We start from the raw sequence: 72,089 nt of genomic DNA, 5'->3' as shown, positions 1-72,089 counted from the left end.
TTTACAATTCTACTCCACAATACTCAGACATGTGCCGAATGAACGTCCTCCTCACATTAAACATTGACAAGATCACAAAAAAAAAAAAAGATTTACAAATAGTCTTTGAGAAGGCTACCAGACTAGTGAAGGGAAGGGCTTTTCTTGTAAGCTGGGCTCCTCTAATAGAAGTACTCACACATCCTTTGTGCGGGTGTTTTCTTAACTCACAATGGATGGAATTCCACATTAGAAAGCATAAGTGTAGGCGTGCCAATGATTTGTTGGTCATTCTATGCAGAACAGCAGATCAAAAGGACTTATGTGAGTCAGGTTTGGGAAATTGGGATTTCAATGAATGATTATGTGACATGAGAGAGAGAAATCAAATAGAGCATCCAGATCTTCAAATGGTAAAGCAAGAGAAAGGGAGATAGTGAGTAATAGGCATGGGGACTCAAGATTGTAGTATCACTATTTAGATTGTAATCAGTGCATGAGCAATGGATGTTGTGAAAGATTATTTCTTTGTTCATATTCAATAGGCCCAACTTGGCGATAATGATGAAGAAGAGTCTTATCAAGTAACACAACAAGTCAGTGATTCGACCATCTGAAGACATGTTCCAAGCTATACATTTCAATCAGTGGTCATTGTTATTTGAGGTTAATTTTCTTGAGGTTAATTAACCTTCCAAAATTACGTATTTTGGAGGTGGTTATTAACCACAAAGAGGTAGTTATTAACCTCTATGTCTATATAAGGATGCCTTTTGGCTTTGTAAAGGGACTTTTTGGTTTTAAAAATAAGAGAACACTATGCTGAAAGTTTGATTGAGGGATAAATTTTGGAAAGTATGTACACTTTTTATCTCTGAAATTAAAAATCTCTTTTGTCTTTTTGGTGCAAGAAAATGAAATGAGATGTGTTTTGTGTTCCTTATACTGAAATCAAAATTGTTATGCATTGTAGTAGACATTCTCATGGTATTATGTGAGTGTTTATGAATGATAATGAATGTACTTGGTAATACGGGTTGCCTTCAAGCATAGTTCTTGATCACCGTTGTTATCAATTTTGTTTACCGAAGAAGGTTGTGAGGGTGTGTGGTGCATTCGTCTTGAATGACTTTCTCCTGAACTTTGAAGTTTTAGATTCTTTATTCGAAACACCCTTTAAAAATTATATCATATGAGGGAGTTGCCCCTCAAAACGTAGAGGAAGGCCGCATACCAAGAGCCTATCCAACTGTTGTGAATGGTTTGCCACACACTCCGTTGGGCAATTCTACTGTGACAAATCTATTTACCAACAGTCTGATTTGAAATTTGTAATTATTTTTTGTTAACATTTAGTTGTGACATTTCTATTTATTATTTTGGTCATGAAGTTAAACAATAGCTTATTAATTATCTTTATTTATAATATTTTTATATTTAGCAATTAAGATTTTGTATAATTAATTAAGTCAATAGGTTTATTATTGTGAGACTTGCTGCCAAAATGTTATGACACTCTGACGGTGTCAAACGCCACGAGTTTCATTGCCAGGGTCAAAAATATTGTGCGAATAGATTTCAACAAGTAGAAGCTTCGAACCATGTGAGCAGTTTGGCAGTCCCATCAACGGATCAGATTCACTAACTTTTCAGGCAATATAAATATGTTCCATCAAGATCTTTCTTTGCATTTATTCACTTTAGTTTTGTTTTCTTGAAGGTTTTTTGAAACTTATTCCACCTTTTCTTTTCTCCTCTGTATATTTGGTCATCGTTTGTTGTTCAAACGCAGAATAATAGAATATTGCCATTGTTAGTTCTTCAAGGGATTTAGGGTTTAATTTTCTCCACTTTCTTGGTGGAAGGTAGATTAATAAGAAATGGAGAAGGCAAAAGTTATTTGGAAAAGTTAGTTTGAGATTCCTATTTTTGATGTAATGTTAACTAGATTTTAACTAGAGTCAAAAAAAAATCATTGGAAATTAGGATTCCGAGGTTGTAGCCTTTCGTGTCCTCCTACATTATTTCAGATTTTTACACAACTCATGTGATGATTTAACATTCAATTTAAGTTCAAAACCTATTTTTACCTTAATCTAAAACATTCAATTTAAGTTTTATAATTAGCTTTGATGTAGGCAAATGATAAAAGGAAACTATATTATGATTTTGATATGAAAATGTGCAATAATGCAAGAGTTTTTATCTAGATTGTTTCTTAATGGGAGGGAAGAAGATCTATATATATAGAATCTAATGAGCGACCGAATGGGGATTGTAGGTACATGATAAGTACATCAACCATAATTTCATACCAATTTGAAACATCTGCTAAGAATAATTAGGGTCTTGAATATTTCTTTATTTTAGAAACACATATATAATCAATTAAATAAGTACACCTTAAGTCTAGAATTTGTTGTCTTGTTTTCTCTATATTTTTATAAGCCTATAGATACCAATCATGAATTAATAATGATATGACTCTCACATTTTCCTAAAAAAAATAGATAAATATTTTCAAATTCAAATTTCTAAAATAAAAGGGCGGGGGCCCTAGCTCGGTTGGCTAAATCTTCCCTGTTGCAGGGGGTTGGTCATGAGTTCTAGTCTCTTTCGTCCTCGTGGTACCGGTGGGCGTGTCGCACCAACGCTACCGGTCACGTTAAAAAGTTTACAAGGCACACTGCAGTTTATAGGGGGGCCGTGTTGCACCGATTCCTGCAGTCTTTAAAAAAAAAAAAAAAAAATTCTAAAATAAAATTTATTAGTCTTTAAATCATTATATAATCTTGAGTCTATTTATATTTCTAAATTCAAAATGCAATTTTTTAAAAATATATATAATTTTAATGATTATAATTTTGCAATATTAAAAATAATTTTTATTTTCTTAAATTAAAAAATATATCATTTTGTTTCTAAAATTGTATGCAAGTTTGTAATTTATTGATTTTGATTTTATATTCAAATTTAGGAATATCAGTAGGTAGAATGTCAATAGAAATGTATTAGTGGACTTAAAGAAAATTATGTTATGTTATTAGTAGAAAATTGGGTGAGAAAGTTAGATAATAATATTGAGTATGATCATGAAGACGATTTTTTTACAGATAATAAAAAATTGAAATCATTTTTAGTTAAATGAATATATGGTTTTATGATTTTTTAATAATAAAACATGATAATTATAATATTTGAAATTTTAGTTGTCAACCGATTGTGAAGAGATATTATACAATTTCGTACACTTAATATTATGAAGAGTAAATGTACAACTTCATATAGAAGTGTACTTACAAAAATATTGGTATTACATTCTTATGAAGTTATTTTTTGAAATGCAACAAACTCCTTTAATCCATATTTTTCTTCTTGTATCTTTTACTCCTATTTTTTGGTTAATAATTTTGTATTTTTTCCTAAGATTAGATGTAATACTAATATACTTTATATAATATGATCAAAGTTAATTGTGCTCTCCTGCATGCATTAATTATATGAGCATTTCCTTGTATTTCTCACTTTATTTATAACCCCTTTTACCCTGGCTTGACTTTGTATATATAAAGAGTTCTAATATATTCTAAAATGAAACATGAGTAGTTGCAATGACTTTAGAGAGCTTCTTCAATATTTTTCCATGCAATTTCTCTTCATCTAGAATTATTTCCTTTTGAATCCCTTAAGCCTTAGCTTAAAAACTATTGTTATAGTCATGTAGGGCAGTAAGATCAAAACCCTAAAGGAGAAAAGGCTTATGGATTGAAAGAGTGGATAGGTGGATGGATAAGAATCTAATAACAAAGAGGGGGATAGTTATAAAGTAGACAAAGAAGAAGTATAGGAAGATAAGAGGAAAGTGGATATAAAGAGATAATCTAAATGGGAGAGAGTGAAATAGGAAGAGAAGAAAAGGGAGAGGGAGATGAAGATATAGAACAATAAAGATATTAGAGGTGATAGATGAATAGACAAATATAGAAAATGAGATATAGACAAAGATAGGTAAAAGGTAAAGAGAGGGGTATGTTAAGATATAGATATACACATACAAGTCGAGAGAGAGAGAGAGAGAGAGAGAGAGAGAGAGAGAGAGAGAGAGAGAGAGAGAGAGAGAGAGAGAGAGAGAGATAAAGATATGCATGGTAAGATGGGGTGGAAGAGATAGATATGATGAGATAGAGCCAAATTTCAATTGTTGATTTCAAAATACTAAGTTCTCCATTTTAAATAGAAAATGGCAGCTAGAATGGATAGGGAAATATGGTGAGAGAGAGAAGTAAGATGAATAATGGAAAGATAAGTAAAGAGAGATATAGAGGTGTAAATATTGATAGAAATAACTATCACTGAACAAATAATCAATAATTAGCAACACATGAATACTATGGGTTATGATGCATGGCATGTCAATCTTTCTTTAAGCTAACTCTATGCCCTAAGAGGAGATAGATTTTAATTTAAAATATTTGATCTATTTTTCAATAGAAAGTGAGATAATTATAAGAAATTTATAAGCAAAACCTACACAATAGCTAGTTCAATGTTATACAATTTAAATTTTATTATTTTTCTACAAATATCATCTACAAGCACAGAGGCCCTAATCCTATTTTGTCATGGATAATGTAATATAATAGAAGTGTGAGTTCCAAATTGTGGTGCAAACAAGTTTTATTTATTGATTCATTTTATTTTTAATATTTGATAGAATATTTTTATAATTTTTAATAATATTATTATTTTTAAAAATTTAAATAACAAGATTTAAAGATTTTATATAATATTACATAATGAATCAAATTCTTTTTAATATAAAACTCGTTTTATCTTACAATAATGAATAGGATAATATTAATAGGTTATAAGTTTCAATAAATCACTATTTTGGTTTTTTTTTTTGGAATATTTCAGTATTAAATAGATTAGTAGACTATAAATTATATTATGAATAAAAATTATATTATATTATGAATAATTACACATAGTACATAATTGAAAATAATGTAAGAACTTTAAGACATAAGAAAATTAATATAAGTTAAATTGATTCAATTTATATCGAGAAACAATGCATAATATACTTACAATATTAATGTTCAATGATAGTTTGTTTGTGCTTATATAATATATGAAAATGGTAAAACTAGAAATAAAAAATAATTTTAGGTAAGAGCCTATAGTACAATGGTAAGTTGTGAGCCCTATCACTGTCAAATTAAACTACAAATATAATAGATGAAAAATATAATATTATAATAAAGTTAACATAAATACAATATTGAGACTAAAATATTTTTAAAAAATATAATCCATATTTTTTTTAATGTGTATTGTGCTCCATAATATCTTTCATACAAACATTTTATATAAGATGATCACTCCTCTTTCTTTTTAAAAGAAAATAATTTCATAGAAAAAATAGTAATATCTTGCTTCTATTAACTATGTGATTTTCTCATAAGTAGAACATTTTGAACACAAACAGGAAAATGAGTGTTCACTCATTCAATCTCCAAAATTTTCTATTTTTTAATTTAGTGATGATTTGATAAGTTGGCAAATTGTCCCCATCTCTAAGTTTAAATGAATAATAGCAAGTGGACCTGGATGTTGAAAAATGCTATGAAGTCTGACTTTAGACCTATCTTTTCATTTAATTTAATATTTTCAATGCATAGCTGACAAAATTTGTTTGTGTCTATTCTACAATTATTGGTGCAACAAAGATGGAAATGGGGAATTTGTAACTTCCATTAAATTATACATCCATTCACAAAGATCTAGAGTAATACCCAAATAAAAGATGTTATGCATTTATTTACAAGTATAAAAAATAGTACCAAAATAAAAGAAGCTATGCATTTATTTAAAAGCATCAAAAGTAGTACCAAAATAAAAGGTTAAATGAAGAAAGATAATTAGGCCTGTTATTAGCTAAAGGTGGTTTCATCATTATAGTCGTATATGATGATGTATACCCTATAATTTTGGATCCTATGAAAATATGAATGTTGATTGAAATGCCCTTATTTTATTCTTGACCATTTTTGTAATCTTCTTCGCATTTTTGTAAGGACTATGTAATAGTTGTACAATGTATTTGTTATTTTCATCGGTGTTGAAAACGTATTTGTATTGCCTATTATGATATATGCTTTCCAAATGGCAGCCATCTCTCTAATATAGGATGAAGTATGGATAGACACTTGACATTTCTATTCATTAGTATTTAATTAATATAATTACAAATTAATAACTCATATATATATATATATATATATATATATATAAGATCTCGCATATATACATACATACATACATATCTTTGTCATGATTCTTGTTTTGTTTTGTTATGATATTTAGTACAACCACATCATTAAAACTATATAAAACTATCGACTTAACCCTTGCACTTTTAAAGGTGTAAGTGCTAGTCTTATGTATCGTAATAAATTATTGTTATTTTATAAAAGGGTGAATTGATAAGAACATCTTTAAAATTTAGACTTTTATTTACAAATTGTTTCACGTCGTCATTCAAAACAAGGTGAGACCTCCTCATTGCAATTTTTTTATATTACAACCTACATTTTACAATCCCAAAACCCTTTGCCACCTAACCATCACTTAAAACTAATTATCCTAAATTATTATATATTAAATAATAATTTAATAAATTTATTATGAAGTAACTAATATTATTAAATTTTACATTCATTTAGATAATAATACATTTTTAAATATATTAATATAACCTTAATTTTCGATGAGCAATAGATGTTCAATTCCTTGTACAATTTATGTAGTGCCTGCCCCTAGTTTACATTTTTATTATCATTGTCGAACTCTTTTAAGCTAGTTTTATGCCTGATTATTAGTAGTATTGTTATGAGATTATTAGATATTGTTTCACATTCAATCAATTATATGATGATATTACTTAGTACTCTATACTTCATGTATGCATGATGACTATTATAGTGACTTCAATTATTGATGATGATTAGTTAAATGGATTATGATGTGTGTTTTCTTATGGATACTTACCACATACTGCATGTGTATGGTGTGTTTGTATATTTTCTTTATGTATGACGGTTTTAATGTGGTTAAGGAAGGGAGTCGTAGTCACCTACTAGTTGGGATCTACACGGTGCACCACTTCCTGCCATTACCTGTTTAGTTTAGAATATTGTGTTTGTACATGCATGGATTTTATATAGATTGTAGGTACTGGGTATTGACTTCCCTAAATTGCTAGGATGAGTGTGCTCTATCACATTATCTCAATGGTAAGAGAGGGGAGATAAATTCTTGAGTCCAAATCCTAACATTTAAACCCATTTGTCCTAAAAAATTAGGACAAGTATCTATGTTGTTTACCTTTCGAATGTGTTGTATGACGTAAATTTGTGATTATAACCCTTTTGTTTGGTCTTGTATGTATTTTTCTATGATGGGTTTTTGTATTTCGCCCTATAAGTCTTTGGTGATTTTATATTAATTAAGTCAAATTAAATAATTAAATTAATGATTTAATATAATGGAAAAATTTTATGATATTTTTAATATTTAATTATATTTAATTAATTTGGAGAGTTAATTAAATAAAAAGAATTAAATTTAAAGATTAAAGTTATAAGTTTAATTTTAGAATGTGATAATATTAATTTAATTTAATAATAATGTATTTAGGAGTTCATTTTTAAATAAATGCTAAATACTATTATTATTTAAGTTAATAAATATTTTATCAATTAATGTTTTGAAAATAAATTAAAAAGTGAAAAAGATATAAATTTATTAAAAGTTTTAAGATTGCATAAAGTGTACATGAGATTAAAATTTAATAAATTAATTAAAAAGAGAAGTCAAGTGAAATTAAATAAAATTATTTTATAATTCAATAAACGTGCATGGAAAAGATAAAGAAAAGATAATAAAGAGTTAAAGTCTGGTGAGCAAGGAGTCTTCTCGGGTGATCACACAATTAGTGCCCTGATTTTAGGAGAGAACTCCTTATCACCAATTGAGGGTTCATTTTCGAAAGACAGCAAATTTTGGAAGGAGAATTTTCAGAAGAGAGAAGGTTTTGAGAGGAGAAATTTTCTCTCACAAATCTTTTTGGGCATAGCGATTTAGCATTAGAGTCCAAGTAGATTCTTGTGATTTATTCGCACAGTTGATTATGCTATTTCTTTTCCTATCTTCTTCGTGTCTGTGAAATGGTTATCTGAATGATTCCTTGTGACGAGTGTTTCAATATTGTGAAATTCTAGTATACATGTTAAATCTTCTGTACATGGGAAGATTAAAATATCATTACAATCCTCCTTTAGTAGATTTAAAAGTAAAAATTAAACAGAGAAGGGTTTTGTAGTAAAATCAAAAATTTAAATAGAGAATTCAACCGGTTGGCCATATTTTCCCTATCAGAGTACTGCTAGAACTTTTATTAAAAAAATTATTATAAAAAAATATATATTCGTGGGGGTTCTATTTATAGAATTTTATTAAAATTTTATATATATATATATATATATATATATATATATCAAAAAGGAAAGTTTTATTATTAATGAAAGGGGGTGGGAAATCCCCACACCTCCCCCCTCCCCCCTCCTTTACATACGTCGGTAGCCAAGCTATTGCAGCAGGCCCTACGATAATAGGAGGCCATAAGGCAACCATAAAGGCCAAGCCAGTGGGCATATTTAAAACACATAATAGTTTATAATTAAATTTTTATAGATTTATAAATTTTGTTATTATTTTTATTAATATTTAATACTATTTATTAATAACATTGATGCTCGGCTCCGCATCCCTCTACCAGAGGCATACATGGAACTCGAAGTCAATAGCCAGGAATTGGCAAGGAGCCCGAAATGTCCCTACATGATCATTAGGGATAATATCCAGTTCTATAAGGAATGGCTGCGAATGAAGATGAGCATCAATTTTTTGTTAAGATGGAGAGGCATTATTGAAGATCCGGGAAGGGATTGGTTGACTGGTTATCTGAAGGCATCTGATGCCTATATCCATCCGGAAGTGGATTTCAATGACATGGAAAATGTGGAATTTTGTCTTCCAAATTATGACAAAACCAGTAGGGGAAGGTCTTCTTATGAATTTCCCCCAAGATCAAAAGCTAGCTCTATGCATGAAGCTTCAGAAATTATAATGGTATTCAAAAAATTCAACTAAATTGTTACCTGGGTCATTTTGCATATAAACATGATCCATATTTTGGCTGGTAGCACTCTGTTTTAAGCTTGAGTGCCTCTGTAGACAAGTCGTCCATACTACTAAATCAGACAAATCTGTGGTTTAATACCATTTTGTTAGTTTCTTTTCAAAATTAGATGGGAGATGATGTTTACTGTACATATTATTATATATAATGGAAATCGTATTTAGCAATAACTCTGCGTCATGTATATGGTATGATGTTCATTTTTCAACTCTTTAGAAATATTTGATGTAAGATTTAAATGACACACCCTCATGACCAGGGCACTAAGTTATTCGGATTCCATCCCAATATCCATATCGGAGATCATTTTGAGAGATTCAGAGTGACGTCTCTGATAATATCTATGGGTTATTGTTTTGCGCTCATCTAGGACCCTGTTAACTATCTAAATTTTTTGATATTATTCCTTTAATTATGCAAGAAGCTACTCTTTGAATGAATAATGTAGTACGTTCCCAAATGCACTCTTATCATTATATTGTGAACATTAACAAAATCAATTTAATTATATATCAAAATAATTAAGCAAAGACAAATTAAATAATAATAATAATAACTAATAAAAACCACAACTGAATCAAAATATTAATCTTATTAATCTAGGTCAACATGGAGTATAACTATTGGTAATGATTCCCTTAGCTGTACATTATAGTTAGTTTTTTTTTTTTTTCATTAACCTTTAACACTTGTTGATATTGGTGAACTTAGACAGATGATGATCTCCCCATCCAATCTGGAGATTATTTGGATGAATTTTGTATTGTTCAGATTATCCTTTTAAAATTAACATTGGGGTATGCCCATTTTATTGATGTATACTATAGGACTAAGGTCCCAGGCAAGACAGGAGGTTTTCTTTCCCCATTCTTTCCTACCTGTGTTTGTCAGAATGGGGGAACTCTTTGTATTTCTTTTGTATTAATAAAATCAATCAAGGCTTAGGTCGTTTACTAAGCATGCATATATATATATATATATATATATATATATATATATATATATATATATATATAAGTTTTTAATATTATTATTATTTAATAATATTTATTAATAAGTGTTTTAAATTAAATTTATTATTATTTAATAATGTTTATTAATAAAGTTTTAATTATTAAATAGAATTATTGATAGTGTTATTAATTAGTTATAATTAATAATTAATAAGACATTCAATGAAGTTTTAAAATTTATTTAATTATCATTAATAATTCTAATTTTTAAAGAAATTGTAAATTAATTTATTTAAAATCAATGAGAATTATTTTAATAATTTAAATAAATAAATAATTACCCTTGATTATTGTTAAGAAATTCACTTAAAATATAATGAGGGTAATTCTATAGTTAATTCAAATAAATGAATGGGTTAATTTGTAGGATAAACTGAGAATCTCATTTACTTGAAAAATACATTGAAACAAAAATTGAAACCTTACATTTAACTCAACTATATGTTTTCAAAATCAAACCAAACTATGAAACCTACACTTTGTTATTTGTATGTTGTCCATGTTTTGGGTTTGGGTTGACTAGAGTGTTGACCAGTTTTAGGATGTCTAACAAAGGCTTGGGAGTTCTGTGATTGTGGTATTATGCTGAATTGATCTTGATCTTTTTAACTTAACCATGATAATGTGTTGGTATGCTCTATGATGAGTGTGACTATATTGTTGGTTATTGTTTTCATTGTCATTGTGGGATAGCGAGATGAATGCTATGATATATTTGACCTAACCATTTTGAGTCTTCAACTAGTATTTTTGGGATATTTTCAGTTGCTTGTAGAGAACTGATGGGTTATTGTGATTTATCTTTTGATGCTTTCCAGTCACTTGTAGAGGATGAAGATATTATATGATTTTTTGATTTGTGATTTCATGAGCTTAGGGTAGGTTATCTATATGTAATGTTGATAAGTGGCTTGCAATGGAGGCTGAAGCCCTAAGTGGTTGCCAAGGTAACCCATTGTAAGTTATAAGTGGTTGCCAAGGTAACCCATTGTAAGTTGTTCTAATAAGTGAAAACACTACACTAAATGAGAGTAAAATGAACCTAATAAGAGTCTTTGTATGTTCTCACCCATGCCTCAAGTGCTAGTATAGACTAGGATGGGAGTAGAGAGAATGCTTGGTTATGGCCAAGCATTGTTAGTATGTCTTATCTGTATGAGAGGATACTAGTGCTACATGGGGTCACTAGGGGGTCAAGGTCCTGAGAGACTACCAAGGTAGCTCTAGAGTTGATTCGTGTGATGACAATTGCCTGCTTACATAGTAGGTTTCCTATGTGTCTTTGTGTGTCTCTAGTTGTAGATGTCGATTTATCTTGGAACCTTTGAGTTAGATTACTTTTAGGTTTTCCTAGACTTAGAGAGTACTTTTGATATTTGGATTGATATCTTGTTTGGGACTTGAGACTATCTCCTTAGCATAGTGGGAGTGGGTATTTTTGGGTTACCACGTGGATAGGTGGTAGTGCTTTTTACTCTCACCATTGAGATCCGTCCGTAGTTACCATGGCTGGAGTTTCCTTGTCTGCATTTCTTTTCATTCTATCTTTGTATATTATGATGGATGGTTGTATCTTTATTATGGATAGTTATATCTTTATGATGGATGGTTTCATTAATTGTATTAGACTTTGTATCATGGATCCGAAAGGATGATATAATCTATTTTTATAAATGTATATTATTTAAGCCTTTCATACCCTGTGACATGTACAATGAATGATTAAGCATTCTAGATTTTATTGCCAAGTGGCATTCGGAACAAATGTATATTATTTAAATGGACTTTGGACTTTTAAATTATTCTTTCATGTGGATGTGGTATTTTTTAGACTTAGTATTGATTAAATTTAAATGTGATTCAACGTCTTGGGATCCTTAAAGAATGTAATATATTATGTCGGCTTCTGTATAATTGTATGTTATTGCTTCTGCTACTTTATGTTTAATGTGTATGTTAAATTCTTTCTTTAAAAAAAAGTTTGGAAAACTTAGTAAAACTTTAGGTTAATTCTTTTGGATCCCTTGGTAGGGCGTTACAATTTAAAGATTAAAGCAACTTCTAAAATAGTTAATAACATATTTCTAAATCTTAAAAAATTGGAAGTAAGGTTTTAAAAGTGAAAATAACATAACTTAAAAATCAACTTTTGAATTGGGGTGTCCTCCATATAGAAGATCTTAAGTTTAACTTTCACTAAATATATATGTGGCTTGGCCCACTTTGCTCCAAAAAAAATAAAATTCTAAAATAATTAATAACATATTTTTGAATCTTAAAAAATTGGAAGTAAGGTTTTAAAGTGAAAATAACATAACTTTTTAATGCTTATAGATAAAGTAGAATGAAGAGGCCCAATAATGTATTTTTGGTCGTATTTTACAAGGAGGGTTAAGGTCATGGAAATTTATGAAAGCATCATTATAGTTTTGCACTTATGAATGACGTCTCTTTGACAAGGATAAATAATCTTATTAATGATATGAATTATTGAGGTGTAGTTAGAAGTCAAGTGTAATGGAATTCCCTTCACCAATATTGACGTTGAATTTTTTTTTTGATGAAGGTCATCCACAAACAAGTTTTAGGTACTCGATATGGGCCCACGCATGCCTAAAACCTCTTTGGCTAAGAGCCAAGGACTAAGGAGCATCCATGCCACCAAATTTGCCTGGGGCATGATCCTGACCTCATCCCTTATGATGTCTTTGGGCCTTGCACTTAGCAAGACTTGATCCCTGGTGGGCTCTTTGTGAGCCATTCAAATTCACCAATTGAATATATCAAAGAAAACAACAAGGACCATTGATGCTCTCTTCCCAACCATAGGCCTCCAATGAGACCACCCCCAAGCTAGGGGAAACAACGCTCAACTGGGTATCACATACACTCTTGAAAATGCATATACATCACATTATACACTTGAACAATCCCATCCCAAGGTACTTCCACATTGATTCACAAATGGAACCATGAACATAGGGCGAAGGTGGGCTTTTCAAAGAGGGGACTTTTAGTATCAAACAATATCTTCAATAAACAATTTACATGCTCTTTCAAGGCTTTCACAATCATCCTCCTATTCACAATAAATTCCCAAAGACACTACCATCAACTATAGCTTTCTTAGAGCCCACACTCCATAAACTTCTTGCATCCACCATACTTCTCTTATCACTCCCACATAAAGATATCAATGAATATGGCATATAATGGAGCCCATATTCTAAGGTTCTCAACTACATTGTCAAGTCCAACTAAGCCCTTCACCCTGGACTTATCTTCCATTCCCAAGGGGTGAGTAAAGTCCTCACACCCATAAACAACATCCATAACACAATGGAGAAACAAGAGAAAATCAAATGCAACAACACAATTTCATCTCAACACACCAATATCACAATCTTCTTACAACATAAAACACCATTCCAACATTTAAGTGAATGCTACATCATAATGAAAGTATCAAAGGAAGAGACTCCATGAGCAAGATGAAGCAACCTTTGTTCAAGCAAAAAGGCAGTGAGAGTTGTTGAAGAGCTCCTTTCCTTCACTCCAAGTCTCCAAAACCATAAGTGTCTCTAATTTTAGAGAGTGGGTAGACAACCCACTAATTTGATCCCAACTCCTCTAAAAAGGATCCCCCAAACCCTCTTTATCTAAAAATGGGCATAACATAAGCCTCCCTTACTTACACCATTGTCTCCTTTTAAAATTATAGCCTTGACCAACTAGGTGAGTGTGGAAGAAGTAATGTGACACTCCTAATTTCGAAATGCTTTGAAAGTGACTTGTATGGAGGATCTCTTAAGCTATCTAAACCAACTTATGGTGAGATTTGACCCCCCAAACCATACTATTATCATGTGGGCACTAGTTTTTCACCAAAATAACCCCACATGACCACTTTTAGATCCCCCAAAAGTCACTAGGAAGTTGGAATTTGATGTTCAAATGGATGGAGACTTTTCATAACATTTTTCCATGTGAGGTTAACTTGGGTACTACATTGGGTTAGGTTTAGGTTGGGTTACTCTTACCCAAAACCCTAAATGACAAGTCATCTCCACATGGACAACACAACTGTCAAGTGACACATAAAAATAACACATTACATTTATAATGGCATGTCTCTAATTATACATGAATTCAAATCTATTACACACATATAATTGACATTTATGAAATAAAACACATTGCAACGAGGTTTGAATCTTTCCACAGATTCAACCTTGGCTATATTGTGTTCATATGGGTTTGACCCTTGATTTCTCCAATTTAATTCCATGGTTAATTTCTTGCACACTAAACTCGAGTATAAGTAGTCCAAGAAATTCATATAAGCAATATATAAATAAGTGCAATTAAATCGTTATCACATCCAACATTACGTTTGCATTTTCCATCATTTCTAATTAACTTTTCCTATTACAATGACACGTGAAATATTGAAATATCATAATGTATCTTTTAACACTAATTCTCACTTAAACATTACAATTATTATTTCAAGTATTTCTACAATTCAGGTTTCTATCAAAAGAAATGAAATATTGAGAACATGAAATTGAATCATTAAAACATATCAATTATGTCCTAATACACAACATAAGTGTGGATTATCAAAATGTAGATATTAAAATACATAACCATATAGTCTCAAAAGTGTGTTGAAACATGAAGTCAAAAGTATCAAAATGTAAATATATCATCTATGCTATGACAATCGAGAGAGGCTTCACAGCTTATACCCATTCCAAAGAAATAGTTGTTATTGGAATAACCATTCATATTCTAATATTGCATTCATATTCTTCATTCCTATTATCTCATATTATCAAATCTCCTTACAACTTTGGACTTGACACCAATTTGCTAGACTATTTTATAAGGTATTGTGAATTGTTAAATATATTGTAAAATAATTGATTTTTTAATAAAAAATTCTTGCTAATTATAATAAACTAAGGAAGATTATGTTGTTTCTATTTCGGAACTATGATTTAAGTACTATGATTTTGAGCAAAGTGATTGATTTGATTTCCCAAATTAATTGTAAATTAGAAGGAGCATCCATCCCTTATTCAAAGGGCAACGGCTAAAGGGAAAACTATTTTGTTTGCCCCCTGCCTATGCCTAGGCCATGTATCGCCCCCTACCATCAGTGCATTTGACATCTAGCCGCTTGCCCTTTCTTTGGGGTAGTTGAGTTTGTGCATCGTGACATGAGCAATTTCGTCAGCACTTGAATTGTCTGGATTGTACATTACACGTGGAGAAAAGGCTTGGGTTATTCATTATTCATTCTCCACTTGACTCACAAAAATTATTTCTCCATAGTTTGGTGCCACTTATTAAATATTTAAATAGAATAACAACAATTGTCTTATTGAAATGGCTAACCCTAGATGATGATTAGTTTGTTCACATGCAATTTTTTTTAAACCAACAGAATTGAATTGAAACTTTATTTTAGCTTGTATATTCTAGAGAACATTGTAATGTAATTATCAATTTCTAAATTAATCTTATAAATGTTAGATTAATTTTTATATTTTGAACTAGTTTTAAATTGACTTAATATATATTTTTTCAAACTTTTATATTAGATTTGGGATCATTTAACTATACTCAATTTTATAATTATAAAGCAGTGAAGATCAATCATATTTACTAAAGAGACATTTTGAATATTTAGATTGGATTACATTAAAATACATATTTTTACATACAATTTTAGAATATTTGTATAATTAATTCTTACAACCAAATTTCTCAAGTTGTATCTAAATGAACTTTGTAAAGTAGAAAATGAAGAAGACAATTTATCAAATAAGATGTGATTAATCTTATTCTTAGTTATAAACTTAAATAATATTATATAAAAGAATTAGATTAAAGTTTATTTTTTATATTATATTTAAAATTAATTTTATAATATATTTAAATAAATCTAAGAATTAGATTAAGGTTCAAGTTTTATATTATATTATATTTTATTGTAAAATATATTATATTTACTTTGGTATTGCAACATAACATAAACCTATAGGTAATAAAGTTTTGTTAACTTAATAAATCAAAGGTTGTGTGTCAAAGTTACTATACATGAAATTTTTTTTGATTTCAAGTTATCCCTTCGCCATTTAGACTTTTGTTGAAAAAAGATTAATACTTGCTAAATAGGCTATGATTCCAAGTATGCAAATTTATGAAATAAAACGACCTAATGTTTTAATTACTAACATTTAACACTTCTCCAATGTAGTCTTCAACCCCTATAAGTGAATGTATAGTTGATTTGAAGTTATCATGTCTCTATTTAGATTTTTGTTGCAAAGAAAGCATTAATAGCTAAGTATATTATGATTCAAACTACACAACTTTATGAAATAAAAAGAATCTTTTTTTGAATTACTAAGATTGAACTTTAAATATTCTACTAACCTAGAATAGTCCATCTAGTAAAAAAATTAACTATAATTACTTTTGAAGCATTCTTTTGATTGTTATCACAATAACCTATAAGATGAATACCTTGACTTGAGAACTTACAACTATGTATTTATAGATAGTCCTAGTTAACTAGAAAAGCACTTACAAGACATTTTAAATTTTAAATGAAGATATTGTTACTAAAATTTTGCACATGTGTAAAATTTTAAGTATATATGCAGTGAAAATACAAAAGTGCTTTTTATTTCAAAAAAAAAAAAAACTCACACAAGCCGTGAGTGTAGCTCATTGTATTAAATTTCTTTCATAAGAAAATATACAAACAGATACATATGAATGAAAGAAAAGAGAAGTAGAGATAACCAGTCATTGCCTGTTGCTTTGACTGGTTATAAACCCTCTGTCTGGCACACTCATCTAGCTTCGAGTTCTATAAAATTCAGCATCTGCAAAAAACATGGAAGCAACTGATGTTAGATCCCGAAGGATCTAAGCAATGACTAATTATCTCTACAACGACATATTCTATCTATTGATGCATTTCAAGTAGAAAATAAGCTGGAACACAGAAATAAAAGTCATTATGAGTGTCACGAGCCTGTGCTCGAACCTCACATAATATGCTACATAGAATCCAACAAGCAAATATAAAAAATGCAAATGAATCAATTAGTTCATGCAATGGTGAAAGCAGATTGATAATCTAATACAACTATCTTCAACAGGTTCAATGGCTCACCAAGCTTATCTATGACAGCAGGAGATAAATGCTGAAAGGTATGAGTGAGAGTTATTTATGCAATTAGATTTTTTTTTTAAAAAAGAAAGAGCAAATGAGGCAATTAATTGCTAGACATCAAGATCAAGAAGTTCATGAAGTTTCTCATACCCCAAATCAATTTGCAATAGAGGATAAGCTTCGATGGCAACATCAATGGACTCGGCAGCCTGATTATCAGATGCCAAATCTTACCACAGATACCCCTTGTGCACCAGTCCAAGGTCACGTTGATGTTTTAAATTCAATTGAACAGGAGGCTAGTAGAAGAGTATGAGCAGCAAAGGAGCAAACTTTGAAGAAATCTTGATCGCCAAATTGCTGCAAAGACAAAGAAGCCTGTAGATGAAGAACCTTCTAAGCTTTCAACCCCAAGATTTGTTGATATTCTTTCAGCACAGCTTATTATAGAGCATTCACAGTCTTGTTGTGATTTACAACAAAACTAGAATTGTCAAAGAAGGCTGGTTGCGAACGAGCAACAAATAAGTGTGTATGATTAGTTGGGGTAGCCAGTTCAAGATATATCAGAGAAGGCTGGTACAGAGAAAGAAGTCTATGTTTTTGTTTGATGAATTCCCTAATTTTTTTGAGTAAAAGAAGAGGGTATGGTTATGACCACAGTATCAGCGGAACATGCTTCTACAGCTATAAATATAAATATAAAAAGACTCATACACAAAAGCTGAAGATGGGCAGAAGCTGAGTCTTGTAAAACCTGCTAGTTTGATTGAAACAATTGTCAAAGAGGGTACACTCAGTTGAGAAGCTGGATCTTCAAAGAAGATTACTTGACCGGGTTCAATGGCTTCCTGATTCAATTGAAAAGCTTACGAATCTAACTGAAATAAACTTGTTAAAAAAAAGGGATTTTGACCCTCCCCAGCTCAATTCACAGGCTGTTCATGCTGACAAAACTGGATTTACATGCAAATATGTTGACAGAGATTCCAGATACTATTGGCGAGCTTTCAAATCTAACTATTCTAGATGTAGATTTTAATAATCTGAGAGGTCTTCCTGAAGCAATTGGCAAGCTCGACTCTTTAGAAGCCCTAACATTGCATTCATTTTTTTTTTAAATGTAAGCGAGAAGAGAGAAACGTTTTGCTATACCTCTCTGAGAATGCAACAAACATTCCATGTCATTATCTTCAAATACAGTGAAGCAAGAAAATGCAACAGCTACAAATGCTAGCAAACTCCAACAGCAAATCACCAAGGCAGCATATGTTAAACCTTTGCTAAAGCTCTTCTCCTATTCCAAAATGCAAATGCGGAAAAAATGGGTATGTCTTTATGATATAATAGTTTTGAAACCCTAGCCGCAACCCCAATTCATAGTTTATAATATTTGGAATCCAATGGAAATGAATTGTATCGGGTTTTATTAACCCATGACAGCATTCGACAATCATATAATGTTGTTTGTTACTTTACATTAACATTAAGTAACATAAGAATATATATTGCTTGAAACTAAAATGTATATTGTTATGTTACTTAAACGTTAGTGCATTTTTTTTAAAATTTTGCAAACTTTGTAAATAATAATAATTAGTTGATGTTATTATAAATCAATTAATTATTATTAATTTGTGCAAATTTTAATTCAAATGTTGAGGTCCATTTTCGGATTTGGGGAAGTTAGGAATTGAAAAGTCAAAATGTGACTAGGTCTATGAAGGTGAGGTGTCTTTTTGATAATTGAAGGGTACTTATTGACTGTTGGAGCGTTTTTAGGGTAGTTCTGAGTGAGTTATTGGATTCATTATGAGATAGTGGAGTTTTCTCAGGGGTAGGACTTAATTTTGTGAGTTATTGAGTCCTTGTTTTGAGGCTATCCTTCTATATTCGACCTAAAAGGGTGGAAAATTATACTTAATGAGTTTTTTCTAACTCATTTGTGGAGTTCTGATTTCATGACTGAGCTGGGAGATATCTTTGGAGTTCTGAGTTCTGTCACAGAGTCTATAATTCAACATTTTGAAGAAATAATGCCAGTGACAACAGTGTGATTATGCCTTATGAAGTAAATTGTTAAGTTCTTTTTCCTTTCTACAAATTTTGTGTGTATTTTGAATGATTTGATAAGTTAACCTATGAATGTTTACATTATTCCTTGTTTTCTGTCTCATTCCAGCACCTTTTTGTGGAAAAGTAAATCTGCTTGCAGGTTATGATATGTGTTTCTAAGTGAAATTAGTCAAAGTGAGATAGTAATTTATCCTCTTTTTGTAGTTTCAGTTTTTTTGGAACCTCATCATAAATCACTTGTGCAAGCCTTTATAGGAAAATGTGCTTCATCTATATTTCATAAAACTATAATCCTCTTTGCTACATGTTTGTTTTTGTCTTCATAGTAACTTTTGGTGTATCACCTCTTCTCTTAGTTTAAGTCTTAGGTTTTAGGTTTGTTTTCTGCACTTTCTTACCTTTTCCCCTCTAAGTTTTCATTAAGTTTTAGAGTGTTTCACTGAAATATATAATAGGAGCCAGCCTAGAATCCGGAGGTTTCATTTCATTATCCAGTCTCACGTAATGAAATGACTCCCATGTTAAGTAAGGATTACTGAACATTGCCAGTTCAGTAGGGTGCAAATCCTAAAACTTAACAGATATCAAGTAAATGCATTTGAAAACTTAAAAATTAAATCACTTCAACATTGTTGCATAACATCACTTGTTTCTTGACTCCATGTAATATTAGGTTGGTAACGAAAAATGCAAGTTCATTAACCTCTAACAGAGAATTTATAAGTAAAATAGTCATTCAAACTACAAAAGAAAATTATAGTAAAACATAAAACAAGATGGCAAAATTATATTCTCTTTCCCCAAATAAGTTAAGGTCAAGAACATCCATAATTGTAATAAAATCATTGCTATATGTTATATATAAAGTACCTATATAAATGATGAATCTATTGTGAATTATAAAGCTACTCCATCCAAAATATCATTGTGAAAATGAGAGGTAATTAAACTTGCACCTTGAATAAGTCTCTTTCCTCCCCACTCAGCATTGTAGTATTAAATGTATTCTAAACTATCAAAACATTGGAAAGTTTAGTAAAGTATATTGATTATTTGTAAAGTGTTGATCATAACTCCCCATGCTAATTTCATTAAAACCTACATATAAACATATGCTTTGGTTGTTAAAAAAATCTATAAAGTTAAGTTTTAAAATTGTAAGAAAAAATATTTAATAATAATTTTACCTTCACTAGTTTGCATTGCTTACATTGTTCCTGGCAACTGGTTAAGATGAATACAAAATGGTAGCCCATTTTGTCCACTATTCTTTTCACCATCTTAACTTGCAATGACATGTATAATTAATTAGTCAACACAAATTAGTCATTAATTTACAAGTATAATATGTAGTTAATATATTAGTAATATTGAAATTCATAATTACTTGAAATCCTTTGTTCAAACACTTGAGTGGGGATAACACCAATAGTTGATGATGGTTGAGTTTCACAAATTGTACATGCTAATTGTTTGATTAAGTATAGAAAGGAGGTTAGAAGCAACAAATAATGATAATATTATAATTAATGAATTAACATATTTAATCATTAAATATTACCATCTATAGTTTGCATTTCATCTATTGTTGATTGGTTCAAATCAATAGAGAAGGGCAGTCGACACTATCGTGTATTCTTTGCATCCTTCAAAGCTACAATTAAATAAATTTACACATAAATAAGAGGAAGAATTATTATTATGAAAATTTTTAAAACAAATTAAAATAAATGTACTAACCATGTTCCATGATAATAGTTGTTTCTTATTGTATGGCTATGCTCGAACGATGTAAGACCTTTTTATTTTTCTTTCTATGAGATATGGAAGGGAGCTGAAACTCTTCCTACTCTATAGCTCTTTCATTTGATTCTTGATGAATGCCACTACATCTTTGGAGAACAATATGTTTTTTATGTAGTTTGGTTGGACTAAACCATGGTGGTATTTTTCTCATGGGCATGCTCTCAGTACCAAGGATTGTTGTAAACTTTGAAAAGGAAGACATAGATGCATGGAAATATTTTTTAAATCTCTCAAAAAATTTAGTAAAAATGAGTTTTACATCTTCTCTAGGTGGTAGATTTTAGAATAATAAATTCATATAATCCAAAGCACTTTAATACACATCATTAGAAGGACTTGACGAATTCCAACCATCTATACAAAAATAACAATTAAGTTAAATAAATGGAAAAGATAAATATTTTAATTGATAATTCATGGCATTGAGAGTTACCAATTCTTTGGTCTTGAACAATTCCAACTCCAATCACTTCTTGATCTTCTAACAGATTATATGCATTTGCACTTTGAATAATAATTTATTAAGCTTAAGAACCATAAAAAATCAATAATTATTTTTACTATGAAAGATAAATAAACATTAACAATGATATTATTCTCATGACAAGAACTCTCTCCACCATTATTACCATGATCAACCAATGGAGTAACACCTTCTCTAGTTCAATTCATTTTTTGTTAGTTCAAAGAACACATAAAATTTGAAAATAAATCTATATAATAGTCAAATGTTGGAAGAAACTTACCAACAACTTGATCTTTCCCATTTGCTTGGTTTCTCTTTATAAGATCTAAAATCTTCAACACATGCTTACATGTGTTTCCTCTTTGTGCCCATTGGCAATCACACATGTGCAAATTTGATCCAAATTTTTTAACAATGTACCACTTCATAGAATCAGATTGACTTCTTATTTTGTATGTATTGGGGGGATCACAAGGATAGCAATATGAATTTGGTATTATTTTTTATCTCTCTAGTACAGTTCTATAATATCTTTCTTTTTTAAAGTTAGTGACAAATCCAAATAATTGCAAATATCTTTTATTTTTATAAAATGGCTCTATCCTATGAAGAAGTGTATGGATAAGCCAATCCATTCTCCTTGTACATATTTTGGCATAATCACTTAAATAATGACTCTTGATATGGAAATGATAAGACTCTATAGATGCATTAGTTTCTTGATTGACATGCGAGAAATTTCGAAGATTTTTTGCCCACATTGCTATACAAGAAAACATAAAAACATATTATTAACTAAAAATATTAAAAATAATCATATAAATACAAATATAGAAAAATTATGAAAGTACCGACAAACTTACCAATACGAGTTTCATCATGGCACCAAGTTTTTAGAAAGCAATCAATGAATGTTTTCTATTCTTTGAACTCCTCCATGAATTGTTTGATTAAGTGAATGCTCGTATTTTCATTATCACTCATTGCATGCATTATGTCACCCAATCTATTAAACATGTTTGTTCCAACATCCCTATTGCTTGCGAACTTATATTAGAAAAGATAATATGAAGTTACATACTCAAATAAGTGATGCTTGACATATTCTGATTAAATATTGACTCACCTGTACACTTTTTTAGCCATGCCCTACGCACGTGACAAATACATAGAAGCACTCAAAAATTAAAAGATGATATGTATACATTGCAAAAATTGATCAATAACATTCTAAGAAAATGAATGCAAAATTGTAGTTTATATCATAAATCATGACTAAAATTGAGCTAGTTTTGGTTTAAATGTAAAAATTAAGGCCAATAAAAACCTAATAGCTTCAATTTATGCACTAACATCATCTATCATAAATGTGTTGACATGCCAATCATCTCTCAACTATTTTCCTTGTCTATAGATCACTATTAACCATTCATCTATATTCTCAACTCTACTTTTCGAGGATATTGCCCATGCAATAGGCACACCAGCCTCTTGTTCATCAAAAACAAGCAATGTATATAACTCATACTGAACATGAGTTCAACTTTGAAAAAATAATTTATTGAAATAAAACAAATGAATGAGTAAAATAAAATCAATAAATATAGTTAACATTTCATAGTTACACCATATTTGTTTGTTGAAAATGTTGAATCCATTGCTATAATAGAGTTATGTGAATGATTGACCATCATTTCTGTCATCCAAGGTGTTTGGATGCCTACAATAAATGGAACATCTCCCATGGTGTTTGGTGTTTTGTAAAAGAAGAAGTTGTCTTTCTCTTTTATACGCCACAAACTAACACTTTTTGCGTCATCCTCATTTTTTTGTGATCGAAATGAGCATACTCTTTTCCATGCATTTAATACATCTTTCCTTAGTAAAAAAGCATCTCTCTTATTCATCAACTCTATTAGACCATGGTCTAAGTAATGTTTCTCACAAATTGTGTCAATTCCAACACCCATCATTAATAAAGAATCAATGTATGATTTAAATTCTTTTGATAGTCTTGGTGCAAAGCTAGTCTTTGGATCTCTAGAAGGGTCATTCTTTCCATGAAAAAATTCACCATTAACATCTTGATGGGTAAATTCATTATATGTGATAATAGCAACTTGTGGTCTACCATACATAACTCTAACATGAAAGTGGGTTTGGCAACCATTTTTTTGTATAAACTTTCGTATCCTTTTCACCTTTTAATGTCTTTAGGCTTTTTTCCATTATCCTTGAGCCCAAAAAAACAATGATATCTATTTAAGGACATGTAGAAAACAATATATTAATCAACATGGTAATATATATATATGACATGCTTAATTCTATGGAAATTTTTAAGCATACCTTGAATACATTATGGTACTATGGTCAGTAAGGTTTTCCAATTTGGGCTCTCTACGAGCTTTACATAGAAATGTTGTCTCTATGCCATCCTGCAATATACCTTCTCCTTTGATAAAGTGAGCAAGTCTCTCAAGAGGGATAGTAGCACATAAGTCAAGCTCCTGGATATTTTCATTTCTGATAGGTGTCCATTAAAGATCATTCATTGAAAAAAGATTTTCTTTTTTTGGAATGTTTTGGACATCTAATCGAATGAGTGATTCCCATTTCAATCCCCTACTCATTCTGTACAATATTTGGCTAATTAGTAACCCTCTATCTTGTTAAAACATGCATGAAAAATACATTTATTCTATTATATCATAATATATATTTTTTCCTATCAAGAGGTGATAGATTTAAGGGTTGATTCTATAGGAAAGTAAAACCTATATTGGAGATGAGGAACAACTACAAATTAATGGATAATGGAGGTCTACGAAGATGTTGTGTGACTATAGATAATATGATGACAGTATAAACCTAGAGGAGATTTCTAAAAGAAAAATATTGGAAAAGAAGCATCAAATAAGTTCAATACTTGATATCTAGTGTGCAATATGAGAAAAAAACCTAAGAAGGAAGAGAGAGATGAGGTGGTGTAAATAAAGAATAGTGAGGGAGGGAGAGAGATTATGGGGCATATCTAGAGAGAGAGAGAGAGGGAGAAGGTGATTAGGGGAGATATATAGGGAGAATGGAAAGGCATGTGTGTGTGTGTGGGAGAGAGAGATATTAAAGGGTGTATCTATAGAGCAATGAGGGATAGAGAGGTAATAGGGGCATATCTAGAGAGAGAGAGATTAGCGGGTGTATCTCGAGAGAGGGGAGGGAGGTTATGGAGCATATCCTAGAGAGAGAGAGAGAGAGAGAGAGAGAGAGAGAGAGAGAGATGGTGAGTGTAGGTAGGGGGGAGAGTGTTAGAGAGTAATTAGGGGAAGAAAGATAAATAGAATAAAACATTAGTTACTAATCTTAACCCCCATCTTATACATAATTGATGCCATATGTTAAAAAACATTCATTTCTAACAATATTACTATATAAAACTATATAGACCTAAGACCAATTTAACACTTACACTTAACCTAACCGACATAAGCAAAAAAATTAAAAAATTTCAAAGTTTTATCTTCAATATAATATTTATTAGTTAAGTTATTCAAATTTATTAAATTAAATAGTTTTAAATTATGTCATAAAGAAATATAAATAAATGTACATATTTAAAAGTAAATACATATATATTTCGATTAAAAGGAGAAGGTTCATTAATAGTCAAAATTTTGAACAGTGGAATAATGAATTAGGATTAAATCTTTATAAAAATTTGTGGGTTAGGGTCATGATTGAGGTTCAATTAGGGCTACATATTAACTAGATTATGGTCAAGTTTTGATAAAGTTTACGGTTATAAATAAGTATCCACTAATGCTACGATGGTGCCAAAAAAATTCAGTTGATACATAAAAAGTATGAATATAATTGTATTTCTATTATGTCTCAGCTATAACACTAAACCCTAGAGATTTTTTCTTTGAAAAAAAAAAACTCATTTTTTCCACCTTCAACTTATATCAACTTTTTTCTTTGCTACAGATATAAGGGTTTTTAGCAATCCAAAGGGATTAGGATACTACAATAATCTCATCAATGAACTTATTCTCCATGATAGTTGACACATGAAAAAAAACCTAGAGAAACAAATTCATAGTAAACAATAGCAACTAACCATATGAATAAGTGTGTGTGTCACTAATAAACAAACTTGATTGAGATGTCAATAGTAAATTCATAGACACTGCACCATTTACTTTTCAAAACTATTTATCTCATAGCTTAGAGAATATTATGAGGTCATCTGAGTTTAAAACATAATTAGAATTTCCACTTTCAAATGTGAAATAGGAGTTTTTGATAAGATTGAGTTTAAATTCTCTATAATGAAGGAAACCATTACTTACATTTGTATCCATTATATTTTATTGCGACCTTCTCCTTTGACAAAGTTAGTGAGTCTGCCAAGAGACATAGTAACACATAAAGTAGGACATTTTAATTTTTGATAGGTTTCCATTCAAGATCATTCATTGACAACTAATTTTATTTCCTAGATAGCTAGTTGAATGAACTTGATTTTCATTTCCATCCTCTAGTCATTCTATACAATATTTAATTGGTCACTAACCCTCTATCTTATTAAAACGTACATGAAAATACACTGATACTATTATATCTTTAATAATATATTATACTTTTATCAAGAGGTGATAGATTTACAAGACGATTTTATCATAAAGTAAAACCTATTTTGGAGATGACGAGCAATAACAAATTCATAGATAATGAATGTCTATGAAGATGTTATATGAGTATAGATAATATGATGGTGGTGTACACCTAGAAATATTCAAAAAGAAACATCAAATAAGTTTACTAGTTGATTTTTGGTGTGTACTATGAGGGAAAAAATTGCTTCATCATATATGACTACTACAATGATTATATTATTAGATTGAATGCATAGATTTCTTTATGTGTAATTTCACATTATATATCTTATATGACATGAAAACTAACATAATTATACTTCATTTGTAACAAAAAAAACCATATGATACAAAAGATTCAAAGATGGATTAACTAATATAATAATATTTGATCAATTTCATATTATAGTACTCTTATAGGCATCCATTGAAGTTAACTTATTATTAAAAGTGATTTTTTTAGCCAATTGAAATTGTGAGGTTTTTTCTACATTTGATTTTTTATTTATTTACTTAAGTAGAGATGTAATTATTTTAACTAAACATTTTGAAATTTTTTGTTTACCTTTCTTTCATTAGCTAAAAGGTTTTAGAAATATAATTTTTTTTCCATTTAGTTGTGATTTTTCAATTGTATTTTAAATTCAAACTTAGAAATATAAACATGTAGATGATATATTTTACATTTCATTTAAGATATTTTTCATGATATATGTTTTGATCAAGTAAAAGCAGGTTTTAAAGTACCCAAACCTATACAATAGCAGAGTTCTGGAAACAAGCAAGAGAAAAGAACTACAGAGAAAAGAAACCAAGACCAAGCATGAAACATACCTCAGACAAAAAAGAGAGGTCAAAGGGGACAGTGCTGGAAAAAACAACAAAAGTCCAACAAAGGAATAGCAACCGACTAGCTAAGGAGTATTGATCAGATTCACAGCCTGGTCCACCAAAGAATGCATGGTTTCAATAGTAGCTTTGACCTCGTCTTTCCTACTGGTTTCCTCAATCTTCTTCAAATGGGCCTGGGTACGCATACTTGGTCCTTGAGAATCAACCCCCAAGGGAGAATCCGGGTTTTCACCTGCCTCATTCTTCTTTAGGAAGGTAGAAACATTTTCCACCATCTGCTTAAGCTGTTTGTCCATGTTGCCCAGTCTGGATTCAAGTTTTGACACCTTCCCCTAGACACTACTAATATCCTTGTCCATAACCCTATGTTTAGCTTCCAACACAGAAATCTTATGCATCGAATTTTTAACTTCTTCAACATTTCCTATGACCTCTGAGAGCTTGTCAATATGTTGTCCTAGGGTTCTTTCCCCTCTGGCCATTTTGGAAAATTGTTCCATTTCCTTATTTAGTAGAAACATTTTATGCTTTAAGATACCAATGTCCTTCCGAATAGAGCTCAGGTTGCCAAACATACCTTTAGAAAACCCTAACCCACTATCACCCCTTTTAGATTTAGATCCCTGCTCATCAATATCAGCATCAGAATCATCTTTAACTTTCTTAGCATTTTTATTGCCTGACACCACACAGGCTTCCTTTTCCTCTCCAGGCATTGAGCCAAAGGCTCATCATCAAAATGCATAGACACTCTCTCATCTAGACAACCCTTACCTTTACCTTTATTGCCTCCCTTGTTTTTGATGTGCTCGCGACTGATTTCTTCAACAAAATCACTTTCCCTCTCCTGGTCAGAATCCTCCTTTTTAGCATTCTTCTTCTTTTTCTTATTGCTGCCACCAAAACCAATTTTAGGGCTAGCCAAACCTCCTTTAGACTCATTTTGTGTATCAGAGTCATAGCCTTTTTCTTGAATACTCCCTTTAGTATCTTGATCTTCCACTTTAAAATTCCTTCGTTTTTGGATTTTTTTAGATTTGAGCACATTCATGATCAAAACCATAAGCCCTTCATGGCATACATGTTCCCCAGTTGGGTCATGCTGAATGGCTTGAGTAGAAATGGCAAGAGATTGCAACAGGTAGGAAGGAAAATTCACCCTAATATTATTTCGAAAATGGTTTGCAAGCACAAAGTGATAACCATACAATTTGGTATATCTACCATCCAAAGTTAAATATTCCATAATGACAAAGAAAATAAACCACCATGGATGAGACACAAAAGCCGGGTTAAAGTAAGAAGTACCTATCTTAACCAGACAGTTTCTTTCCTGTTTAGTCTTCACAAAATCATCAATTGCCTTCTTCGATATCTTCCTTTCCCTATAAAAATTCATCCCATCCAAATCCAACCTAGTAGCCTTCGCAATGGTTGCAACCATAACCTCCATCCTCTAATTCCCGACCAAAATCGAGCCATCCTTCCAAGATTTTACAAATTGGTGCATGATAGTAGGATTATTTCCTTTAAGTCTTTCCATGTAGCTGGTAAAATTGCCACACTTGAGGATATCCCAAACCTCTGGTTTATTCTTCCATTCTGCACAACTAGGTGGTTCGACCCATTTCCACTTTCCCCCCATAATCTCTGCAACAGACACCCTAATTTGCTCTGACTGAGAAACCCCAAACTCTCTACAAGATGAAGCTCTGGTTTACTCACACTAAAGAACCCTAATCACCCTGCAATCACCACAACCTAAACACTGATAGAAAGAAGTAACCCATAATCCATGTGAGCTGCCCGCATTTCCAAAAATAATTGCCCACTTCTCTACAAAGAGGTAAAAATCATAATTCCCTGACAACATCATTATTAAAAGATGTTTGTTGGGATTTCCATTTGTCATGTTTGACAAACTCATGGCCATCAACAGGTAAAGTGGCATATGAATCCCATATAATTTTTTTATCATTATAACACTCCAGATTGGAAGCCCAATCGGCTAAGCCATTTGCTTCCCTATAATTAAAGAAAATAATGCAATTTTGAAAATAATTAATAATATCCCCAGCCTTAAAAATAATGTTACTAATGTTCCATGATGGTGGGTATATCTTCTTTAAGCAATTTCTAATGTTGAGGGAATCACCTTCAATCCAAATATTTACCAAATTCAAGTCTTTGGCATACATAAGACCATAAAGAGCAATTGAGGCTTCCACAATGTGATTGGTTTGACACCCCAAAGGTATAACCATACCACCAACAAAATCACCATTAGAATTCCTAATCACCACTCCATAGCCAACAGTGCTTGGGTTCCCTTTCGAGGCTCCATCGAAGTTCAACTTAAACCAATTAGTCAGAGGACAATCCCATCTAGCACTTTCCCTTGGGTTAGGATCCTTTGTATCCAAAATCAGGCTCCTTATATTCCAATTATTCATCACCCCCACATCCCAATCATTAGAAGATTGCTGTCCCTTATCGCAAATTTTGATATTTTCATGCAGAAGGACCTTGATTTTATGGAAAACCTGAATAGAGTTATATTCCACTCCTCTGAAGATCCGATAATTATGTTCTTTCTAGACCCCCCAACAAAGATAAGGAAGTATAAAATCCCACAATTTAATAATCAGAGGGTTCTTAGAAGGAGCTTTCCAAGACAAAAAGAACAACTAGATAGTAGCATGAGGGACCCAATCCATATTCATTAAGTCCCAAAATTTATCCCAAACCTCAGTAGTAAAGGGGCAATGGAGCATTAAATGATCCACTGATTCCTCATCATTCTTACAAAGAACACATCGATTAACAATGAAGAAAACTCTCTTCTTGAGATTATCAAGGGTTAAAATTTTGTTTTGCAAAAGGATCCAAAAAAAGATATTAATTTTAGGAGCCATACTTTTTACCTAAGCCATTGCCCAACAGGGAACCTCATAATCTTCAAAAGAATTAGCAAAAGCCGACAAAGTAGAGTACACACCACTAGGATCCTTTTTCCAAATTAGAACATCATCTTCATGGTTCAGACAATAAGCATTCAAGCATTTAGCGAGCTCAGCAAGATTCAAATCCACGCTAAGAAGATTCACCCATGAGTCATTCTTCCAGTAATCACTAACCAGAGTACCAAACTGAGTCTTACACTGCTCCATAAACCCATTCCATCTTGGCTCCTCATAGAGAGGGTAATCCAAAATCCAAATATCTTCCCAAAAAAGTATCTTCAAACCATTTCCAACCTTCTATTTGACTCCTTTCCTTAAAATGTGTTTAAATTTATGAGCATTCTTCCAAATTTAAGATCCCCCTTGATCAAAATCAGAAAGAAGGAAATGTTGAAAATTAAAGCTATTCCAATTATATTTATAATCCCAAATATTCCTCCATTCCCCCTCTTCCTTATGCCATCTCCAAAGAAGTTTAGCCAGTAAAAGTTCATTCATAAAAGAAATCCTTTGAAGCCCAAGCCCTCCCTTCCCCTTGGGAATGCAAACATTCTTCCAGGCAATAAGAGGAAGTCTCTTTTTAGTCTCCATACCTATCCACAAGAAAGTTTTCTGTATTTTCTCAATAGCAAGTGCAAACTTTCTCGGGACTTTAAAGACACTCAAAGTATAGAGTGGCACACTTTGGAGGATAGATTTCAAAACAATGACCTTCCCCACCTGACTAAGGAGGGATCCCTTCCAGCCAACAAGTTTCAAGTGAATCTTGTCAATCAGAGAGTTCCAAAAATTATTAGGGGGAGATAAACCCAAAGGTAGCCACAAATAAGTTCCAGGCAAGGATCCACTTTCACACCCAATAATCCTTTTAATATTTAATTGTCTAGCCTCACTAACATTAGTAAAATAAATCACACTTTTATTCGAGTTAATGGTTTGGCCAGAAGCATCCCCTTAGTCAGTCAAAGCCTTCTTAATATTCCTAGCATTTTTCACCGAGGCCTCTCCCATGACAATAGAATCGTCCACAAATTGTTGATGTGAGCACACTAGAGTAGAGGAGGAAGGGCTAAGACCAACAAAGTCTCCTTTAACAACCATATTATTAATAAATCTTCCCAAGCATTCAGCCAGGATAATAAAAAGAATAGGAGAGATTGGGTCTCCTTGTCTAAGGCCCTTGGAAGCCTTAAAAAAGGAGGAAGGGGAACCATTAACCAAAACAGAAAAGGAAGTTGAAGAGATAAGCATAAAGATAATATCCCTGAATCTCTTATTAAAGCCAAATGCTTCCAAACACCTAAGGAGGAAGTTCCAGTCAACTCTATCATACGCTTTAGAGAGATCAAGCTTAAGCAGAAACCCTTCCTTCTTAAACGCCACAAGAGAATGAATGTTTTCATGAACCGTAATTATGGAATCCAAGATCTGCCTACCAGGAACAAAGCCATTTTGCTAACCAAAAATAATAGCTAGAAGAATGGAGAGAATTCTGAGAGTCAGAACTTTGGAAATAATCTTATAAAAAGAATTGCATAAACTGATAGGCCTAAACTGATCCAAACTATTAGCACCTGGCTTCTTAGGAATAAGGACAATGAAGGTCCCATTTAACTCTCTAAGGATGTTTCTTGAACCAAAAAATTTCTTAACACCAAATTACAAACATTTGGACCAACGATATGCCAAAATTTATGAAAGAACAAGAGGGGAAAACCATCAGGACCAGGGGCCTTATCACCCTCAAAAGAAAAAATAACCTTAGAAATTTCATCCGAAGAGGGAGTGGAAGTCAAGACTAAGTTCTGAGCTTCAAAAATGTAGGAAAGAATATTGTCCAGGAACATTTGCTGCTTCTCCATATTTAGGTTTGGGTCACACTGCAGCAAGCTACCAAAGAACACCATGGCCTCCCTTTTAATGACATCTTCATTATTAGTCATACCATCAGTCGTCATGAGTTTGGATATTCTATTAGCCATCCTATGCTTCAAGGTAGTCATATGAAAGAACTTGGTGTTTTTGTCATCTTCTTTAAGAAAAACTTTTGAGGAATGTTGTCTCCAAAAGGTCTCCTCCTTAGAAATGAGATCATGAAGTTCAACCAGTTTATTACTCTCCTCTTCCCTAGAGACCATCTCATAACCATAAGCTTGAATCTTATTTTGAATGTCTTTAAGCTCCTCCAATATCTTGGTTTTGTTCTAAAAAATATTACCAAAAGTAGTTTTATTCCAGATTTTAATGTGTTTCTTGACATTTTTCAGTTTGGCCGCCACTCTAAATATAGTTGTACCCTCGACCTCAATATTCCACCACTCTTGAATGAGGTTCTCCAAATTAGGATGAAGGGTCCACATTTTTTCAAATCTGAAAGGAAATTCATTTTAAAACTAAAAGGGTCAGCAGAAAAGAAAATTGGAAAGTGATCACAACCCACTCGAACTTGAGCATTAAGAGAGCATTTAAACTTCAAAATTCATTCATTGTTGATAAGGGCTCGATCCAGTCTATCCTAAATAAGATCCTTACCAACTCTTCTATTCGTCCATGTGTACTCAACCCCATGTAAATCAAGATCATGAAGCATATGAGAGTCAATAAAGTGCATAAGATCTAATCTATTGTCCAAAATGGACTGATTACCTCCCCTTTTTTTAGATTCCTTTAGGGGAGTATTAAAATCCCCTATCACCAACCACTTATTCTCAGTAAAAAAAACTTTCTTTGATTAGAAATTTCAGCCCACAGAGCTTTACTCCCCCATTTAGTATTAGGGGTGTAAACATTAGTGAGAACCCAACTACAATTATCCTTAGAATTAACAAAACACACATTCATCATATTTCTACTTTGATAAATGAGTTCCCCTTGAATCCATTTGTTAATCCAGAACACCACCAAGCCACTTGAAGCACCATTAGAGTCACTTCCAAAAATCTTTCCTCCCTTAAAGATAGAAAGGCGTTCCACCTCATCTTCGAGCATCTTAGTTTCCTGGATAACAAAAATATCAGGTCTATTATCCCTAATCATATTTTTTAAAATATCATGTTTGTGAGGATTATTTAACCCTTGAATATTCCATGATATGATCTTCATAGTTTAACAAAATGTTTTGAATCAAGGATAGTTCTTTGACAACCATCAACGATGCTCTTAATAGCCTCAACTGTTCTTTTATGTTGATGAGAAGGTCTACCAGCAGAAGATGGCGAAGACCCAACATCACCATTCTTGATGGCGGCACTACCATTCTTAGATAGACCAAACTTACCCTTAGAAGACTTGGAATCAACTTTTCATGATATAATACCACATTTCATTATATTTATATTTTACATTCTATTAATAATGATGTATTATATTTAACTACATTTACATTAGATATTGAATTTTTTTTATCATGTATATTTTATATTAGATCTCACATTACATATTCTCTATTTATACTATTATCTTTATATTGTTATATATTATACTAAATATTTATTATTATTTTAATTTTAAATAATTTTTAAAAATATAACAATAAAAACATTAATTAGCATTATTATAATTATTAATTTTGATAATTTAAAAAAAAGAGACTAATTTAGAATTTAAAACTTAAAATATTTTGATATAAATTCATAATATTTTCTTTAAGGGAATAAAGGTTTGATTTAAAACAAATTATGAAATCAAACTGCAAGTGAAAGTTAATTGAATCAAAAAAATCCCAAGCTTAGTGATTTAATTACAAACCGTTTTAACATAGGGTGTGACATTCTTAATCACTGTAGAAACTTACCTTGTTTGTTTGCTTGTATGATTGAATCTTAACTATACAGGGGTGTGATATGTGTTTAATTAGCCCAACTTGACCAAGCTTGTCTTTACTTTAATGGGCATGTTTCATCTTGCCTATATAAGGAGGTTATGTGATTCATCTTAAATCACAAATAAAAAATATGTTTAGGTGCAGATCAAATCATGGAGTATACCGTTTAAAAAGAAAAGCAACAAATTTTCAAGAGGCAACAAATCATTTTTATATCAAGACGTTGAATTCCATATCAAGACACAACTAATTATCAAATAAACATTGTTCTTTGCTTTTTAACTAAATGACAAAAAAATGCTAACTTACAAATTTTTTTCGAAAATAAGAAACAAATTGAATTCTAATGTAGCTAAGCAAGTTTTTCTAAGTACCTTTAAACACAGAAGAAAACTTCAAGTGACTCGATTCCTCACATATAAATTGAAATAACAACATTTAAATTATTTGCAAAGTATTCATCATACATTAAAAATTTAAAGCAAAATGCAAAAAAATCTGGAAAAAAGATCTAAAATGTTAGAATTACCTGTTTTTATGTGGGCGCTGATCTATGAACAAAGAGGAAGCGTCGCTTGTAAGTTTGATATAAAAGCATCCTTGTGAGATATATGCACGTGCTTCTCTTAGTGTCATTCCATCATTGCCAGGGCACCGCTTCCAAATGTGCATCGGCGCTGAGTATAAGCAAAATGAACTTGATCATAGCGCCCACCATTCTCGTTCCCTACCCTACCCTTGCAAACACGTTCCCTCCAAACAATAAAAATAAAAATAAAAATTGGCATTCCCTCCAATTTTAATATTAAAGACGCCATCAAATCTGGGGATCTCCCAAGTACACAATGCATTTTTAAACTGCTCATGGCACGATGCGCAAACTCAACTACCCCAGAGAAAGGACAAGCGGCTAGATGTCAGATGCGCTGACGGCAGGGGGCGGTACATGGCCTAGGAATAGGCAAGGGCAAACAAAATAGTTTTACCTTTTAGCCGTTGCCTTTCATATCGAAAGTAATTCCCGCCATTAGAGAACGCGATAAAGTCTAATGGTCTATGTTCGAGAATCAGTGGATTTTTACTGATTTCCTCATCAGTCTCTTGAGAACACAGTTATGGCTGGCCACGACGCATTCTATGCGCTTCCTGATTCTGTTATTTCTTCCATATTATCAAAAATCCCAATAAAAGATGCTGTCAGATCTTCCCTTCTTTCTAAGAGATGGAGATATCTGTACACTCAGATGCCGGAACTCACTCTTTCTCCGGATCTTGTCTTGGGGCCTGATTGCCCTTCTCTCGACCCACTTCTCGTGTCAAGGGCTGAGAATATAATTTCCAATATCTTGCACCTGCATTCACATAATCTGGAGGCCTTTCACCTCCACTACACCGGGTTCGATCATAACCAACAGCGCTTCACTCGTGAATCCGTGTGCAAATGGGTAAGATATGCATCTTCATATAACGTTCAACACCTCAGTCTCTCTGACCACTACGTGCCGTATCCTTTCAATGGACGCCTCTCTGCTTTAAGAGAAACCCCACCCCCTGCTTTCTTTTCATGTTCGCATCTCGTAACACTATATCTACGCGATTACGTCCTCACCAGTATCCCTCTTGATTTTGTTGGATTCCCCCACCTAATCAGTTGTAAATTCGAGGATGTTCAATTGACGGATGAATCTTTAATCTCCTTCATTTCGCTCTGCCCCCTTCTACAGAAACTTGAATTAAATAGACATGGTGGGCTAGGTAATATAGTAATCGCTTCACCCACCATTGAATATTTATTTCTTCACGACGTAAAATCTCTATCTATTAAATGCCCCAAACTCAAACTTCTGCATGGGTCTACGTTTGAGGATTTGAGTGTAAATGGTGTAAGATTCCACGAGCTTTCTATTGCCGTTTTTTACGTTGAAATGGACAGTGGAAATGCTCTGAGGGAATTTTCCATGGAATTCTCAACAGGAGAGAGTCCTGGAACAAAAAGGAGATTTCTTGACATAGTAGGCAACATCCGATGCTTGAAGGGACTTGTCATATACTTGGGTGTTCCCTTTGAAAGGGAAGCAGAGATGGATGTTCCTCTACTGAACCTGCTTCACCTGCTTCCAAATCTTCAGTTGCTGCATTTAATGGCAGACTTTGTACAGGTATTTATACAAAGTTCCTAACCTCAAGCTCAATGGGTTTTAAGTTGGTAGTTTAAGGTATGCATGAATGTATATAAATAAAAGATGAATGACTTCTTCTATTATAATGTAAGAAAGGGACCCTTAAGTTACTTTTCATGACACTGCAAAACAGGAGTTGGCAAAAGAACCTATACCTGATTGCCTCGCCTCTCCACATGTCAACCTTAAGAAAATACGTGTACAAGTATCGGAGTTTGACTACAAAGAAATTGCAATAATAAGTTGCTTGCTTCAGAGTACACCCTGTCTTGAAAGAATGGAAATTCAGCTACCTGAAGAATATGAGGAAGGTCCATGTATGTACTTCTTAAAAGATATTTTGTACCTGAGGAGAGCATCTTTACTAGCAAGGATAATCATAATGCATGACATGTACGAAATTTAGAAATTTAGGCTGAAAAACTATGACCTTCATACTATGTTCTCTATAGTAATTTGTTCACAGTATTTGATTACTTGTTCTTTTTTGCTTTTATTTAAAAAGATGTTTATATTCTTGAAGCTCCATTTGCATTTTACTGACAATATAGTCTGGTGGTGATTTAATTTAGGCTGAATATACTGACCTTTGAACTTCATACCATTACCTCCATTATAACTTTTTTATGGTATTTGATTCCATGCTATATTTTGCTTTTATTTCAAAAAGATGTTATGAAGGTGATTTAATTTAGGCTGGAAAAACTCTGACCTTTGGACTTCATACTATGTCCTCTATAATAACTTGTTTGTGGTATTTGATTCTATGTTTTTTTGCTTTTATCTCGTATAGAGGTTTATGTTCTTGAATCTCCATTGCATTTATTGGCAATATAGTCTGGTGATTTAATTTAGGCTGAAAAAACTATGACCTTTGAATGTCATACTATGTTCTCTATAATAACTTGTTAGTTCCTTCTGTAGGCAGGTAAATTATGGATTCATTTAGGTCCATATTTTCTTTTTAGACTAGTTAACCAACTAATGAAATGAAACTATTAAAATTTAAAGGAAAAAACTATTAAAGTTCATTACTATTTTTTATCTTGAAGAATTTAAAAATATGATTTCTTTGCTTTCTCATTGGTTAGAACAATGAGAAAAATCACTTTTAAAAAAAATAAAATATTTTTAAAAAAAATCATTACCATACCAAAATCTAAAGGCTTGGTTTAGAAAAATCTAGAAATGAACGTCCCAAGTGGTGATTCTAATCTAGAAAAATCTAGACCAGTCGCAAGTCCTCTCTAATTATGCTGAAAGCAGAAGCACACTGGAACTTCAGAACACTCTGAAGCCAGGGCCCTGGAGAGTGTAGAATCAACAGCTGTGGTTGCTGTGATGAGCAGCAGGCAGATTGTGGTGGCCAACTGTGGAGATTCCAGGGCTTTTCTCTCCACCACTGACAACTCTGTTGTTATAATAATAATGCTATCCACTTTGACAGCTGAGGACAACAAGATCTGAGAACAACAGCCCTGCCCCCTGCCTGCCCTGCCAATCCCCAGTAGTACTGCTTACAAACCCCCAGACGCAATCAGCAATCAGCAATCAAAAAATGATAATAATAACATCAAACAGTGTGCTTTCACAGAGGATGATCCTGATCCTGCTTTGTTGTTTCTTCATCTTATCCCCGTCTTTTTTATTATCACAATGACAGTCGTGCAGTCCATGCACCAAAATATTCCTTCCTCACACGCAATCACCCCATTCTTATACAGGCTTGGAAGAAAATCTGTGCAGAAATAGTATGTGTACCCATTGAAACTACAAAAGATCTGTGCAAAAACACCATCAATTACACCCTAAGAACACTGTTGCATTTGGGCAGCACAATTTGTGGCACCAATCTTTTCAGCATGACTTCCTGACAGCACTATGTTGCCACACAAATGCAACCCCCACACAAATGCAACCCCCTGACCCATCCGTACAACACACCCATGAAAATCATATGCATATGCCCTAGCCTATAGCCCTCTGCCCATTCTCTTTCCTCCCTTCAATTCCAGCTGTTGTTTGTGATCCGTTCTCTCAGCATCTTCTACAACAGTTTGCCAAACAAGTAGAATATAAATCATTTCAATCGACAAGCCAGGGGATTTGGTTGCATAGGAATATAATTGTACCCCTGATATTCCTGTTCGTCCAATTGGACAAACCAAAATTTCCACCATCGAATGAGTCATTGATATCCAATATTGTAAATGCTCTAATCTCATTTCATAATTCCACTGAAAAAGATTGGCAGCCCACCCTTAAATCCATCCAATCTTTGGAAATAACATTCTTGAATCAATTTCCCAAATTAAACTTATTTTCTTCATATGTTCCCATACAACATATAGTATGTTCCCTCACTGAGATTTGGTTTTTTTTTTTTTGCAAACTTTTTATGGAGAAGTTAAATTGCAAGGGATGAGCATTACATATTGACTGATGATTCTTTATTTCTTACAAAAATGGCCTTGTTATTGATGATAGAATATATTTATAAAAGTATGGCTATGATTCAAGGACCTATTATTATCTGTAACATCTATTTTTCGTTACCAATTATAGACAATTATGTTTATATCCAACAAGGGATACCATCTAAGCTACAAAATTTGAAGGCATTTTGCACCTTAACATATTGCTAGAATAAAATACTGCTGGACTCCACTAAGCATAAAACACGTTCCAAAATGTTTTGTTTCACCAATTACCTAGATCAGTTGCTTCTTGGGCTGCTTTGCTAAGTATCTAAGAGAACGACTAAGGTCTAATAGAGAAGTATCCTCTATTTACAATGGTTGACCCTGGATTTCTAGTTGTTTCTTCTGCAGGCATCAACATTGATTTAGTTTTCTTTGAAACATGAGATCTTTTTGGTCAGCATCCTCCCTGGGTAGGCTGAAATGGGAGCTGCAAATTCAAAAATTGAATTGGCTGAAAAGACTTAAAAAACTTTCAAAAAAATTAAATTGATTGTATAAAGCCAAAGTATGCAACCTTTGTTGGTGCCAATCTTCCCTACCTAGGCCAAAATGGGAGCTTTAGAGTAGGTCATGGACATCCATCAAATCATAATGAAAAGACTATTGTTGTTAAATAATTTTTATAGTTGGAAATGCACTGGTAGATACGTATAAAAAATACAGAGGAATAGACAAGGCACATTATTCTTTCACAGAATGCTTTAAAGAGATATCATCTCATGGAAATACATGATTGTGAGATATGCAGTAAATGGATATATTAAATATAGGTTGTTCAAACTTGCAAAAAAATGGAATTGGTAGCTGTTAGGAAACATTTCACAACTTTTTAACATGCTTCTTACCTGTGCTAAAATAGGAGCTTGGGAACAGGGCATATACATCAAGCAAAGTGTAGTGGTTAATGCTGGAAGTCTCCCTCTCCAACAAACAGGATCCTATCAAAGCTGGAATTGTGCATCTAGATGGTCTACAATGGGAATATCTCTGTAGAAATTTGGTGCATAAAAAACCTATAGTCGGCTCATATTGAAACCAATATCTAGATTTCAGAGTGTAGATAATTTGTGCATCTTTAAACTAGTTAGTGAGAGGAATCATGTAGTAGGCAAGTGCTTCGTCACAATGGAACCACTGTGTGTCCCAACCTTCTTGGTATTAGTATTATACTCGAACCATTTTGCAGATATTCCACAAACACTACATTCTACGAGACCATATTTCTATGACTCATTTTGTTGAATAGTTTACATGCCTTGTTTCTGTGTCCACATTCTCAAAGATGTGTTTCAGAGAAATTCCAATGATGATATTTGTCAAAATGCTTCTTCCCTTAATGTTACATTCCAATTTTAGACCCAATTTAAAATGTTAATATAGCCGTTGAGGTTCACATGAAGTCAGTTGACAGTTAAATTTGTTATAATCCTATGAAATAGTAATATGGTTAATTGTTATAATTTCATATGAAGATAACATTCTAGTTAATTATTTATTATCAATTCATGGAATTGAAAAGGGGGTTAGCCATTATGATTATTTATGATTAATAACTTTTTATGGTAATATGATTTAACTGCAGAGAATTTCCTTGTAGGGAGCACGTCAAAGGGGTGGAACCATTGGCAGAGAAGAATTGGGCACAGGAGCATCACCATCATTGGGCAAATGGGTATGAATCGTGAATCGCAATGGTTGAGGACCTAGCAACCGCATAACAGATACACACATTAGACATGCATGAGCTATTACATAAACATTTATAATATAATATAATTTTTAATTAATTAAAAATAAGGCGTACTTCAAATGGCTTTTGATTGACTTTTTCATCACATCATTATAATAAATATTTGTGTACGTACACATATAAATTAAAGGTGACATCATACTATTATTTTTATATAAGATTTTATCTATTTAATACGTACATTTAAATACATGTACAAGAAGATAAAATAATCTTCCAAATAAAGCATGTATTTAGATATACTTATACGACCTTGGATAAAATAAATAGTATGATGCCATTTCACAAACACATCTACGTGCAAGTAGATAAATATATTATAATTATTCTTGATTTATAACCTTCAAATCTTTTTCCATATTTATTCAAATTCTTGCTAGAAATTGAAATGCACATTTGGCATATTGGCGTTCAAGAAGCCAAGTCTTTTATTTTTAAGTTACGGCTTCTTGGAAGCCAAAAGGTTTTTCGAATGCTTCTTTATACTATGAAATCTTGAGATACCATGGGTATTATTACACATGATATATCTCTGCATTATTCCACCTAATATCCTGCAGCATATTTCCTTGTTGCGATTTGCCCATATCATTGAGTATTTTGCTGAAGACGTGATTGGTAATCGCACTTTGATTTGCGTTGAAGTTGTTTCCATGAAGGAATTGATTATTTGCATCTAGCCAAGGCTCCAATATTTTTGAACTCACAGGTTATGTGGTTGACTTACCATATCCAATCGATTTATATATATTTTTTATCAGATACCATTGCATTGTATTTACAGTAGTAAGCTACAAATTCTTGAAATGTCATACAAAATCCTTGTTTGATATCATCAGATAGTTCCTCTTTAAAACAAAACTTCTTATGATGAGTCAAGATCAAATATTCATGTCATGATATCATATCTTTATTCTATCGTTGAATGTCAGAATTAAATGGTATTTATCTTGCAAGTCTTAAAGTTATATTTCCCAAGTCACAGAAATGTGATATGTTGGAAACATATAATATTCTTATACTAGTTGAGGATCAACATAAAGAGCTGGTTGCTCTGAGATTCAAACACCTAGGAGTCACCCGACTGTATAGCCAAAGAAAAGGGTGAAGAGGTGAGAAAAAAATTTGCATTAGCATGAAAACAAAATTCAGATGTGACATAACAATTATTTATTATTCTAAAAGGCATCATTTGATAGTTTGTGCATGTCCAATACATTCTCTATTGTCAAGTTGAGTGGTGTGATTAAGTACCAAGATGATCAGTGGCTGACAAGGTGTTCCATGTCTATTTTGGGTAGTGAGGGCCTTTCTGGTTAGAGAAAGTGTGGGGATAAGTATGAGGTTTGTGTTTGGGAGGTTAAGCCCCTAACAATGTTTCCCCTCTCCATATTAGGACGTGCATTAGATAAAGATAAGTTGAGCATTCAAACATTTATTGGTAATAAGTATATTCACTTTTATGATATTTATACAAGTAGAAGATATGATGGATTAATTTATATTGTTGAATTTAGTTATTTCCTTTAATGAATGCAACCTTTCTCATCAATGTAATTGGTAACCATTTAGAGCGGCTGACCTTCCAATTGAATATGTAATATATCTATAGGATTATTGTTTCAGTCTTTCATTTATAAGAATAATGATTATGAGCATATATTCTAATCTTATGTTATTACCATAGTTAGCAATAGGAAGAAAATGAATGAAACAGAGGTACCTGGCGCACCAAATGATACAGTGGTATCTGATGTCCAAAATGATACAGTGGTATCTAATGCTCTAAGTGATACAGTGGTAGCTGATGCCCTACATGATCCAATGGTAATTGATGCCCTAATTGATATAGTGGTATGTGATGCCCTAAATGATCCAATGGTAATTAATGCCCTAAATGATCCATTGGTAATCGATGCCCTAATTGATATAAGTGGTATTTAATGGTAATCTTCATTTGATTTTTATATAGTGGTATTGGATGGTAATCGTCATTTGATCCTAAGTGGTATTTATGGACTAACCTGGGTGTTTGCAAAAGCATCCCTAGATTGATTTCGGTTTCAAAATTCCATGGTATGTAGATTTAAATTTCTGTAGTAAATTCATTGATGATGTTTTCAATTGTTAGTTATGAAATTTCGTTTAACTGATTGTAATCGTTAATCTCATTCACATGAACGTAACTAATATAATTGTCTTCTTATGAAAATGAAGTAATAACTGTATTTTTTTGATATGTTAGTTGTTAGTTAAGACTTGGGAAAAGTGGTTGTTACACTTAAGCTTTGATGTATGTCTATACCTTGTTCTTAAGTGTCATATTGTCACAAATGGGGAGTACCGTTTCGTGCATATCATGCAACCATGGTATTCTTGTCAAATGGTTACAATCTTCTCTATGCGTCCACGTTCTTGTACCTATCCACCAGGATAGTTGCAAATATAGCATTTGACAAACTTCCTCTATCCTTTATCAAAACATGGCACCGATTTATAGGAACAAACCACTTTTTTTTGGTTTTCTATAACAAAGAGGTGTCAAACAAAAACTTCAAGCATGTTTGCAATTACATGTTTGTAGACCTTTGTGGAAAACTCAATGCACAGATAGGGCACGCGGACTATTTGACAAGATGCCTCAAAGAAATGAAGATTTTTGGACTAAGGCTCTAAAAAGATCAAAGGGAATGTAGGTGACAATTGTAAAGCAAAATTTCAAAAATGTATGCCAAAATGGGACATTTTTGTAGAGATAAATTAAACACGTAGTAATTTGGGATAGCTATTCAAGAATTGCATTGCCTATTAATTCAATATGCTATTTAATGTGTTTACTACTACGATAATAGATAAGCCTCTATTATTAGTTAATGGTTATTTATTTGTATTCCATGTTTCTAATAATAGTTAGTCTATAGTTATCTATTAGCTTTCTTTAGCTTTCTTTTAGCTAGAATAGAATGTTTCTATTCTTTATGATCGTTCCCTAAGGAAACATCATTTTCTTCTTTTGTACATATAGACCTCTCCGTCTTTGTTTATATTAAGCAAATATTTACCAATTACTTTGTAATATGGTATCAGAGCCACTTCTTTAATTGTTTTCAAAAATCATAATTTCTTTTCTAAAATTATCGGACCCTATTTTCAAAATTATTTTTTTGAAATATTTGCTTCGAACTAGGGTTTGTCTGAGAATATTGACCATCAATATTCACATTTTTTCTTTTTTTTCTTTTTCTTTTTGGAAAAACATGACTTTTTTGGGCATTTTCGTCCTTTTTTTCTGCACATCTAGGACTGGGAGCAACGTCAAGGGTTTCTTAAAATCCTCAGTAATAGATTCCTACCCAAAAACTATTTTTTTGTTGCAGTTTTGTCATTGATTTCAAGTTTTTTTCAGCCTAGGACATTTTTGCTCAAAACTCTAAATTTTTGGCTCAAAATATTTTTTCGATTAAAAATTCTTGGTGGGTTTTTCGAGAGCTCAATTGGGCTGTTGTTAGATTTTTCCAGTGCGCATTCGGGTCAAAAACCCCAAGCTTCGGGTGCACGTACTTTGCGCACTTGAGTACCCTCGCTGCGGCCAAAATGCTACCGCACTGGTTGGAGCACTTGGGTGGGATGTGGGGATGCGGTGCTTCCCGAATGCAGGGGTGCATGCTTGGGTGCACTTAGGTTGCACGAGGGGTGCAATCGACATGTTGCATGAAAAGTTTTAATTTTTGTTTTTAATTGTTTGTTGAAGGATGAGAACTTTTTTTATTCATATTTGAACAATGAATTTTGAATCTTTCATCTTTGTCATTTGATAATTTGATAGTCAATGGTTGACTTACATGGTACACCGTACTATGTATGGTTTATATTTTTCATTTATCATCATTGTTATGTTTAAATTTTTTAGTATTTATAATTTTACTAAGTTCAATGGTCATTGGTAATGGTTATGAAGTTTCGAGTTTCAAGTTTGCACTAATGGTTTGTGAATCGCATTTCAAATTTCTATATTCAACTATATTTGGTATGTTATATTGAAGTATCATTTTATAATTAGCATTTTCAGTCATATATGTATATTGTGGAACACTCCCTCCACCAACACCTTGCCGTCCACAAATTGAGGCCCTTTTTTCCCACATTGGAAACTTGTCCCGATGTCCCCTTGCACCCTCGCGTCGGTGTAACACTGGATTTTTTTGGGTGCCTTGATTTTTGAGCCAGAGGATCCAAAAATTGACAACATTTTTTTTTGTGGGTTTTTCGAGCTCTCTTCTAGGCACCCCTTCAATTTTTCTAGGTCTTCTATTCTTTTGCCTTGAACTATGCGCCTTCACAGATTTTCACGCATTTTCATTGAAAAACATGCTAAGGCATCTTTGACTAATATTTTGTGCAAGGGCAATTCAAAATTCAATGGTCGGGATTATGGCACTTGGAAGTGGCAGATAATAGCAATTTTTGAATATCAGAATACCGATCAAATTGTTCTAGGTGTTACACAGCGTTCGATTGCCCTTGGTACTGATCAAAATACGTGGGATCTGAATAATTGGGAGGCAGTGATGCTTCTCAAATTATCTGTAGCTGATGATCAACTCTCTCGGATTCCATTCGACAAGACAACTGCCAAGATATTAGCACATCTCAAAAATCTTAATGAGACTTATGACAAAAGAAGAGCTTTCTTTTCGAAGAACACTGTTTTCTATTATCATGGATTAGCGAATATTGCTCTAGGCTCATTTGAATAGGATTCAAGAAATCCATGATCAGTTGCTTGCCATTGATTGCAAGATGGAGGAATAGGACATTGTGGTCATCACTCTTAGGAGTTTACACAAGTCCTATGAGTATTTTATCGAGTCTCTCAACATCACTTCTTTTGATGTTGATTTGAAATGCACAGATCTCTGCACACTCTACTTCAGCAAGATTGTTGGAAACAATAGTTCGATAGCAGTTCCAACTTCACCTCCACAGAGCAAGCCTTTGCTATTAAATCCTTCCAAAAGGATAAAGACAACACTCAACAGTGTTCTTAGCAAAAATCCTCTGCTCCAACTTCAAAAGGCTCCCAAAAGAAGAACATTCAATGCAACTAGTGCCACAAGTTTGGTCACATGAAGGTTTAATGTCGAAAACGCTCAGCTATCCAATCAAAATAATCGGGTTCCCAACCCAAAGCAAATAATGCGAAGCACACTGAGCAGATAGAAGTTGCCTTTTACATCTTATTGGCTAAAAGACCTATAGATCATGTGAAGTCGTCTTTGAGGTACATTGATTCAGGGGCCTCTCGTAATTTCACCTACTGCAAAGATTGGTTCATTGACTACCAAACTTATTCAGATTTTGTTGTTTTTGGTGGCAGAGAAGAGTACATTGTTGTCGGCAAAGGCAACATTCAAATTTAGTCTACTGGGAGGAATCTCATTTTCCTTGATGTGAATTACATTCCAGGGATGAATCTAAATCTACTCTCAGTCAATTTGTTGTTGCGACATTCTCCACAGTTGGATGTCACCTTCAGTTCACATCAGTGTACCATCACCGATAAGTCTATTGTTGTAGTGGGTTGTGAGGATCATGGTATTTTTTGACTTACTGATTTTGGTGATTCTTGGGACTTAGCTATGGCTGCTCGACGGTCTTCTGTTAGCACACTCTGGCATCAGTGGTATGGGTACTTAAATGTGCATTATCTCTTTGAGCTTGCTCGAGAAGAGTTTGTCATCGATTTGCCAGAGATTCAGACTTAGCAACTTGGAGTTTGTGATGCATGCCAGGTTGTGAAGCAACATTGCACACCTTTCACCAGTAGTGATTCATGGCAAGCTTCTCAGGTACTTCAGCTTGTCCATGTTGATATTTGCAGCCCTATGGCCACTCCTTCTGTTCTTGGGTCCAAGTATTTTTTATTGTTTGTTGATGATTTCAATAGAAAAATGTGGGTATATTTTCTTAAAAAGAAATCAGATGCATTTCTTGTATTTTAGAAGTTTAAACCTTTAGTTGAAAAAGAGTTTGGAAAAATCTATTATTACTCTTAAATCAGACAATGGGGGGGGGGGAGGGGGGAATTTGTTCTAATGCATTCCCTAGCTTCTTGGATACTCATGGCATCAAACGCCAGTTAACCACATCCAACACACCACAATGTAGTTGAACGTCAGAATAGAACAATCACCGAGATGGCTTGGTCCATGCTCAAACACAAACATGTTTTGAAGAAATTATGGGTAGAAGTGGTTGACATTGCAATTTATCTTTTGAATTGGTCACCCATAGTAGTGGTCAAAAGTAAATTACTGAATTAGGTCGCAAGCCTAGAATCAATTGCTTGAAGGTTTTTGGCTCTCTTACTTTTGTTTGGATCCCTGATGCATTTCACACCAAGTTGGATGCAAAGAATAAAAAACTCATGCTTGTTGGATGTAGTAGTCTTCACAAAGCCTATCGCTTGATTGACATTGAGACATCTCGTCTCTTGTACAGTCGTGATGTAGTCTTTGATGAGCAATGATGACCATTCATGCTTGTTTTTCTTGTTCTTGCTCCAACAAACCATCTTATGAAGGCTCATGATTTGGGAGTTAGGCTTCCATTAGATCCTCTTGATGGGAGGGCTTTGGTAGCTACTACAACTTGAATTATACCAGCGATCCCTATACAAACACCTCTAACTTCTTTTACAAAATCACTCAGATTTGTAGATGCTTCACTTGAGTTTGATCCAAATTCTTCAGACGAGGATCTTGATCATAGAGCATCTCCTGATACTAATGTTGGTCATTCTCCTCTTCGGCCTGAGTGGTGGGTTAAGACACTTGTTGATTTTCGTGATGATGAGCTCATTGATGGGAGAACTACTTGGAAAAAGAGCAAACTTTATAGAGTCCGTTAACTTTTCTCTTTTGGCCAACATTCATAGTGTGTTTGAACTTGAAACATATTCCAAGGCTAAGGGCCCATTTGGTTGCTGGAATTAACTTGGAATAAGGAAACGGGAATAGGAAAATTGGAATAAATTTATTCCAATTTTGGCCCAAAATGAGAATAAATCTAATTCCAGATTTTTTTAGGAATTAGATTTATTCTTGCATTGGACCAAAATTGGAATAAATTTATTCCAATTTTCCTATTCCCGTTTCCTTATTCCAGGTTAATTCTAGCAACCAAACGGGCCCTAAAGGAATTTCAGAGTGGGAACAAATCATGACATTTGAACACTAGAGCCTGCTAAAGAATGACACTTGGGTCCTTTTTGATCTTCCAACAAAGAAGAAACCTATTGGCTGCAAATGGGTTTACAAAATCAAATACAAATTTGATGGTACTTTGGAAAGACAAAGCTTGTTTAGTTGCAAAGGGCTTTTCTCAACGTAAGAGCATTGATTATGAGATCTTTGCTCCTATTGCAAAGATGAGCACAATCAGATTAGTCCTAGCCATGGTAGCACAATTTGATTGGAAGGTTCATCAAATGGACTTCCAGAGTGCTTTCTTGAATGGGGACCAACAAGAAGAGGTCTACATGATGTAACCTCCTGGTTTCAAGGTTGTTAGTAAAGAACATCAGATTCTTAGATAAGTGAAAGCTCTTTATGGCTTGAAGCAGGCCCCTTAGGCATGGTACATGAAAATTGATGAGTACCTTAGTGATGAAGGCTTCTAGAGGAGTTCCTTAGACTCAAATTGTACATCAAGACTATTGATTATTTATGTGGATGATTTGATCATCATTGGTAGTTCAACATCTTTGATTCAGGGAATCAAACAAAATTTATGCCAGTCTTTAGATATGATTGGCCTTGGGCTTGTGCATTATTACCTAAGTGTTGAGGTTTGGCAACAGTCTTCTGGTATATTCATCTCTCAGTCCAAATATGTTAGGGTTCTATTAGATAAATTTTGTATGCAGGATTGCAAGCTTGCATTTACACCCATGGAGAAAGGTCTCAAGTTATTAGCCAAGTTTGATTCTCCTCTCGTTGATGATACTACATACAAACAACAAGTAGGTAGCTTCATCTAGCTCTTCGTTGCTAGGCCTGATATCAACTTTGCAATCAGCTACATCTCACTTTTATGACAACCCCTAAGGCTGATCATTGGATGGCAGCAAAGTGTGTGCTTCGTTATGTGAAGGACACTACAAAGTATGAACTTGTTTACTCGGAGTTCTAATCTTAGACTCAACAGGTTCACAAGTTCAGATTGGGCAAGCTCTGTTGATGATAAAAGTCAACTTTTGGATGTGTTCAGTTTGGGATCTAGTGCCATCACATGGACCAGTAAGAAGCAGCAGACAATTTCTCTCTCCTCTATAGACGCTAAATACAGAGGGACAATCAAAGCAGGTTGTGAAGTTGTTTGGCTTTGTTGGATGCTTGGGGATATGCAGATGTCACCAGCAAGACTGAGCACTTTGTTTGTTGATAACAAAGGTATTATCATGTTAGCACGGATTCCAGTCTTCCATGAACGAAACATGCATGTGGATGTTCATTGTCACTATATATGACAATTGGTTGAAGACGAGACAATAGACTTGAAGTATGTTTCTACCATGGATTAGATTGCAGACATTCTCACCAAGCCTTTTGATCTTGATAAGTTTGTTAAATTTAGAGGACATCTTGGTGTTGTGGATAGATTAACCATTAAGGGGGGTATTATGATAATAGATAAGCTTCTATTATTAGTTAATGGTTATCTATTTGTAATCTATTGTAAATATTATAATGTTTCTCATATTAGTTAGTTTGTAGTTATTTGTTGGCTTTCTTTAGCTTTCTTTTAGCTAGAATAGAATGTTTCTATTCTTTATGATTGTTTCCTAAGGAAATATTGTTTTATTCTTTTGTATAAATAGCTCTCTCAGTCTTTGCTAATATTAAGCAAATATTTATCAATTACTTTGTAATATTTACTTTGTTGTAACTATTCCAGTATTTCAGAGCCTATTATTTCGATATGAATTTAAGTAATACAATTGATTCATCTAAACCATGTTTTCCAATGTTCCGTTGCAAATGGGCACTTAGGTTTGTTACATGGATATTGATCTCTAAAATTGTTCAATAGCAAACATGAATATCTTTTGTAATAGCGATCCATCTAGACCAAGCTTTGTACGATACAAAATATTCATTATCTCAATGACTTGAAGATTTCAAGAAAATTCTTGTCTAATTTGATTATGCCCAAAGCTGTTGCACCAGCATGATACAAGGGGATTCTATATGTATAGAATAGGCATTGAATTTAAAAATTGTATTTATATATATGGAAAACAATTTTGGTGTGATTAATTCATAGTAATACAGTTGATTCATGTTGGCATGCTATGTCCTCTCATACAATCTAAACTTTAGTAGACAATGAAGAACTAGCTTTAGAATTGAACTTATTTTAACAAAAGTATTATAATTTGTTCCAAACTTTTATTTAAATAGTTAAATATATTATTTTTCTTATTTTCTATTAGTTACAGTAAGTAGGAAAACCAAAAATTTCCAAAAATTTTCAAATTATACAATTTATAAAGATGTGATGTTGCCTACGAAGTAGAAAAAAAGGTAAAAATATTGTTTGTCTCCTCTCCTTTAAAACATTTGTTACAGAAATAACAACATTTTCTTAACGATCGATCATTTAACCTCATCCTCATTTGCTACATAAATGCATGTGAAAAAAAAGACCAAACTTTTCCTTTATTGACCTTTCACCTCTTTTCGACGCACTCATTGCACATCAAGATTTATTTCCAACATCTCAATTCCATAAGGAAAAAACATAGCCAAAAATTTATAAATAATGGGTGTAAAATGAAGCAAAATGGCTGATGAAACAAAATAAATATTCATGACATCTATTTGTCAACATGCATGTAAAAAGTGACTTTGCATCATCCACAATTTCAATGAACATGTACCAATGTCTTGGCATCTTCAAACTTTGTGGACTAATATGTTAGATTGCCACAAGATAAAGCCTCCAATGGAAAACCAACATTCCTCCCAGAATTTGGCAATTTGCCTTTTACAGTTTTCCAATCTCTAAGACTTATGTTTTTCCATGCCTTCTAAGCTCTACCTCAACAGACATATACCATAGCCCAAGGCCAAGCCAAAAGAAATAATATTTGAGAATTGGGATAACAACAAATATGTAATGCCCTTGCTGTATGACAACCTAGTATGTTGGCTAAAAATTGTCGACATTCCTTGGTTGTTTTGGCGAGTGTTTACCTAAATCAAATGGTGTGGTGTCCACAAGTATTAAGAGTGAGGTTAATGTCCCATCAAAGTGTCAGCATAGACCAAGCTCCCTATAGATATGTTATTGTTGGTTCCACCTCTTGGTTCAGGTACACACATGCCAACATGATACATATAAAAGCCTTTAAGAAGAATACAAAAAGTGAACATGCTTATGTTGTAAGAAGAAGTAATAAACATTGAATGTCAAATCATGGATTGTGAAATCTATATTGACATTTTTAGATTCTTAGAACTTTATAAAAGTAAATTTGATGCAATTGGTCTTCCAATATTGACATTTATAGATTCTTAGAACTTATAAAAGTAAATTTGATGCAGTTGGTCTTCACGAATTGGAAGCCCTCCATGGCTTTGGACATTCTATTCCAAATTCACAATTAAATGTACAACTTGACTCAACTCTTACCCCAAAACTCACCACATTAAAGGCAGGAACTGTGGCGTTTGCACCCCTTGTTTATGATATTTGATTCCATTTTCCCTTTCTATTATTTATTTTTAAAAGATATTTATGTCCTTGAAGCTCCATTTACATATACTGGCTATATAGTGTGGTGATTTTGTATAGGCTGAAAAAACAAAGACATTTGATCTTTATTCTATTTCCCCTACAATAACTTGTTTATAGCATTTGATTCCATTTCCTTTTTTGCTTTTATTTCAAAAAGATATTTATGTTCTTGAAGCTCCATTTGCATTTACTGGAAATATAGGCTGGTGATTTCTTTTAAAGCCCATAGAATGATTATATCAATGTATGGAAAGACTAGCCCCTTCTTGGAAAGAAAAAGAATGATCGATATTAATATCACATGACTTCATTGGAGCTGTTAAAACTTTGACCCCTTCTTAAAATAAGAAAGAATGATAGATGCTAATATCTCATAACTTCATTGGAGTCCTTAAAGTTTTTATTGCTAAAAATAATAGTGTCCATTTCATTGTTTTGATTTCTCAAGTTATTTCACATTCTGCTTTAAATGTATTAATTGTTTTCTTTATTAAATAACCAGTGGTTGAAAATTGCTTACATTGTTCATGCCTGCTTGCTTGTTCAAATTTGAATTCAACTCTTAAATGCACTTAGAACCTCCTTTTTATCATTTTAACAATGATGAAAAGCTTGAATCTCTTAACTCAGATCTGGGGTTTTTGAGCTTCTATATGATCTGATTCGAATCCAAAAATTTAAGTTATTTGCACAATTCATACCTGATCGTGCCTGATCTCTTTGGGAATTCCAAGCTTGCACTACTAATTTGTCTCGGTGTCAAGTCTTGTTTAAGTCTGATTTTGTTAATGCCTAATGTTTTGGATGTGCTTGTTCTGTCAAAATTAATAGGTACACTGTTACACATGCATCGATATCTGTTTCCCACACCATAGTAACCTTATTTATCTTCTCATTGAAATTTGAGGCATTTGTTCATGGGAAGAGATAACTGTCATTGGGCGTTTTTATGTCAGATCTGATATTAGACGACTCATAAGCTCTCCATGCTTTGGTGAAGTTTTACCATAGATTGGACGAAATGCACATGCCATATAGTGGAAATCCCATGGAAGTTGGGCTAGGTGCAATGTACTTTCCTTGCCCAGGTGTTAGTTGGGCGCGATCACATGTATATGGTCATGTTGAGGTTGGAAAATGAGTATGTTTTGGCCATGAGGAGCCCCAAAAAGGCTCAGATGCCAACCTGTTCTTGGGCTCATTGAACCCTAACAGAGGTCAGAATTCGATCATCTCTTGGAATGACCCAAGGGATCTCCAAAAACTAAGTGTTGGGCTAAAATTCACATGTTTCAATTTGCCTTATGTTCACTTCAACATATACTTTTTTTGCAATTGAGTTAACCCCATGGTTTCTCCATCATCAACTAGTTATTTTGTTTTTTAAGAATTTCACTTTCAGCAACTTGCATGCTCTGTTGATCAAATTACTTCTTCTTCAATCAATTTTTCTACCTTGGCTTCATTTCCTTGATCAAATTATATCATCTTCTTGAATGGTAAGGCTTAGTTTCAAAGTGCATGTAATGGGCGTGTTCGTTTATTCCCTAAGGGATATCTAGTTTTGTGCACAGACTAAACAGAGATTCAACCAGAACATGAATAAATAATAATTCAGCATTAACACTTCGCACATAATATTGGATAGAATGATAAAATTTTTTCCTTGTATGTCTCTGCCAAAAGTAACCCATTCTCAATGCTAGCCTTGCATATGTAAAGCACCCGATGGTTGGTTGAGCACACCAATTGTCAGATCCTTTAACTTCCTACAGCTATCTAAGAACCATTTGTAATTACATTGCCAAAACAACCGAAAACATAAAGTATTGTTATTAATGACTAGACTATGGCTAACAGTGGTTTCAATGAATGCTATGAGGCATAGAGCCCCACAGTAGGTCAGAATCAGATCTGCTCCTGGGCTCAGTCCAAGGGTCCAAATTTTCGAAGTGCTCAACTTTTCTTTCTCCTTGATCACTTTCTTACGATTTGCTCAAAATCAAAACTTTTCTTATTCACCTGAACACTTCCATTCCAAACTTGAAATTCTCAATCTGATCTTGCTCTTATCAATTCCATATGTAGCCTCTCTCTTGTTCATATCTCATGGGCCACCCAGATCCAGATCTGACTTGACTCCCTAGACTTGTGCTTTATTCTAAGACCATTCTAAGGCTCAGCATCTGAGACTGAGAACTGCTATATTGCCACTAAATCTACTGAACTATCAGCTACTAAGACAAAAGAGGGGGTCACTGTTTGCAATGGGCAATGGTGTGAAAACGTCACAACACTTTCCAATTTAATATAATGACAGTGAAGCGCAAGTTTCAGTATTTAACCTGGATACAAAATGGAAATACTGTGCAAGTCTTGCACTCTTTTACCAGTTACCATCTTTATCATTGTGTTAGATTTTGGTGGTTAACGGCCTTTTGTGATTTATATTTAAGGGAATTTTCCCTAACAGCATGGTGCTTGGGGTTTCCATTGGAGGTTTTTTTTTACAACAAGTGATCTGAGAATACTGGAAGGTTAGAGATATTGAAGTTGTTGATGGTGCTGAGTGGCAGTGTTGTTTACCTTAGGCTGCTCTGAGTCTTGCAGTGCTCGGTGTCATTTCTGCATCTTTATTTTAATCTTGAATGAAAGAAAGTGTTGTATATTTTTTATTGGTACGAGATGAACATGTTTTTTAAACTTTTAAATTCTGCATCTTGACTTGTTAGTACTATATTACCGAGTATGAATCTCAAGAACAGAACCATCTGCTAGAGCTGATGTGTAGGGTAGAGTATATGTTTTCTTGATACTAGCTTGAAGGAATGGAGGTGTATACTTTGAAATTCCACTATTTCTACTTATAAATAATCACAACCTATACACCAAGTCAATTACAATATTGGAATGCAGTTGAACCAAAATCACGTAATCAATTATCATGCATGATATGCCTCAAAGCTCACACAACTAGTTTTCTTGAATTGAATCACAACTAATAATAGTTACCTTCTGATACCAAGTACTAAAAGACTCTTCCACATCATATCTGATGGGTTCTAAGTTCTTGTAAGATTTTAAAAACATAGAAATTTTAGCAAGTTACGAGAGAAATTTAAAGTTATAAGTAATATAAATATGCCTAGTTGTAAATAGGACTTTTAGTATTGCAATTTTATCTTCAAAGTCCTATTCCTTGCCTTTCATCTCTGAAAATCATTTTTCAAAACAGCTACTGTTCCTACCCTACTTCTCTCTGAAAATCCCTTTCCAAAGCAGCTACTGTGCCTAACTTTTGACACAGCTGACTTTCTATGAAACATTCTCCACAACCCGTCTGTTTACTATTCTTTGAATTATTTTTGTGATTTCAGGTTGCAGCTGCTATTGGTGGCAGAGGTAGTAGTCATCGGGTTTGTTACTTTTTTAAAATTCAGTTTTGTTGTCTTTTGGGTTTGTGTGCTAGTTATAAGTTTTTGTTTACTAAATGGGCGGAGGAAGCCATATGAGGACTTGTGCATTGCTATTGAAGTTTATACTACACAATTTACGAGGCTTTGTATTCAAGCTGATGTACAGCAGCATGGAGGGCAAGTAGTAGCTAGGCATGTCAAGGACCATACATTTCAACTTCATAATGACCTTTTCTTGGTTAAAGTACCTAATTTGGACAAGGCATATGAAAATGCTTTAGGGTCTGTTTGGTTTGTGGAATTTTAAAAACTTGGATTTTTACAAACCTTAGTTTAGTCAAATCAAGGTTTTGCAAATCTTCATTCCGATTTTTGGGATTTTACTTGAACCATTTGTTTCACTCAGAAGATGCATGTGAAGACACATTTTTATGTGTAAGTTTGGAGTTGAAGGCAAATTTCAAAAAGTAGTCCAATCTATTGTTTTTACAAAAACATAACCAAGTTTTGATTTTCAATTCCTACTTGCTAGTAGGAAGTTAGAAAACTTGGTTTTGAGCCAAAATTCGAAGTCATGTATGCTAATTCCATTTTGCCAATTTTGAAACAAATAATAAAATTTTCAAATCCAGATTTTGAAAAACCCAATTCTTATCATCTTCCAAGAACCAAACAGACTCATAAAGATGGAGGAGAAATGGAATTGGTAAAGCAAGAGGATGTCTAAGAGGGGTCATAGAAGCTAGAATAGAGGGAAATATGCTTTTCCTAAAATTGCCATGAGTGGAACCAAAAGAAGGCAAGAATGTGAAAGCTGACTTTAGAGGAAAGCGAGCTTCTAAGATAGGGATTGACACATCCCTTGTGAACCCCTTTTAACTTTCTCATGAGATCCTTAATCTTGTAGTAATTTGGACAAGGGATGGTACTTAAATTTGTACAATGTTGATGGTGTTTAAGGCTGACTTTAGTGGAAAGCGAGCTTCTAAGATAGGGTTTGACACATCCCTTGTGAACCCCTTTTTACTTTCTCGTGGGACCCCTAATTTCGTTGTAATTTGGATAAGGGATAGAACTTGAATTTGTACAATGTTGATGGTGTTTGTGATGGATATGAACTTTAATGTCAGTATCAACTAATATTATCATTATTATTATTATGTGGTTTTAGACTAAAGCAATCTAATGATTGGAATGGTGGAATTGTGCAAAAAATATCAATTAATTATAGGTACCTAGACTACAAGGTGAGGTGGATAATCGAGTTCTGTGAAGAGAGTGTGATATCCCACTTTTCGCGAGTGTCATCATTTAGAGGATTAACTTATTTCCTTACCCTTATAGGCTAATAGACTTGTTTAGAGGGTCCAATTGGTAGAGTTAGAGGCCAATTCCAATTCTAGAGGTTAGGGATGTTTAGGATTGCTCTTCGTTTGAGTCAGATCGACATAGCTACTATTTATAGTAAGTGTCTATTTTGGGCAAGTCAAAGTTTCTATCTTTAGTAGGACACTTGGAAAGTTTGGTAGTAGTATGGAGTTCTAGTGCCATTGATAGAGCTTCTAGTTGGGGACTTACTATTTATAGGAAGTCCAATTATAGTTAGAGCTATATCTTGCAAGGGCATCTAAACTCATGGTTTGCACAGTGATTAACTTATCTAGTGGTTGGCTTAGTTTTAGGGACTTACTATTTATAGTAAGTCAGTGAATGTTAGAGAGGGACCCTTACTATTTTTAGTAGGGCAATTGGATGCACAATGTACAATGGTTAACCCCAAGTTTAGTTAGAATTGAGAAATGATGAGTATCTTGGAGTTATGACATTTTGATTATTAATAAAATAATACTTTATTAATAATTAATAAATAAAAGTGCACATCACTAGATGTTTTTTGACTTTATTATTGAAAGGGGATTATTTATTGATTATGAAGTCAAATTATAATGTACATATATAGAATGTGAAGTGCCAATTAAAGGTGAGGTATAAGTAATTATTAAAATAAACTTCATATTAACTTGTTGTGCTTCTAATGGAGGGAAATATTATAAAGTATTATATTTCAAACTTGCAACAAAAGCCCATATCATAAGTTATTTGGAGTGTAAGCTTGAAGCTTCAGGTTCAATTTTTATTTGGGATTTATAAATACCTACTAAGGGAGAGGCGGAATTATTCTACTGGGCATTTAATTTTGTGAAATTATGAAGAGTTAAGAGCCAAGAGTTTTCAAAAACTTTGATTGTGTAGAATTGGGAATTTTGTCAAGACTTTGCACTTTGAATTTGGTTGATCTCTACAAGTGAATTGTGTCAGCAATGATCTCATCCAAAGATTATGAATGTGTTTAATATGTGATTGAATTGTGAGGAGAGATTCAAAATGTAATCATAGGAGGTTTCAACATTTATCTTAGAAAGAAAAGTCAAGGGTGATTATAGCTGCAGGTCAGAGCTTATTGAGGGGTTGCATTCGACACTATAGATTGCTGCAACATTAATAGGAGGATGGCATTCATTGATTATAGATTATGTTTCCCTTGCTAGGGCCAACATTTGACATCCTAGAGGCACATTTTGTTGTTTGGTGCCTTCATTCATGGTTTACAAGTCTCAAAGACAAATTTCAATCATTTGCATTTTTGGTAGGAAAAAGCTGAAATGATGAAGTGGAATAAGATAGTCTTTAAAAACATTTTTGTACAAAAATAAGAGGATGAATTAGGTCAAGTTCAACAACAAATTTTAAAATATGGGATGAATCGGATCACCTACATGATTCAAAAAAAAGATAAAAGCACGAGGTTCTTCTATGCATTTGTTGGTATCAAAAAAGCAAAACAAACCATATTTTCAATCAACCATTCACAATCAGGTAAGTAGTTGAGAAATAAGGAGAAAATTGAACAAATGGGTGTGAATTTCTTTCAAATATTACTGGCTCCCCAACAATAGCCAAAACTTGATCAAAATGTATAGGAGGATAGGTTACTAGCATATATCCCAACTATTTTAAATGTTGAAGATAATTTGAACTTGCTCAAGCCATTCTTATTGGAAGAAATCAAGTTAGTAGTTTTCTCGCTCCCATAAAGCTCCAGGGTTGGATGGTTTCATAGCATTGTTCTTTCAAAAGGTCAGGGATATTATTGGCTTTGATTTGTTGCTAGCTACAAGGGATCTAGACAAAATGGTGCTATGTTATTGCACTTTAACTCAACACACATTGCATTGATTCCAAAAACCAGGTCTCTTGATGTCCCTATCAGGAATGGTGGAAGGTAAGAAGTGTGGTGGGGTTGGGTACATGATATTTTCCTAAGGAATGTTGCATTTGGTGCTAAGTTAATGTGGCGGCTCTACAAAAAACTAGAATTGCCACGGTGCAAAATAATGAGAGAAAAATACTTATATTCATCACATTGTATTAGGGTATTCACAACTTCTAATCCTATTAGAGGATTTGAAATGTGGGAGTTTATAATGTCATCATGCTTGATCATAACTAGGTATATCTCATGGGAAGTACACAATGGAGAGGATGTAGAATTCTAGGTGGACTCATGGAATGGTTCTATACCACTTAGTTCACATGAAATCTCAGAGAAGTTCAAGATATCACATTAGCACAATGGGGTGCCAAGTTATTTGAGTATGTTGATTCAGTGGATATCACAAGGAGAGTAATATGGAAGAATCTTGCTTCATTAGCAATGAATTCAAAGCTAGAAAATGAGTTTAGAGATATTTTGATTAGCAGAATTGTGATCCTTACAAACAGGAAGGATAAGATCATTTGGATGCCATCTCCATCAGGTACATACTTTGTTAAGTTAGGATTTATGGCATTACAGGCATGTGAATCACAAAAAGAACCATAATGAGCTTATAAATTCTGTTGGGATGAATGTGTTCCTCCAAGAGAAAGAAGCTTCTCTTGGCTTGCACTGAAGCAACGCATTTTGACAAGTAACAGGTTGCATAGGTTGAAAATACTGAAGCCATTTAGATGTGTTCTTTGTGATGACGAATTGGAGAGTGTTGACCACTTGTTCCTTCTATGTCTTGTTGCTATTCAATGTTGGAAGTTCATCCCAGCCAAGTTAATTGTTGTTTCCCTTTGCCGGTCACCATTTGTGATCAATTGCACTCTTGGCCTTCTCATTATTTAAATTCTACTTATGGCAAACTTTGGGTTATGAAACTTGCTATTGTTATGTGGTCCATTTGGTGGGAACTCAATAAGTGCATATTTTGTAAAATAGGTTCTTCAGCTCAAGATGTACGAAACAATATTGTGCTAGGAATTTTTGAACAATTGATTGCGATCAATAATCATAATAGGGCAGCCAACTATGAATTTACATCTTAGGACAATGAGATTCTTAAAGAATGGACAACTCTTCGATTACCACCCTTTATAGAATAGAAAAACCAAGGGCTACAATCAATAAAAAAGAGGTCAGATGGTAGAGTCCAGATTCACCATTGTTCAAGTTTAACTTTGATGGTTCATCCCAAGGTAATCTAGGGGCCTCGTGTGCGGAGGTGTGTATATGTAATTATAATGGAAATCTTGTTCTTGCTAAAGCCATATTGTTGCTTGTTGGAACCAATAACCAGGCAAAGGTCATGGCATTGCACTATGGATTAATTTTAGCCATTTCATGTAGCATACATGACATACACATTGAAGGGGATTCATTAATTATCATTCATACACTTCAACAAAAAACATCTTTGAATTGGAAGATTAATTACATCATCTGACAATCATGGCCTCTGCTAGAGAAATTCAATCTGTTTGTTTTTTCTCATCATATAGGGAAGGAAATTCGTTAGCAGATTATCTGGCAAACATGGTCATTGATATAGGGCCAACAAAAATATTCCCAAATGAGAATTGAAAAGCACAGTTTCCAGAGGTATTTGAAATTATAGAGAAAGAAAGGTGATGCAATCGATGTTGTTAATGTAGCAAGGGTTGGATGAGCAGAGGGGAAAACAAGGGTACCTAGCGAATGATTTCTTCTTTTCGAGCATATATGTGGTTCTAGTTGTGATTGAATGATGCAGTTGTTTTATATAATAATGACAGTCACGACAAATATAGCATTAGGGGAAGCGAAGAAGTGATTAAAGGTGGCACTTTATTATTTCCTCCTTTTGAAATGATACTCTTTTTGTAGTAGGGGCCCACGTTAGCTATAAGGTAGAGAGCCCAAGTCTGTATAATTGCTAGTACACGTTTGATATTCTGGCACTTAATTCATTTTAATGATCCAATAATTTAATTTGATGTGATTTTAAGTGTGCAAACAGGCTTATTAGAGTAATCAAGGGGTCTAGCATATTATGATTTGATTTGGTATTTAAATATGCACATCAAGCCAACAGAGGTAATATTTCGCATGAGCTAAACAAAGTGTAATTACTATGGAACATTAAACTCGAATAGTGTTTACCCTAATATCATTCCACTACATGTTCAAATACCATATTTAAATACTGTTGACATTAGAGGGGATAAATGTCTGCATCCATTTCTTGCTATTGGTGTTGGAAATAGAGTTGATTGGGGTGTATCAATGGTGGTGAGTGATTAGGAAGCAGGGCAGAATTAAGTGGTTTCTTTATCAGTGGCAAGCGGGTGAAATGTGCATTGCATTTCTATTGGGGAAGTGCATAATACTTTTTCCAGAGTTGTAGAGACCCGAGCATGGTCAAAGGAGAGGTACTATACAAATACAAATGATATGGGTGATTCTGCCTCTTCCCCCATGGACGTTGATTGAAGTTTGTGTATAAGCATGTCATATAACAATAAAGTAGATTAGGGTTGTAAAGTTTATTAGTTGCAGTTGGTCATAGCTTAAAGTGAAATATTGAAATATGCAGTCACATCTTGTATACACATGTGGACTTAGACCTATTGTAAATATGGTTTGAATGTAAATGTTATGGGTCAAGAGTCCATTATAGTTTGCTTCTAGGAAGTTTTGTTCTTTTTGGGGTTGTCATGTCCGAAGAACATGTCATTTGCTGGCAATTATTGTACATTCCTCTTATAATATAAATATAAATATATAGGCATTTATTGCCATTTTCTTAAAAAAAAAGATTTATTTTGATTTTATTGCCAAAATTACAATTAAAGTTAAAAATAAATGATTTTAATCATTGATTTTTGGCATGATTAGATTTTTCAATTGCTGCAAAATGGTTTCACGGTTTCCTAAAGGTTGCTTTATGGATTTTAACATAGCTTCATGTGTGAGACAAATTCTCCGGTAACAAAATACAAGGGCAATCCCACATTAAAAGCCCATTAGCTAATTAAATGATGTTATACTATATCAAAATATTTCTACCATTGAAACAAGGATTGTCGTGAAGGGAGTTATGTGGAAAGAGATGTTTGTCTGGCTAAAGGGAAAGAAATAACGATTCAATTTCCATCTACAAAAAATAAGTGGAAGTGTTGGCACTTGAATGTCATGAAGATGTGAATATTCCCCAAAACATGAAGTGCATGTGTTGTACTTCCCTAACTTATGGGTTGGGTTTGTTTTTAGTGTTGGATGCTACCTTTTGAGAACAAATATATAATTGTGGTTGGCTGTAGTAGCATTATAAATGTGCATAGCAGAGCATTCTATCATAATTGTGCATTGATAAATTTGAGGAGGCTTGGGATAGTTGCGTTTATGGATCAGTCGAACTCTAGCTAAATTGGCAGAAAGAACAATTTATTGTGTTAGCGTTAATAATTTCAACTGGTAGTTTAGTATAGTACCCACAATGTTTAATCTAGTAACCTTTATTTATCCTTCATGCATAACTGAGGGTTTGCATTTACTTCTGGCCATTCTTTCATTGTAAATTACTCTTTCAAAAGATGGTTCTCTTTGTACAAATATGCATGCATCATAACTTATATCACAATGAATTGATATAGTATTTATTTAATAGCTTAGTTTTCTCTATTTTAATTTGCAATTTTGGCTTCTTTCTTTCAGTAAGATCTTTAATTTGTTTTACAGAATTGTTGCAAAATTCTACATAGTCGGAAAATTTTGCACAGTATTAGAGTCCACAAGAGATGGAAGTAGAAGCACTAGTATTATTTGTAGGAATTGTAGACGAGTTATTTTAGAATAATTTTTTAATTTCATTATTTTGGGGGTTTGTTAATGTGATTCATTTTATAATCACGAATTGAGATAAAGTTCCATTTTGGGCGAGATCAAAGATGTCTAGTACTTATTTTCATCATTTTGTTGTCAACCTAACCTTACAAAATTATTTGTTCTAGAAAAAAAGGATAGAGGATCATTGCCTTGAGCAAGAACTATTACCCTATCTCCTTGGACACATTTTTGAGTCAAGTGATTATGAACGTAAAATTGCATGGTTGAAGAGTAATGCCATTATTTATGGATTAAAATACATTACTAATTTCAAGGGTAACGACATTGGGTTTTTCCTCTTTCCTTATTTCCTTACCTTAGTTTTTATTATTCTCTTTAATTCAAATTAGGGGGTGGGGGGTTGGGGTGTGTCAACATTAATAATTCCATATGTCAGTTTAGTTTAGTTCCTATAATGATTAATTTGGTAACCTTCAGTTATCTTGTATGCATGATTGAAGATTTGCATTGATTTATGCCTGTTCTTTCATCGTAAATCTCTCTTTCAAATGGTGGTTCTCTTTGTACAAATATGCATGCTTTCTAATTTACATCACAATGAATTAATATATTATTTATTCTATACCTTTGTTTTCTTTGTTTCTAATCTATAATTTTGGCTTCTTTCTTTCAATAATTTCTTATTTCAATATGAAGAATTGTTGTAAAATTCAATAGATTGTCTATTTTGGTTGAGAGTTGAGTATGCTTAGTAGAGAACCAAACAACACTATCACATATATTTGATTTGTTACCTTCATCCTGGTGTCATCATTGTCTGTTGTGGAGAGTTTGTTATTAATGTAGATTCAATGTTGGTCACCTTGTCTAGGTCTAGAGATTGTAGGATCAATATTCAAACGACCATTAAAGTACAAGTGTCTGAATATTGTGCTCATAATCCTTGCATAATTCTATTTCAGTAAGACTTTATTTTCTCCAATTTGTAGAGTCACTCTTTGAATGGTGACTAGTTATTGAATAGATATGTTGCAACATCTTTCATGATTTCTATTTGTGATCTAGTTATGAAGTTTCTATAATTTTAGATCCGAATAAGCCAATGGAAGCATGATTGTTGGTATATTGAATAAGGGGAAGATTGTCATTGTTGGTGCCAGGAATTTATAGTTGCAAGTTTTCTTTTTCAACTTCGAGCAACTAAATAGGTTCTATTATGAAATTTTGCTAGGTTAGCTTACCTTGTCTTGAAGACTATTATGTATTTAGAGTTTGCGTAACTAAAAGTTGGAAATTTTACAATAGTCTAGTGTATCTTCATTTGTATATTGAGCCCATATTTCTATTGTTTGCACTCCACAATCAACTATTGCCCTTGCATGCAAACTATTTGACAAAATGCCAAACCAAAGCAGTTCAATTTGAGGACGAAATTGAAGGGTATATTTTATAGAACTTGGAGGGCATATTATAGTGTAAGGATGTTTAGTAAGACACAATAATTGGTAGTACTTGGAAAAAAAGGTGTTGCTCCTTGTTGAGAGAAGTTAGGAGTTGTGAACCTTTTGAGGTTGATGTATATATCCTGATTGCAAATAAATTAAATTGAGCATATATATGTATACATTTTCAGAGGGATTAGTGGAATTAATTTATTATAACAACATATACACATGTTTAGTAGAAAAACAAGTAGTACATACAATGGTCACATTTTTTCTTGCATGCAATTAGATGATATGTACATATTCATCATAGTGACTGGATAAACTCTAACACCAAACTCAAACATTTAAATACAAACTTTCAAACAACACTATCAATTTGGTTTTAGGTCACATCTTTTCAAGATACTATAGTGATATTAGGTGATAAAGAAAGGAATTTGTTAAAATTTTGGTTAACATCTAGTTTGGAAGAATTTGGTACAAACATGGAAGCATAAAAGAGGTTTGATCAGGGTTATCATAGTTGGTATTAGTTTTCTTAAATGTTTGGATACAATTGTTGGATTTCGAGGGTATCCCTTTTCGTTGCAGGAACTGCCACTTAATGAGGCACATTGCTACTCGTTGTGCTGTTGGGAAATCCAAGTCTAGACGACCACCTTCTTGGTGGTCTAGGGCCTCCTCTGAGCACTACACGGTGAAACAATCCCAGGTTGGTCCTGTGGATTCTGAGGTTGTGGCTAGTGTTCATTTTGAGTCGGTGGTTGAGGTGGATGCTTTGGCAATTTCCTTGGATGCTCCTGTGGATGTTGTGGTTGTGGATCACGTTCTTTCCACACTGGTGGTTGAAGAGGATGCTTTGGTCTCTTCCCTTGCTTCGGTTGATCCTCCTAGGGACCATTTGTCGTCTAATGATGCGACTTTTGTGTCCCTTGGATTCCTCGGGTCATCTTTTGAGGATTGGGTTGCTAAGGCAGCAAAGTTTGAGGATGGTTGGATTGCGGTTAAAAGGAAGAAGACCAAGTCTTTTGCTCCCTCGTTAGATGTGATCCTTCGGTCGCCTAAGGACAAATTCAAATGAAAAGGAAAATCTTATGCTCCCTTATGCTGATTGGTTTTTTAGTGATGGTGAACTGGCCGAGTTTCTGGTTTGCTGGAAACTGGTTTGGGAGGTTTGTCAGGTTTCTTTGTTTCCAGTTTCCAGTGTTCTTATGGTTGTTTTTTCTAGTCACATCTGTTGGTCTCAGGTCCTTGTAAAACTTGGTTTAGCTGTTTTGATGGTTTCAGGTACTCCTAAAACGTGGGTGTGCTTAATGGTTTATCTTTCTTTTTGTTGTAAAGGGTTTTGGGACCCCTTCAAAACCTACTTTTACCTTAATCTAAAACTACCAAAATTTATTGCCAAGAACACGGAACAAATCCTTGAAGAAAATCTCTTTAATATAGAAATGAAACTTTCATGTTTTCCTTAATCGAAGTATATATTACTTTATGGTTTGGATGCAATTGAGAAAATAATATCCACAATTGAACAACTAGGTTCTTAGAGAAAACAATTAAGCATCCTTCTTGTTGTAATTGCTTTGGTGAAATTGGTGTTGTTCAGACATTGTAATAGAGAAGTAAGAGTTATAGTAACTTAGTGTATTCTTTTTGTTATGAGTTTAATGGCGCCACATGATCCTTAGAACAAGGAAGTTATGAAGGAGGTATTCAAATTGATCATAGGGAAATTTCAAAGATTGAGTAATATCCATAATCCATCCCTTGGTAATATAGTTAACATTTTAGAAATGTGATTATGGTAGATTTTTGTTTTGATGACTTAATTCTTGATATGTTCCATCAATTTTTTATTTCTACTAAAAGAGACCATAAGTGAAATGTTTTATCTTTTATGTAGTTTATTATGTCCTTGATCATCAAGGAGAGTGATGACGATTAACAACACTTCTTGTTTTCTATATTGGCTGATTTGAATGTTCAAACACATGTTATTTCTCTCAATGCTTGTAGTTTGGTTAACAATGTTATAAAAAAATGTGAGAAAAAATTAATACCATTCCTAACAAGGGGCAAGATTGAGGAAGGAAGACTTGTTAAGGATAATGAAAAAGAAGACAAAATTCAGTTACAAGAAAAACTTAGGAGGTATACATCTAGTGGTATTCTTACAGACTACAAGGTGGAAAAATACAAAGTCAGAGATAAGTTACCTAGGAATTCGAAGGAGTCTCTGTGTATTATGGAATTATGTCCTTTGTTTGATGGCTACAAGGTTGATAACAAGTCTCTTGGATCAGCTAATTTTGTAGTAGCAACTGAGGAAAAGCATAAGGATATTCACCCTTATGATGGTAATCCTTTGAGCCAACACAATGTTGATTAGATGAAGCATACTAACTTAACTTTTGAGATGAATGATGATTGAATATTTGGGACTACACTATTTGAGTGGGATGATGAAACACCTCTCAAAATTAATTAGGAGTCCTATATTGGTGCTAATTGCATCCAAGAGGTGCCTAGTAACATTTCACAAAGGGAAAAAATGCTAATCAACAATCATCCTTGGATAGAAACTTGGGTATCAATATGACCAAGGAGCACATAAGGAGAGATGACAATGTTGATGACCATCCCTTGATTTGTTCTCCTTTTCTCATAGATAGAAGTGAACCACATTAACATAATGATTCATCCATTGCCTACAAAAAATCTCCTATTACAAAAGTTGAGCATGATGATGATACTTGGGTAGAGTCTATTCAATATGAGATTGTTGAGTTTGGTATTCTAATTGTGCTTGATGGCAAGATTTCACACAATCATATGCATTGTATGACTCTTGGTATAGAGAAATAGTTAAGGAATCCTAATGTTGATTCATGATTCCCAAAGGAGTCAGTTAGTGCATCACATTATCACATTATTTGAAATGCATTTTGTTTTCCATTTAGCCCATTTATGAAGGACTTTGTATTCTAGATATTTCATAGGTGTGGATTGGGTGATTAGTTTAGTATGCTTCCCTTTACGAAAGAGAAATCCATGTCCAACAATATTGCTAGTTTTCTTGTTCAGTATAGTCACTGATTTGGGATATTTGTTAGAGGGGTAGTGTTGTGACAATTCAACATTTTGGACATTTTCTTAGAAAGTAAAGTCCAATAGAACTAAGAGAGGGTTGGGTGGGGGGTGAATCATTTGCATGCTTAAGCAAATTAAATTTACTTTAGCAAATTCAAAATTTATAAACAATATATGCAAGAACCACAAGATAGGAATCATGCACAATCACACAAGATTCGTTAACTAGGGAAACACTTGATCATAGGGGAAACCCTGGGGGGAATGGTGCCCATAAGATGATGTACTAATATAAAGTTCGGAGCCAATTACATATAATCAGTATTACAAGTCTCTGTAAGGAGACTTGAATCCCTACTAGAAGAATTTAACCCTGTTAGAAGTAAATAGGAAGGGAACTGAACCCACTATCCAAATAGCTTCAGAATGGTTACACAAAATAGATCTTTAGGATAACATAACCAAGGGTGAATTGACCAATACAACAACTAGTTTGCCAATACAATTCTTTGAAGTTCTTAATATATTTCTATCATCATCCTCTACTCTAATCTCATCAAGCTCACATCCTTAGCATCAATTATAATTTCATAACCACTTACACACTTGCAACTAAGGAAAACATATTTCCTTATACCTTGTCCTCATAACTAATTGAGTTGTCCTTGAGGCTTCCCCAATGTACAATGAGTAATATAGGACCTCATTAATATACTAAATTACATGTTTCATTGCAATTACATATTAAAATAATATAACAAAAAAAGTTGGCTAATAGTGAATAAATTGCACTTATCCTTCAACGACTTTCACCAAGTGAAATATGTAATTTTCTACCTCAAATACATCATCAAGAACATGTCTTCAATCATAATCTAAGATCGCTCAACCAAATTCCATCTCTTAACAGATATAATTAATTTACCAGTAATCAGTTTCCTGTGTACTACCATGTCACCAGTCTCCACATAATCTTTTGAAACTCACACAATCCTTCATATAACTTTCCACACACGTAGAAATAACATCTAGACACATACATAACATGATTCTAAGCTTGTAAAATTGAGTCCCACAACATCAAACCTCATTGATCAAATTTGCCTCTGCAACTCTAACTATCATAACCATAATACATATATGTTGACATCAATGACATACTAAGTCACGAATGTAGCACATAAGCAATCAATCTAAGTTACAACCACTCAGTCATCTCCCCAAACATGCCAACAATCTCTCCTTTTTTAATACCTCCAATATTCATGCTAACAATCTCCCCTTTCGGCATTGATGTCAACATATGATTAAAAACTATAAATTCCAAAACATCAATCTGAATACTCCCCCATAGACATCACTTTTCTCTATGAATACTTCTCCCCCAAAGGTGTTACTCTCCCTCACACTACTACTCTTCCTCAATTACTCTTCCCCAATCGCATATAAGGTTTATCATGTATTACTCTCCCCCACTGACATCAATGACAAAGGTACCATTATGCTAATCTAAGAATCTAAAGTCCCCTCATTATTTCAATCATCTCCAAAACAATATGCAAAAATGAAAATGCCAAGTGCCAACAAACATTATTATACAAGTCTTTACCCAAGAGTTCTCAATAACTCTTCCCAAAGTGACTACTTCCCCAAAGGGAGCGTCACCAAACATCCAGTTCAGGGGTGAGAAAATGCTTTGAATATACTAGACTAATGCATTCTTGTATCAATTACTTTGAAGAAGGTTGGGGAATAACACCAAGCATGCCTCTAAGGTACTCAAAAGTATCCATAGCCAATGGTAGTTTGAAGATATTTTCTTTTTGTTCCTTTGTACTAACATACTCCAATATGATTTCTTCTCTGCAATCATTTCTCTCAATAATATTGTGTTTAGTCTTTAAATTTAAAACTATATTCTTTGACATATTGACCATTCTTGCATTATTAAAATGAATGATAATAGGATTTGGAAACTCTATACCTATGTCCTTCAACATTAAGCTCACCCAAATGATATAATTATAATTGTTTTCTATTGCTACATAGTTTGTTTCTGTTGTAGATTGTGATAAAATCTTGTTTCTTCCTTAGCTATGAAACCAATCTTCCTCCCAAGAAGAATGCTCATCCACTAGTGTTGTTTCTATCATCCAAAATTCTCTCCCAATTTGCATCTATGTATGCACATAGGGTGAAATCATGCGATCCATCACACCATAATCCATAGTTTGATGTACCCTTCAAATATTTAAAAATCCTCCTTACTATTGCCAATTGTGTCTCTTTAGGATCTTCTTGGAATCTTGCCATAGTACCAAATACATTAGCAATATTTGGTCTTCTATGTGTTAGATATTGTAATCCTCTTGTCATTGATTGATACTTTGTTTGCATTGCACTAGTTGATTCATCTTTACTTGACAATTTGTAGCCTATGACCACAGGTGTTCCAACAGAATTAAAAATTTCCAATCCAAACCTTGTTAATATATCCTTGAGATATTTAGTCTAAGATATGAAATTGACATCCTTATTCTGAGTTATTTGTATTCGCAAGAAATATTTCATCTCACCAGTCATACTCATTTCAAATTCATTCTCATTTACTTAAAAAATTTATCACTAGCTGCATAATTTCCTTCAAAGATAATATCATAAAAACTACTTAAATAATAATCCATCTAAATTTTCTCTTAAGTAGATTTTACTATCTGCATTATCATTCTTGAATTCCAAACTTTGTTAGTGTTTGTCCAATCTCACATACACGACTCTAAGTGCTTGCTTCAATCCATATAAAACCTTTCTTAGTCTGCAAACCATATCTTTGTCTTTAGTCAATGGAAAGCCATCTAGTTGTTCAATTTAAACCTCTTCCTTAAGTTCTCCCATTCAAAAATGTTGATTTGACATTAATGAAGGGTGCTCCCCTTAATACCATTAACCATAATAGAAAATAAAGAAACAACAACAAATGTGAGAACAAATTATGGACTTCTTATTTGTACCACAAATGCGGAATTATAGAATTCACAAGTACAATGTGCTAACTCACATGGGCGTCTTCATTACAATAATCTACAAGACAAGCTGTGAACTGTCACCCAGAGCTGTCCTAGACAATGTTTGGGCCTTTCTTAAATAGGCAAGTTTATGTCATCTGGAAAGGTTCTAGACAATGAAACTTAATACCTAGGGCCGACAAACCCTAACAATACATATAGAGTTGGCCAAATACATCTTTGACAATTATTTTGGATATTTTGGATAGCCCAACTTTGAAAGACCATAACTCACGAATTGTTGCTCTAATTGGCTATTATAACCACTTTTTAGAAACACCAGTTCATGATCTATAGGCTTGCAATTATGTTAGCGCCCTTCTGTCAAGTTTTCGGACCTCATCTGGGCAACCTCCAATAGTGAGCCTGAAGATTTTTCCACAAATTTTTCCACCAAAAATCCACAATAACTTCTCTGATACTTATGCTTGAGCAATGAGATTTTTATGGTAGGCTTACAACTCTAAAATGAACCTTCTTGTAGAAAATGAGAACATTCCAAGATAATATGACAAACTTACTATAAGTAGCAAGTTCCCATGAATAGTAATCACCTTGTCTACTAGTTCTTATTAAAATTGGGTGATGCAAGATTACTCTTACACTCAGGATGCTCCTGCATCAGACACTCGGGGTAATTTGAGAAGTGACCCCATCACATCTCAGGGGTTCAGAGGAAAACCAAGACGATTAACCTCCTCCTTTGCTAGCCATGATGAATCCTCTACTAGCCTCCCTTCCCATTTGACGAAGTATTCCTCATAAGTTCTATTCCTTGTACTTTTGCCAACACGACTGTCTAGTATCTCCTCAATCTTCTTTGTAGCTGAACTAGTTGTTAGAATAGTCCACTATGCTTCTGCAACTTCATCTCCATCACCTCCTTCATAATACTCTGTCAAATCTGAAATATTAAATAGTGGTGAAATATTCAATTTAGCAGACAACTCCACTTTATAAGCATTTCCATAATCATGCCTTTTTACTATCTTGCACGGTCCAAACTTCTTCATCTTTAGCTTATTATATGTACCCACTAGAGAACACTCATTCCTCAAATGAACCATGGATTCATCTCCAATCTGAAATTCCTTATACCTCTTTTTCACATCTGCCTTAACCTTATATTGTGTATTCATCTTTATGATGTGCTTCCTCACCTCCTCATGGATGTTCTTTAAATGTTCAAAAAAATCTTCTGCTTCAACACTACTTATCTCTCTTTTATCCAACTGCCTCAATTCAGAAGCATTTCTGAGACTACTCCCATATACAATCTGGAATGGTGATTTACCAGTACTTGTGTTGACACAATTATTATATGCAAATTCTGCCTATGGTAAAATCATATCCCATCCTTTTGGTTTATCTCCAACCAAACATTTTAGCAAGTTTCCCAAATTGCAATTCACAACTTCTGTCTGTCCATTAGTCTGTGGATGATGTGATGAACTGAACTTCAAATCTGTCTTCAACTTCTTCCACAATGTACGACAGGAATACCCAACAAATTTGGTATTTCGACTTGAAACTTTACTCTTTGGCAGACCATGTAGGCTCACCACTTCTCTAAAAAACAGCTCTGCCACATGAACAACATCACTAGTCTTCTTGCAAGGAACAAAATGTGTCATCGTTGAAAACCTGTCAACCACCAAAAAAATAGAATCATGCCCACGATGTGTCCTCAGTAAGCCAAGAACAAAATCCATGCTAACATCCTCCCACGACTTCTCTGGTACAGGTAATGGTTGATGCAATCCTATATTTTACTTCACAAATTTTGCCATCTGACATACTCTGCAACTTTGTACAAGCTTCTTCACATCTTGCTGCAACTGTGGCCAGTAATAATTCTCAGCAACCAAAGCTATGGTTTTATCTATGCCAAAATGTCTAGCCAACCCTCCACTAGGCTACTCTCATCCCCATCCTTGTTCTTCTAATCATCATTATAGCCTCCATAAGATCGTCTGCCAGATCGTCCACCACGAGATCTTCCACTATTCTTGTTGTCAAATTTCTTGCTCAGTTTCTCCTCAACTCTTAGGGAAAACTGGTATGTCTCCTCAATACTATTCATTTGAACTAAACTCGGCTCATCTTGAATGCTTGGCCTTAACCCATTAAGATAAGGATTGACTTTTTCCTTATCAACTTCTACATGGCTGGTTCTAATGAGAACTCAATAGAACTCTTCGATATACTCTTGAACAAATTTTTCCACTTGCTTCAACGCTTGCATCTTCTTCAATAGATCAAGCTCGTAATCCACGAGAATGAATTGTCGCTTCAGTTTAGCTATCATCCGATCCCATCTGGTGATTTTGTCCTTTCCTTTTCTATTTCGCTCCAACTAAACCTCTTGCCACCAAATCTTTGTATGTCCCTTTAGTTTTGCCTTTGCAAACTTGACCCTATTCGGATCCTCAATATCTTCATACTCAAAGTACTCTAGTTCATAGCTCCTCTGGGTTAAGATTTCCTAAAAATATGGGAACCTCAAACTTAGGTCTTTTTCCAATCTTGTAGATGACCCTAAAAATCCTCTCTTCCTCTAGGTTTAGAACTACCTCTGCTTTTTTCATTTTCTTCTACTTTATCC

General features: G+C 33.2%; 1 protein-coding gene across 3 annotated transcripts; it reads left to right on the top strand.

Moving 5' to 3' along the window:
* The first annotated feature begins 34,716 nt into the window (after positions 1-34,716).
* On the top strand, positions 34,717-51,324 carry LOC149568033 (F-box/LRR-repeat protein At3g26922-like). Of its 3 annotated transcripts, none has more exons than XM_089821035.1 (3): positions 34,717-36,255; positions 36,410-36,593; positions 51,120-51,324. In XM_089821035.1, exons 1-3 carry the CDS (start codon positions 35,212-35,214, stop codon positions 51,269-51,271), a joined length of 1,380 nt encoding a protein of 459 aa, XP_089677161.1. In that variant the 5' UTR covers positions 34,717-35,211; the 3' UTR covers positions 51,272-51,324. The 3 variants fall into 3 exon arrangements, with proteins under 3 accessions (XP_089677161.1, XP_089677163.1, XP_089677162.1); XM_089821037.1 differs by lacking the exon at positions 51,120-51,324 and adding an exon at positions 39,619-40,128 and having other exon boundaries at positions 34,718-36,255; XM_089821036.1 differs by lacking the exon at positions 51,120-51,324 and having other exon boundaries at positions 34,718-36,255; positions 36,410-36,798.
* The last annotated feature ends 20,765 nt before the right edge of the window (positions 51,325-72,089 follow it).

This window comes from Cupressus sempervirens, chromosome 3, assembly GCF_028749045.1.
Source record: "Cupressus sempervirens isolate cs-2001-9-10 chromosome 3, ASM2874904v1, whole genome shotgun sequence".
Classification (NCBI taxonomy): domain Eukaryota; kingdom Viridiplantae; phylum Streptophyta; class Pinopsida; order Cupressales; family Cupressaceae; genus Cupressus; species Cupressus sempervirens.
This window is presented reverse-complemented; position numbering and strand designations above follow the sequence as displayed.

Bases quoted from the DNA above. Each gene is read 5' to 3' on its own strand.
- LOC149568033 (XM_089821035.1), top strand. From the start codon at position 35,212: ATGGCTGGCCACGACGCATTCTATGCGCTTCCTGATTCTGTTATTTCT. The intron at 36,256-36,409 runs GTATTTATACAA...ACTGCAAAACAG, and splicing joins TAATGGCAGACTTTGTACAG to GAGTTGGCAAAAGAACCTAT. The intron at 36,594-51,119 runs GTATGTACTTCT...AATTTGATGCAG, and splicing joins AGAATATGAGGAAGGTCCAT to TTGGTCTTCACGAATTGGAA.